We start from the raw sequence: 70,926 nt of genomic DNA, 5'->3' as shown, positions 1-70,926 counted from the left end.
GAGCTTTTTGGCCGCCGCCGTTTCACCTCCTTCATTTAAGTTGCTGCATTTTTTGGTACAACAGGACGTCATGCTCTTGGCACACGCTCCGCATGAGAAAACGGGACGGGACGGAGTCCAACGGCCCATGTAAGAGGCAAGAGGGCCTGGGCAGCATGGCGAAAGTGAGTAACGGAGCTGCGCCCACCGGGGGCGCCACATTCCCGCTTCTCCAGCAGGGCGGCGGGCTCCTCGGGGGGGTTGCATGCAGCTGAGCACTTTTGTTTTGTTTGAATTCCCTGCACCTTATCCCAAAGCTCCAGTGCATGATATTGGGGCTCCGGACCAGGACACAGACTCTCCCACTGGCACAGACGCGGCTGGAAATGAAGGATTTTTACAAATAAAAAGTCCACTCTCCAATTCCAATGGAGAATTCCTTGTCCGAGAAGATGGTTTCCCAAGAACAAATCCAAATTAGGAAAACCGGGCAGGACTCACTGAGACTGACGCGGCAATTGGCCAATCGCTGCATCATAGCCCCACCCAGTGGCGCCATGGCCCCACCTCTTCTCCACTCTGTGACATCACAGCCCTGCCTTTTCTCCGCCCCCATGATGTCACTGCTCGCCCGCTACAAACACCAACAGGTGGCAACCCTATCGCCCTGCTGCCTGGGCCCCCCAAAACCGCGGAGGCTGCTGTATATATAGTTCCGCCACTCGTATCACAGTAACTGGGTTGATAAAAAGCCGCGCGTCCATGGAGTTCAACATTTTATGTCTCTAAATGAAGCCTAAGTGCGAGTTGCTCCAGAGGAGGGCAAAGAAAGCCATCTGTACCCTCTCCAATTTGCCTCAGAGGGGTGGGGGTACGAGTGGGTAACATACTGTACCCCAAGTTCAAATCATTCCATGTCCTCTGTCTCTTGTTTGTCGGCCATTTTGAGTCCATATCCTCTGTGCCATTGGGAGTGTCCTTGTCACGTTATGGTCCGTGTTTCCTTGTTACCCCACACGCTGAGTGACCCACAACATAAATGTGGGAAGTTCCTATAGGCCAGGACTGTCCGACTGCAATGGCTCCCAACAGGACAGAGCAAATACAGTATGGGGGCAGGAGTGGCCCCTAGCCGGCACCGTGACAGACAGTGAGTATGAGTGCATGAGCATATATATGAGAGCGTTCCCCTCCCCCGGTGCATGCATTGCAGCTTCCCCCCTGCAGTTCCAAGTCCTGCAACTCTGCATTGCAATGGTTCCTGCCACACCGCTCATTAAAGGGAAACTATACCCCCAGAATGAATACGTAAACATTTATTTTATGTGACTTTTAAAGAATCTCATCAAACTGGAATATATATATCGGTAAATATTGCCCTTTTCTTCCTTTCCCGCCATTTTGTGATGGGCTGTGTGCTCCCTCAGAGGTCACATGACCAGAAATAATGCAGCTCTGACTGTAACAGGAAGTAGTGTGGGAGCCAAAGGCAGAACTCTGCCCATTCATTGGCTGATGGGGCCTAGCATGTGTGTGTGCCTTGGCTTGTTTGTGTGCACTGTGACTCCTTAATTCTTTCTATTTAGGATTACCCAATAGCACAAACTACTATAAAAGTATATTTTTATGAAAATGGTTTATTTAGATGAAACAGGGTTTTACACATGAGCTGTTAATGTGATATATCTTTATAGAGACCTACATTGTTTGGGGGTATAGTTTCCCTGAGGGAATGGCACCCCCTATTATTTGATATATTAAAGGAAAGAGATGGCACAATAGGTTTTTATGCAGCGGGATTAACCCTGCGTGTGTAATTAAAAAATGTGATGTTTCAGGGACACGCCCCTTCAGGGTTAATCCCGCTGCATGAAAACCTATTGTGCCATCTCTTTCCTTCAATATATGGAAATGCACCTTTACAGAGGGCAGCATGGGCACACTGGCAGTATATAAATGCCCGCCTTATACCCGTACACACTGGTTCCAGGGCTCTGTGAGAATTCTGCCCATGTTCTACGTGGAACAACGTGGCCCAATTTAGGGTTAATAGTGCGCTGGGTTAGTAAGAACCTTGGCTCTGAAACTGAAAATGCAACTAATGTGTCAGTAAAGGAACCCGTCAGCCCAGGGCAATATCTCTGTTGTGCCAGGGAAATCCTACCGAGGGCAGGGAAATGTTTCTGTGTTCCTTACATATTCTGTCTGTGTTCTTATATGTTTGGGGCCCACGGAGCGCACTCGTTCCATGAAATACTAATATGAAGATACAACAGGGGTATAAGAACTTATTGGGATCTGGCGTCAGCATCCTGCAATGGCACTCACCCCAAATCCCCCCCTAACTGGCCTTCAGGCTGGGCCCCCTTAGCCCATAACAAGGTTATAGATATATAGAAACATTGGGGTAACATTCACCCTGCTATAGTTCCAGGGGTACCCAGGGCACAAATAAGCACTCACCCCAAATCCCCCCCTAACTGGCCTTCAGGCTGGGCCCCCTTAGCCCATAACAAGGTTACAGATATATAGAAACATTGGGGTAACAGTCACCCCGCTATAGTTCCAGGGGTACCCAGGGCACAAATAAGCACTCACCCCAAATCCCCCCCTAACTGGCCTTCAGGCTGGGCCCCCTTAGCCCATAACAAGGTTACAGATATATAGAAACATTGGGGTAACAGTCACCCCGCTATAGTTCCAATATAGAAAATAAAATACCATCCCTATTGTACCGTTGGTCACACTATGATGATACAGTCTTGGTGACCTATAAAAACCCTTGATATACAATTTATTTTTGCTTATATAGTTTACATTTCCCACATTGCCCCCCTGTTTGCTGCTTGACCATTTCTCCTTCTTCTCTTGCTCCGTTCCTGCTGCCCCCCAGGACCCCAATAACAGTTCAGAGGAGTCTGAATGCGATGACCTTGACCCCAGTGCTAGTATGGAGGTAAGGAAGCGTTAGGGCAACCTGGGCATCACAGGGAGGCTGGTCTGGGGGAGTCTGTGCTGGGCACTGTAGGAAGGGGTCTCTGTATATTTAATATTATATATTTATATATCAATAAAGAGAAATAGGCTCTCTCGTTGGGGTGTGAGTTCATGTCATAAAGGTTTTTTCGTGTGTTTTTATGTCACTAACTGAAGGGACTGAGGCTAAAGCTACTCTGCTGCCAATCATTCACATGGCTAGGGCAACCTTTAGCCAATCACAGTATTAGAATATTGAGTGGGCTTGCCAACCAGCAGCCCACCTGAGTATTAGAATGATCACAGGGTTACTCAAGTATTAGCCAATGGCAGCCTTTGAGCATCCACAGGGCTAGATCAAGCTGCAGCCAATCAGACCATTAGAACCTTGGCAGGATTAGACCAACCTGCAGCCAATCAGATCACTGGAACCTTAGCAGGATTAGACCAACCTGCTGCCAATCAGATTATTAGAACCTTAGCAGGATTAGACCAAACTGCAGCCAATCAGATCATTGGAACCTTAGCAGGATTAGACCAAGCTGCAGCCATTCAGGTCATTGGAACCTTATCAGGATTAGACCAACCTGCAGCCAATCAGATCATTGGAATCTTAGCAGGATTAGACCAACCTGCAGCCAATCAGATCATTGGAACCTTGGTAGGATTAGACCAACCTGCTGCCAATCAGGTCATTGGAACCTTAGCAGGATTAGACCAACCTGCAGCCAATCAGATCATTGGAACCTTGGTAGGATTAGACCAAGCTGCTGTCAATCGGGTCATTGGAATCTTAGCAGGATTAGACCAACCTGCAGCCAATAAGACCATTAGAATTTTAGCAGGATTAGACCAACCTGCAGCCAATAAGACCATTAGAATCTTAGCAGGATTAGACCAACCTGCTGCCAATCAGGTCATTGGAACCTTAGCAGGATTAGATCAAGCTGCAGCCAATCAGATCATTGGAACCTTGGTAGGATTAGACCAACCTGCTGCCAATCAGACCATTAGAACCTTAGCAGGATTAGGCCAAGCTGCAGCCAATCAGGTCATTGGAACCTTAGCAGGATTAGGCCAAGATGCAGCCAATCAGATCATTGGAACCTTGGCAGGATTAGACCAACCTGTGGCTAAAAGACTATTTGATGTCCATTGATGGAAGGTTGACAGTTCCAAGGAAGAAACAACAGCAAGAAAATATATTGGGGATCATTTCTGCAATGCTGGGGTATAAACTGATGCCACACACATATATATATATATAATTATTATGGGATGCCGTATGAAAGGAAAGTCAATTTTACAGCCCAGTAACCCTCATCCCTAGAAGGGACAATAAGTTGGTTACGTTACAAACAGCAGATTTATTACCCAGATGCAACATTGAGCCAAGGAGGCTTTGTTGTACCAGGTAAGTCTGTTTCTATGAACAGGTAAGTAGGAACCAGGGTCCCAGATATATTGATATTATGGGCTTTGTCCTGGCTGAGACCTGGCGCAATCCCATTTTTTTCTATTGGAGAATAAAGACTTGACTGTAGGGAAAATGAGTGAAATTATCTGTATTTTATTTGCTGCCCATAATATTGTCATTGAAATGCTATGGAAACATTCATTGTCAGCTGCATAGATATATCCCTGGGGCTTATAGGCCTGTCCAGCACCCATAGGAACTATCAGAATATTATTGTGTTTGTGCCAGAGGGTTTCCCATTGCATTGTATTGGGCTGCATTTAATGGAACAAGTCTGGTTGTAAATATCCATCAGATTGTGCTCTATGATCCTCTGTGCCCCCAGTGAGTAATAATATCGGGAAACCCCCAGCCGACCACTGCTCAGGATCTAGGCCCCATATTAACCATTAAATAAACCCAATAGGGCTGTTCTGCCCCAATAAGGGGTAATTATATCTTAGTTGGGATCAAGTACAGGTACTGTTTTATTATTACAGAGAAAAGGGAATCATTTAACCATGAAATAAACCCAATAGGGCTGTTCTGCCCCAATAAGGGGTAATTATATCTTAGTTGGGATCAAGTACAGGTACTGTTTTATTATTACAGAGAAAAGGGAATCATTTAACCATTAAATAAACCCAATAGGGCTGTTCTGCCCCAATAAGGGGTAATTATATCTTAGTTGGGATCAAGTACAGGTACTGTTTTATTATTACAGAGAAAAGGGAATCATTTAACCATGAAATAAACCCAATAGGGCTGTTCTGCCCCAATAAGGGGTAATTATATCTTAGTTGGGATCAAGTACAGGTACTGTTTTATTATTACAGAGAAAAAGAAAATCAATTTTAAAATTCTGAATTATTTGATTAAAATGGAGTCTATGGGAGACGGGCTTTCCGTAATTTGGAGCTTTCTGGATAACGGGTTTCCAGATAAGGGGTCCGATACCTGTACTACAAATAATAAAAAACGAAGACCAATTGCAAATTGTCTCAGAATATCACTCTAATGAGAGGCTGCTCTAATGATGCTGCGGTCCCAGGATCACTGTCTCATTGGAGTCTATGTCAGTAAGTAGGGTAAATAAGGTATGTTGGGTATATAGGGTATGTAGGGTATATAGAAGGGCAGCTCTCATAGATGTGCATAGGCCACACAGTTCCCATAATTCCCCCTGCTGCCCCCTGTTCTCTCCCTCAAATGCCAATCAATATCCCCTCCAGTTGTTTCCCCACCCCAGTTGCACCAAGGCACCTACCTACCCCCTAGTTCTTGCCCTGCTGGGAAGTTGCAAGGTGGGCAGTTCAGCAATGAAGAAGAAAATGTCTACTTATTAGTTGGGCAGATTTCATTTAGACATAAAAGGCCGAGCTCAATGGACATGTGTCTTGTTTCAGCCTACGTTACTATGTTACTATTATCCTGATGGGGCAAGGCACGGTCCTGTTTATGGAATGTTCCCTCAAGTGGAGGCCCACAGGCCAGATTTTGGCCCTCTATGGGATTTTTGCCCCTGGATACATAGGACTCGGAAATGGTGGAGGTCAGGGGGGCCGTGACCCCCCAAAATTTGGGTGGGCATCAGGGGGAGGGGTCACTTTGCCAACAAAAAGTGGGCGTCCAAAAATTCCTCCCTCTATTTGCCTCGCCAACTAAAAAATATTTTCTGCTGGACATGAGGAATAGGAAGTCACTGACCCACTATACACACTGCCCGGTGGCCACAGAGCTTACACTCCAATACCTGATGCTGAATATGGGTTATAAATAGTATTGTAGAAGGGAAGCCCAGCGTTGGGAGCAATTTAGAGTCCATAAAGTTCCCAACTGCTATGGAGTTCAAGGGGAACCAATCTGTAGCATAATTGCCCACCCAAGCCATGAGTGGGGGGGAGTTCAAGCTTGGCCTCCACTTTCACTGTGTTTAATGCATTCTCCTGTACTATAGACCAGCTGGAGTTACAGCCACCCCCTCGTACTATCTGCTGACTGGGAGCTACTGACAATGCTTTTTCCTGTACTTTATTCTTGTTACCCCTCCTAGAGATGTCCCACTGCGCCCCCCTTAGTCCCTGTCGTTAATAAACCCCCCTCTTCTCTTTCATTTTCCAGATAATGAACCCTAATTTCATCCAGGAAGGTGAGTATCTGTCCCCACAATATAATATAATATAACTGCCAGAATGGAGAGAAGGTTCCACCATTCCTGGGGCCCCTCACATCATCCCCGGGGGGGGGGGGGCAGTGGGGTTTCTTAGCTCCCCAATTCATCGTTTTCTAATACAAAACTAAATAAAAGACAAAACTTTGGGTCAGATGTTGATGTTTCTGGGCTGATTTATGGGGCAGGGAGTCATATTTGGCCCCATAGAAGTTCCTCTCCCGACGCTGAGATTTGGTTGTTTCGGCAGTGGCCCCTGAGTTCCTGGTGTCCCTGGTGGATGTCATGTGTGTTCTTGGGGACACAGTCACCCTACAGTGCAAAGTGTGCGGCCGGCCGAAGCCCAGTGTCACCTGGAAGGGACCCGACCAGAGCATCTTGGATGGGAACAGCAACACCTACTCCATGTCAACCAGGTATGGGGGGGGCCATGTCCCATTGTCCTTGTTGGTCTCTCTAATCCGACTGTCTGTCTGTGTCCTGTTGGCTGTCTCTATCCATCCATTGTCCATGTTCCCAAGGTCTCTCTACTTCCAACTGTCTGTCTGTGTCCTGTTGGCTGTCTCTATCCATCCATTGTCTATGTTCCCGCGGTCTCTCTACTTCCAACTGTCTGTCTGTGTCCTGTTGGCTGTCTCTATCCATCCATTGTCCATGTTCCAATGGTCTCTCTAATCCGACTGTCTGTCTGTGTCCTGTTGGCTGTCTCTATCCATCCATTGTCCATGTTCCCAAGGTCTCTCTACTTCTAACTGTCTGTCTTTGTCCTGTTGGCTGTCTCTATCCATCCATTGTCCATGTTCCCAAGGTCTCTCTACTTCCAACTGTCTGTCTGTGTCCTGTTGGCTGTCTCTATCCATCCATTGTCCATGTTCCCAAGGTCTCTCTACTTCCAACTGTCTGTCTGTGTCCTGTTGGCTGTCTCTATCCATCCATTGTCCATGTTCCCAAGGTCTCTCTACTTCCAACTGTCTGTCTGTGTCCTGTTGGCTGTCTCTATCCATCCATTGTCCATGTTCCCAAGGTCTCTCTACTTCCAACTGTCTGTCTGTGTCCTGTTGGCTGTCTCTATCCATCCATTGTCCATGTTCCCACGGTCTCTCTACTTCCAACTGTCTGTCTGTGTCCTGTTGGCTGTCTCTATCCATCCATTGTCCATGTTCCCACGGTCTCTCTACTTCCAACTGTCTGTCTGTGTCCTGTTGGCTGTCTCTATCCATCCATTGTCCATGTTTCCAAGGTCTCTCTACTTCCAACTGTCTGTCTGTGTCCTGTTGGCTGTCTCTATCCATCCATTGTCCATGTTCCCAAGGTCTCTCTACTTCCAACTGTCTGTCTGTGTCCTGTTGGCTGTCTCTATCCATCCATTGTCCATGTTCCCACGGTCTCTCTACTTCCAACTGTCTGTCTGTGTCCTGTTGGCTGTCTCTATCCATCCATTGTCCATGTTCCCACGGTCTCTCTACTTACAACTGTCTGTCTGTGTCCTGTTGGCTGTCTCTATCCATCCATTGTCCATGTTCCCACGGTCTCTCTACTTCCAACTGTCTGTCTGTGTCCTGTTGGCTGTCTCTATCCATCCATTGTCCATGTTCCCAAGGTCTCTCTACTTCCAACTGTCTGGGCCTCAGTCTCTTCTCTCTCTTCTCCCCCAAGTGAGTCTGGAGACATCAAGCTGAAGATCTGCCACGTGATGCCCCAGGATAGTGGCATCTACACGTGTGTGGCCAGTAATGAGCTGGGGGCAACCTCGACATCTGCCACCATCAAAGTGCAAGGTAAATACCTGTCTTGGGGGGGTGGTTTCCTGCCCCCATAATAGACCCCAACTTCTTTTCTGTCCAGAAAACAGTGTCTGTGCTGCCCCCTAATGGCGCCAACACTTACACCCCTTTTTGCCTCTGTTTCCCAGGGGTCCCTGGGGCCCCCAGCCAGCCGCTGGCTCAGGAGAGAAGCAGCACCTCCGTCATCCTCCGCTGGCTGCCACCTACCAGCACCGGCAATTGCACTATATCCGGCTACACTGTGGAATACAAGGAGGAGGGTAAGGGCTGAATATGGTTATTCCGGGTCGGTACTTGTGCTGTTGTGAGTCCATTCCCCAAACTGAAGTTCTAGTTCCCTTCAGCCAATCATGTGTCCACAGGTGCCCAACTATGGCAGCAGTCAGTCGCCTCTACCCTGGATACTTACCTCGTCCTAGAAGACCTGTGCCCTGGGGCCCGGTACCAGTTCCGCGTGAGCGCCAGTAACCCCTGGGGTATAAGTCTGCCGAGTGAGCCTTCCGAGCCAGTCAGGCTTCCAGAAACTGGTACGTTTTAGGGCTGTATCCTTGACAACCTCATTTGCTTTTTCTTGACCATGGGAAAGAGAGCAGCCCAGGAGCAGGAAGTACAGAGAATCAGAGCTCTGTACCTGGGTAAGTACTGGGGGGAGATTGGATTCACTTACCCAGGTGGAGGTTCCTGCCTGACCATGGGAAAGAGAGCAGCCCAGGAGCAGGAAGTACAGAGAATCAGAGCTCTGTACCTGGGTAAGTACTGGGGGGAGATTGGATTCACTTACCCAGGTGGAGGTTCCTGCCTGACCATGGGAAAGAGAGCAGCCCAGGAGCAGGAAGTACAGAGAATCAGAGCTCTGTACCTGGGTAAGTACTGGGGGGAGATTGGATTCACTTACCCAGGGGGAGGTTCCTGCCTGACCATGGGAAAGAGAGCAGCCCAGGAGCAGGAAGTACAGAGAATCAGAGCTCTGTACCTGGGTAAGTACTGGGGGAGATTGGATTCACTTACCCAGGGGGAGGTTCCTGCCTGACCATGGGAAAGAGAGCAGCCCAGGAGCAGGAAGTACAGAGAATCAGAGGGGAATAGTATTCAATGCCGCTGGCAGGAAATACCTAGTTGGACTAATACCAATGGATGTATGTTTCATCCTAAGAGCACTTACCCATTAATTGAATTGTTTTAACCCTTGTTTATTTTTTTTATTTTTTCAGATACCAATTCCAACGGATCAACAATTTCATGGAAAGGAAACTTTGAGCAAGTCTACACAGAGCTGCATGAGATTGGAAGGTTAGATTCCCCTTGATTGCTAGGGATGCTGGGAGATGTAGTTTACTAAGAGCTGCAGGTTGCTTTAAATAATATGTTGCCTCCAAGCCCCCCCAATGTTACTATTAACCCCCCACTGTTACTATTAGCCCTGCCTGTAACCCCCACCCACCTTAATGCCCCCCATTTCTCCAAACAGGGGCAGGTTCTCCATAGTGAAGAAATGTGCCAAGAAACAGAGCAGGAAGGACGTGGCGGCCAAATTCATCAGCAAGAAGCTAAAGAAGCGAGAGCAGGCGGCGCACGAGGCGACACTTCTCCAGCACCTACAGCACCCACAGTACATTACCATCCATGACACCTTTGAGTCGGACGGTGCCTACATCCTCATCCTGGACCTGTGAGTGCCGGCTGGGGCAACGGGGTTCTGAATAGGGCTACCCACCGCTAAATGGGAAATAATAACCCAAATATCCAAAAAAAAAAAACGTACACAAGGTTGGGAAGTTGGATACTAAAGTAGTTGTTACTTGTCCTTTACTGGCCGCTTCCCCTGCTCAGTTTCCTTTCTCTTCTACTGGAGACCCCTAGTGGTGAAGTGAGGAATAGGATCTCTCCACCAATACCCAACTAATGTGGCCAATATCGTTCTAATTATACTACTAAAAGGGGGATTGGAGCCACATTGGTGGCCATACACTTATAGATCCACTCGTTGGGCAAGGTCCCCATATAATTGTATCTTTCCCCCAGTATACCCACCTAATGTGGCCAATATTGCTCTAATTACATTACAATGAAGGGGATAGGGGCCATTAGAGCGAGGGCCACATTGGCTGCCATACACGGGCAGATTTAAGCTGTCAATCAGAACAATTTGGCAGCTTATCTGCCCGTGTATGGGGCCCTCCGACCGGCCTCCCCAACTAATATCTGGCCGAAAATTGGCCGATGTTGCTCAGGCAGGCTTAATTTTCCCATTGGATTGAGGGCCACATTGGCTCATTTCCCTTTTATTTTAATGCAATTGTTTGGCCTAAGGGCCAAATGATTGAATTAAACCAATATTGCCCAGTTTAGATACGTTTGTTTGTCATTGCATGACATTGGCTATTGGGTGTGTTCCAATGGTCCCTTCCCAAATTCTGATTGGACCATCTTGTGGCTCCCTGCAGCATGGAAGATGGCCGCTTGCTGGATTACCTCATGAAACACGACGAGCTGATGGAAGAGAAAGTGGCGTTCTACATGCGAGACATCATGGAGGCGCTGCAGTACCTGCACAGCTGCCGCGTGGCGCATTTAGACATCAAGGTGAGAAGCCGGGGTATCGCTTGTACACAGTTTAGGTGAAATGGGCCTATTAGCCATAGTCAGTGCTATACCTGTCCTAGAGCATTATGGGAGCATAGTGCTATATCTCTATGGCGTCTATGGTATCTGCTCATACTTCCCACACACTGGTGGGGTCAGTGTAACATAGTTGGGCTTTACAGTAGGGTGTTTAGGCCCAACTGGGAATGTCTGGGAGGGATCACTGGATCCCCATCTGTGATCTCTAATTCTGATTTCAGCCGGAGAATCTCCTCATAGACCTGCGCATCCCGGTGCCCAGAGTGAAGATCATCGACCTGGAGGACGCCGTGCAGATAACGGGGCACCATTATATCCATCAGCTGCTGGGGAACCCCGAGTTTGCTGCCCCCGAGCTTATCCAAGGGAGCCCCGTCTCTCTGGGCACAGACATCTGGAGCTTGGGGGTGCTGACCTACGTCATGCTGAGCGGGGTCTCCCCGTTCCTGGACGAGAGCAGCGAGGAGACCTGCGCCAACATCTGCCGGGTGGACTTCAGTTTCCCCCAGGAGTATTTCTCGGGGGTCAGTCAGGCTGCCCAGGACTTCATCAAGGCCACGTTGCAAGGGGACCCTCGCTGGAGACCCACCATCGCCACCTGTCTGCAGCACCCATGGCTGCAGCCTCATAACAACACTTACTCCAAATTACCCCTGGACACCTCCCGCCTGGCTGGCTTCATTGAGAGGCGGAGCCATCAAAACGACGCCCAGCCATTGGTCAAAACCAAGAGTCTCATCATTAGCAGGAACGTGGTGGGAACATGACATTTACATAGATGAAGTCCTAACTTATCCTGGAGAGCAGGCCCGAGCCAGAGGGGGCGCTATTTCATTACAGGGATTGTAGGAGGGGGCTATGGTGCTAAATTAGGGTCCATATCCAGCTGCCTCCCTGCCAAAAACTCTACAGAGAAGATGGGACCCCCCTGGGTCCAATTCTGTGGGCCGAGGTCCTGGGTGGGACCGGGGTTTAACCACGTTGCTGCTAGTCTGGACACTAAGGTCTCGTTTTTCATTTTTACCACTCACTGTGCTTTGTTTCCCGTATTTATAATATTTGACTTATTTTGTGCACATTCTGTGATTCACTCAATTGGCCAAATCGTTGGCAGTGCCCAAGGCACCAATCCGTTTCCTTCACCATTGATAATGATCACAGCGAATTCCTGGAATGTGATTGGCCAGTAGCACAAGGAAAGGCCTTTATCAGCCAGTCAAAGACTAAAAAAGAGATTTAACGATTTCAAATGTGATTGGCTGCTGTTGGTGGGAAAGGCGGGGTTACGGTTGCACCATGAGGAGCCCCAAAACCTGGAGGACAAGGGGTTTAGGCCCAAGGCTGTGGCTGGAACTGAACGTATATATATATATATATATATATATTATACACACACAGATACTTCTTGACAGTTTATTTTTCCCAAAGGGTTTCATGTACAGGGTGACCCCAAACTCCCCTGCGCCCCTTTACGCCTATGGGGCCAATGTGACCCAATAAATGGGTGGCACTAGGAAACTGGACTGAGTGGCCATAAAACACCAGTGGAGCCTTAGAAATAGCTGTTCCCCAGTCTCCCACTGATTTATTCCAACCCCACTGTGATGGGGCTATAAAGCGCTACAAGGGGCCACTACTTGCCTCCCGGGCCCCAGACTGAGGGCCCCACAGCTGCCAAAGCAAAGTGACTGCTCTGTTGGTGCAAATAAGAAGCTCAGTTGGGGCTCAGATTAATTCTGGGGGAGTCCATCTCTTGGAGATTATTGGAGGGCCCAGAGAGAGATGAATGATTGGGGTATTTTGGACCAATAGCGATAGAGACACTGAGAAAAACCGTATGGCCACTCCCACTTCTATTAAAACTGCAGATAAGCCCCGCCCATACATTTTACCCCATCTTACAAATGGCTCATTTATTGCCCCTAATTGTCACCATAGGTCAATGTTTTCATTGTTACAGTCAGAGCTCTGGGCCAATTGCCCTCCAAGTAACATGGCACTCAGATCCCTTCTGCCCCAATGGGAAGAGGAAAAAGCCTTGAGAAGGGAACCAATGGAAGGGAGGGAATCGTAGATAGGAGTTGGATAAAGGGCCACGTGTCTGGGGTAGGTGCTGGGGTAGGTGCTGGGTGTTAGTTCAGCTCGGCCCCCTGTTCTATAGGTAGAAATACACTGCACAAGCAACGGAAAGAGTCTTGGGAAAATACATTGTGAAAAGGGCAGAGGGGAGAGTGTACCCCAGTATGTAATATACTTACCCCCTGGGGGTATTTTGTCTGGGGGTACCCTGGGCAAATGTACAGCACACAATAAAGTGTTCAACAAGACCCTCTGTGTTTCTTGTGTTATTATTCAATGGGGCCTGGGAATAATACTACACATTTACCCCAGGGGTGAAACTACTGGGACATCAACTTTCTACTTTCCATTGCCCCAAATGCTAAAGTTCTGCCCTACTCGGCTGTCCCTATATTTGCCAATGTGCCCTGGTATAGGGTGCTAACAACTGGCTGGGGTGGAGCTATATATGCAGATAGGGTTGCTAAGTACACCAACCCTAGCAACCCGACTGCTTCAATAGATCAAAGGTAGAAAAAGCCACATTTTTATATAGTGTTACCCACAACCAGCCCATGATACTCAGTATTACTAACACTGGTTCTGTGGGTCAAGAAAAGGAGTATAGAGCGGCATGAAGTAGCCATGACCACCAGAGGGAGCTCTTCCTCCATTCAGCTGCTTTACATTGACATTAGGCACATCCCATAGACATTAGGCACATCCCATAGACATTAGGCACATCCCATAGACATTAGGCAGACATTAATACTGATTTAAACTTAATTAACAATGGTAAGTGATGTGCAATGAGACTTTGATTCTTTCAAGTAATGGTAACTAAAGGGGAAGTAAACCCAAAAGTACTATGTTGCTTAATGAAAGAAAATATTGGTACTGCACAAGTCTCTTTAACCACACTTAATAATATTATTATCAATTTATTCAGTATCAGAACCAGTATCAGAATCAGTTCCTAGGGAATGATTAACTGTATATAATGTAAATAAGTGCCCGGCAGGGCAAAGGGGCACAATAAGGGTGTTTCTGGGAAATTCATGCCAGTCTGCTACACCCAAGCATGGAATTCTTTTATTCTCACTTCAATCACATGATCTACAGGATCTGCCAATAAAGAAACCAAATCAGACAAATAGGTATCAGAGATCCGGAAAAAGGGGAGAAACACTTACCTGAAAGTTGATTGGACCCCAAGAATGTGGACCGGGGAGGGAACTAGGGGTGAGTGGGGGGCTCGGAGCTGTCCCAATAGCACTCATTGCTTATTAAAGGGGGGGTTCACGTGTAGTATGTTATACAATGGCCTATTCCTGGCAACTTTGCAACTGGTCTTCATTATTTATTTTTTATATTTTTTGAATTATTTGCCTTCATCTTCTGCCTCTTTGCAGCTTTCAAATGGGGGTCACTGACCCCGGCAGGTTTAGGGACTCCCAGTAACAATAACTTACAGAAGCAAAATCAACACGACACATAGGGAACTTATGTACATTAATATTTTTAAAGTCGTTTTTTTCATGTCAGTATCACTTTAAGATGAGCTGCATGGGGTATGGTTTGTAGAAAAACAAATATTATAAGGGATAATGTACCCCCTACTGTAAATGATAAGGATATTAGCAGTCACTGAGGGGTTCTGGGCCCCCCATATAAAGGCACAAGGCTGCAGGCTGAGTTATACAGGGAACTCTGAGTATCACTCATGTATTATAAGGGATAATGTACCCCCTACTGTAAATGATAAGGATATTAGCAGTCACTGAGGGGTTCTGTGCCCATATAAAGGCACAAGGCTGCAGGCTGAGTTATACAGGGAACTCTGAGTATCACTCATGTATTATAAGGGATAATGTACCCCCTACTGTAAATGATAAGGATATTAGCAGTCACTGAGGGTTCTGTGCCCCCATATAAAGGCACAAGGCTGCAGGCTGAGTTATACAGGGAACTCTGAGTATCACTCATGTATTATAAGGGATAATGTACCCCCTACTGTAAATGATAAGGATATTAGCAGTCACTGAGGGGTTCTGTGCCCCCCATATAAAGGCACAAGGCTGCAGGCTGAGTTATACAGGGAACTCTGAGTATCACTCATGTATTATAAGGGATAATGTACCCCCTACTGTAAATGATAAGGATATTATGTCACTTAATAATAATATCCTCATAATTTACAACAGGGGGTACAACATTGTTTTTTAAATGATACAAAACTTCCCCAAATCATTGGATTAACTGCCGCCAAGTTATTGGGGGGTTACCCGCCCCTCCCTGTGTCTCTTACTATTGAGCTCGGAATAAAGACCCCGGGGCAGCGCTGTGTATACAAGTATATAAATATATATATATACATAAAGCATTAACCCCTGCCTCCCCCCCGTCACACACAGAGCAGCTTTAACCCCTGCCTGGCCCCGCTGTGTTTATATAATCTGTATCAGGAAGAGACCAAGTGAGTGAGTTCCTGGGGGGGGACGCGCCTCCCTGTGTCGCACTTGGTTCCTCCCAGTAGAAGTCGGTGCCGGACTCAGGAATCTGCCCGCAATCTGATCCAGCGTATCGTCTGTCCCTTCAGGGATTCGGGGCTTCTCTTCTGCTCGGGAAAGCGACTCCGCTGGCACTGGGACCCCCCGGCAGGGAGTGGGGATCCCTTATCCGTCCGGGGAGAATAGGAGCGGAGCCCCCAGCCTGTTGCCCCCCAGTGACTGGAGAAGGAGTGAGGTAGGGGCCACAGTAAGGGCAGGAGTGTGCGACCCCCTGTTATTCCTGCCCTGGGGGTAGGTACTGACCATAGTGCCCCTAGGGGGGGCAAATACAGGGGAAGCCACATGGTTCCGTTACCCGGGCTGTACCACTCTGCCTGGGCTGTAGGGGGGGGGGGGTGTAACTTTATTGTGTGAGATTTACCCCTGGGGGGGGCTGCCTGTCAGTATCACTGGGAGGGGCTCTGCCGTTGCTAGGGGCCAGCTGAGGTGGCAGCCGGGGAAGTCAGAATGGGATTGGAGCAGAGAGGATCAGTACAGGGTCCCATTAGATAAACAGTAAAAACAGAAAAAATCCTGAAGCTTCCCAGTTGGCTGGAATTAGGGTGAACTTGCCCTTTAATGAAAGACTGGGAAATAAAAGGGTCTGAAACATAACAACTGACTTTCTGGTTACCGGGGTCACTGACCCTCAATACCTGATACAATGTTATATTCCCGAGGCATGCTGGGAACCAAACTCAAAATAAATAGATAAAAGCACAATATCTAAAATTGTTACATTTGGTGCATCCTCTTAGCCTAAAAGCTTCTGTCTGTCTGTCCCTGTCTGTCCCTGTCTGTCCCTGTGTGTCTGTCTGTCCCTGTCTGTCTGTCTGTCCCTGTCTGTCTGTCTGTCCCTGTCTGTCTGTCTGTCCCTGTCTGTCTGTCTGTCCCTGTGTGTCTGTCTGTCCCTGTGTGTCTGTCTGTCCCTGTCTGTCTGTCTGTCCCTGTCTGTCTGTCTGTCCCTGTCTGTCTGTCTGTCCCTGTCTGTCTGTCTGTCTGTCTGTGTCTGTCTGTCCCTGTGTGTGTGTCTGTCTGTCTGTCCCTGTGTGTGTGTCTGTCTGTCGGTCTGTCTGTCTGTCCCTGTCTGTCTGTCCCTGTCTGTCTGTCTGTCTGTCTGTCCCTGCGTGTCTGTCTGTCTGTCCCTGCGTGTCTGTCTGTCTGTCTGTCCCTGTCTGTCTGTCTGTCTGTCTGTCCCTGCGGTCTGTCTGTCTGTCTGTCCCTGCGTGTCTGTCTGTCTGTCCCTGCGTGTCTGTCTGTCTGTCTGTCCCTGTCTGTCCCTGTCTGTCTGTCTCTGTCTGTCTCTGTCTGTCCCTGTCTGTCTGTCTGTCTGTCCCTGTCTGTCTGTCCCTGTCTGTCTGTCCCTGTCTGTCTGTCTGTCTGTCCCTGTCTGTCTGTCCCTGTCTGTCTGTCTCTGTCTGTCCCTGTCTGTCTGTCTGTCCCTGTCTGTCTGTCCCTGTCTGTCTGTCCCTGTCTGTCTGTCTGTCTGTCCCTTGGTTGGCCGGCCAGTCATGTGACTTTCCTTGTGGGTACAGAGGTGCCATGAGATAAAGCCTGGAGGGGGGACTGCAATGCGGGAGGGGGGGGGCTTCAGGGTCAGATTATCTGTGCTTATTGCTATACTGATAATGATCAATAGATAGATAGGAAGATAGATGTGATAGATAGATAGATAGATAGATAGATAGATAGATAGATGTGATAGATAGATAGACAGACATATAGATAGACAGACAGATAGAAAGACATATAGATAGATAGATAGATAGATAGATAGATAGATAGATAGACATACAGATATATGAATCAACAGACATAGATAGACAGTTAGACAGACAGATAGACAGACAGACAGATAGATAGACAGACAGATAGATAGATAGATAGATAGACAGACATATAGATGGATAGACAGATAGACAGACAGATAGATAGATAGATAGACAGACATATAGATGGATAGATAGACAGACACACAGATAGATAGATGGATCGACATCCATATGAGGCAAATGGGAGAGGCTTCTGATTCCCCTGGGGCAGTTGGCAGTAGGGGAAAGGGCTGAACGTGATGGCCGGGGGGTATTTTTATAACCTCAGTTACTGTGTCACATGTTGCAAAATGGAATTTCTGCCTATAAATACCCTGTGTTTGTCCTGACTGGCTCTATATTGGGCCATTAGACTGGGCACACGTTGGTATATGAGTTTCAGACCCGGAACATTGTTACATTGTAGCACCAACCAGTCCTGTAAATATCAGTGCAGTGTGGAACCAGCAAGTCCCTGTCTGTCCTGTCCCACCCATAACCCTCGGGCAAGTTGCACCCGGAGCTTAGTAAATATCTCAAGTCTCGCTCTGGAATGTACCCCGGGAAATTCCCCTCAGCAGGGTATTTACATCACTATGGGCACAAAAGCTTAATTTACTGACAGCTACTGGAACCAATTAAAGGGGGAGGAGCATCATAACAATATGTTTATTTGCTGCTTACAATGGGGGGGCGGTGCCACTGTGACAGAATGTTCTGTTATACAGATAGCTAGAATCTCAGCCATAAAGCAGGGCAGGACTGCTGCTTACAATGGGGGGATCAGATAGGATCTGTGCCACTGTGACAGAATGCTCTGTTATACAGATAGCTAGAATCTCAGCCATAAAGCAGGGCAGGACTGCTGCTTACAATGGGGGGGGATCAGATAGGATCTGTGCCACTGTGACAGAATGCTCTGTTATACAGATAGCTAGAATCTCAGCCATAAAGCAGGGCAGGACTGCTGCTTACAATGGGGGAATCAGATAGGATCCGTGCCACTGTGACAGAATGCTCTGTTATACAGATAGCTAGAATCTCAGCCATAAAGCAGGGCAGGACTGCTGCTTACAATGGGGGGGTCAGATAGGATCTGTGCCACTGTGACAGAATGCTCTGTTATACAGATAGCTAGAATCTCAGCCATAAAGCAGGGCAGGACTGCTGCTTACAATGGGGGGATCAGATAGGATCTGTGCCACTGTGACAGAATGCTCTGTTATACAGATAGCTAGAATCTCAGCCATAAAGCAGGGCAGGACTGCTGCTTACAATGGGGGGGGATCAGATAGGATCTGTGCCACTGTGACAGAATGCTCTGTTATACAGATAGCTAGAATCTCAGCCATAAAGCAGGGCAGGACTGCTGCTTACAATGGGGGGATCAGATAGGATCTGTGTCACTGTGACAGAATGCTCTGTTATACAGATAGCTAGAATCTCAGCCATAAAGCAGGGCAGGACTGCTGCTTACAATGGGGGGATCAGATAGGATCTGTGTCACTGTGACAGAATGCTCTGTTATACAGATAGCTAGAATCTCAGCCATAAAGCAGGGCAGGACTGCTGCTTACAATGGGGGGGGATCAGATAGGATCTGTGCCACTGTGACAGAATGCTCTGTTATACAGATAGCTAGAATCTCAGCCATAAAGCAGGGCAGGACTGAGGGTAACAGGGGCAGTAGGAGGAGGATAATCTCTGTATATTCGGCTCGTGCCTGGTGTTTCTATGCTGAATACACAGTGAGGCCCAATAGGGAGAGATAAGACCGAGAGGTAAATAGTGACACTAATTCACACTGTGTAGGAATATTATCTCTGGTTACAGTGTAACCGCCGGGCACAGCCCTCTCCTGCTCCAGCCTTGAGCCCCCCAGCCCCCCAGCCCTATGGTACTATCTCATCTGTTACAGGGAATGGAATTTGCCATAAGTTTCTCAGTCATAACGTGTAGCTGTTGGGGGAGGGGTAATAAAAACATTTAAATGGGCGGAGCTTCCAGGGAAAGCACATTGCATACAAAAAATTATTTTTTTTCATTATGTGCTGTTTTATTAACCATATGTGGGTGCAGTTCCCCTTTAAAAATGCAAACATAACTCAGGGGCGGGACTAATGAAAGATGGGGCGGGACTAATGAGAGATGGGGTGGGACTAATGAGAGACGGGGCGGGACTAATGAGAGACGGGGCAGGACTAATGAGAGACGGGGCGGGACTAATGAGAGACGGGGCGGGACTAATGAGAGACGGGGCGGGACTAATGAGAGACGGGGCGGGACTAATGAGAGACGGGGCGGGACTAATGAGAGACGGGGCGGGACTAATGAGAGACGGGGCCGGGACTAATGAGAGACGGGGCGGGACTAATGAGAGACGGGACGGGACTAATGAGAGACGGGGCGGAGTAATGAGAGACGGGGCGGGACTAATGAGAGACGGGGCGGGACTAATGAGAGACGGGGCGGGACTGATGAGAGATGGGGCGGGACTGATGAGAGATGGGGGATTAATGAGAGATGGGGCGGGACTAATGAGAGATGGGGCGGGAGTAATGAGAGATGGGGCGGGAGTAATGAGAGATGGGGCGGGAGTAATGAGAGAGGGGGCGGGACTAATGAGAGACGGGGCAGGACTAATGAGAGATGGGGCGGGACTGATGAGAGATGGGGGGGATTAATGAGAGATGGGGCGGGAGTAATGAGAAATGGGGCGGGGCTAATGAGAGATGGGGCGGGGCTAATGAGACATGGGGCGGCAGTATGCCCATGGGCCTGAAGAGGTTAAACAGCTGTTTGGGTTCCATTACTAATGGGGGGGTATAATGTGTCTCTGGGTTGTTCCTACAGGGGGTTCTCTATGTGTTTGGTGGGATGATCGACTCAGCAGCGAACCAAGAAAGCACCCCCCTGTGGATGTACGCCATTGGTAAGCGGGAATGGGGGGGGCACATCCAAATAAAGGGGGGGCGCCTTCTACTGTGGGTGGGATGTGGGAGTTATAGTCCAACAGAAGCCAGAAGTTTGAAGCAGCTGTAGGTGCAGTTGGCACCCCCATTCTCACCCCCCGGAGGGGCAGTTCCAATGATGCCACGTTTCCTGAGTGGGGGGGCAGGTGTAGGAGTCAGTGGGAGTTGTAGTGAGTGGGGGGTTGGGGGGGCACTAGTACCTCTTGGCCCGGCTCTGTGGCTCTCTAATGCCCCTCTTATTGTTTCCCCCCAGATGCACGGATGTGGTATATGGGGAAACCGCCCCGGTGTAAGGTAAGTGAGCGCCAGCAATGATTCCATTCTCTTTAAAGGAGAAGGAAAGGTACAAACTCAGTATCTTTATCAGAAAGGTCTGTGTAATTACAGCCATAAATACTCACAGGAACGCTGCACTGAGTCCTCTATCAACAGAAACACAGGATTTCTCCTCTTCTCTGTTCTACACATGTTCTTCTGGGTCAGACTTCCTCTCTCAGAAACATCCTTCATTCCCAGGGCCGGAGTCTGCGCAGCTCTCTCCTCCCATAAAAATTCATAAAACTCCCCCCCCCCCCTTAGGAATGTAGCTATAATGGCCAGAGCTGCAGCAGGAAGCTACTGAGACCAAGCTAAAATGGCAGCTGCTATCTTACACAAACAGAGGGAGCTGCTAGGGCTGTTACTCAGGCAGGTAAAGCTTTCTGCAGAATAAATATAGGGTTCTAGGGGGCACTAATGTGGCAGTAAAATGCCAAAATGCCTTTCCTTCTGCTTTAACCAATCAGAATTAGGATTTATTCCCTTCTCTACAACCAATCAGAGTCTGTATTTTTGCCCCTCTGTTACAGGGGAAATCGCCGACAAACAGAAAGGGCCACAGCGCGGTTCTGCACCAGAGCTCCATGTTTATCTATGGGGGGTACTTTGATCTGAAGGGGGCCGTGGGAGAGTTCTGGGCTTTCGCATTGGGTAAGTTCTGTCCGGTTCTATAACTGGAGTCTCATTGGGGAAGCAGTGAAACCCCACACAGGCACCGCCCCCTCTTCCTATTGGCCGATATCTGCCCCTCACCTTCTCTTTCTGCCCCCAGACACAGAGAACTGGTCGGCGCTCAGTCCCAGCACACGTGGGTCGGGCCCCGGGCCCCGGCACGGACACACAGCGGCCACGTATAATGGTGCAATGTATCTCTTCGGGGGGCTGAAGCACATGGCCGAGCAGAACGATCTCTGGCGCTTTGACTTCAGGAGGCACAACTGGGCCAGTATCAGAACCAGGCAAGTCCGGACCCTGCTCAGTGGGACGGGGGCTGGGGCGGCAAACAAAGCAGTGATGTAACTCAGTAGGGCAGCTCCCTGCCAGATTTATCATTACAGATAAGGAACGTTATTGGTTATAATGTCATTCAAGGGATTGTAGATATTGATATTCTAAGATAATTTGCAATTGGTCCTCATTTTTTATTTTGTATGGTTTTTCAGTTACTTAGCTTTTTGTTCAGCAGCTTGATATTTTAGCGTCTGGTTGCTAGGGCCTTATTTACCTTAGCAACCAGGCAGTGGTTTGAATGAGAGGCTGGTATATGAATAGGGGGGGGGCTGAATAGAAAGATAAGGAAAAAAAAGTAACAATAACAATAAAACTGGAGCCTCACAGAGCAATAGGGTTTGGCTGCCGGGGTCAGTGACCCCCATTTGAAAGCTGCAAAGAGGCAGAAGAAGGGAAATAATTCAAAAAATATTAAAACAAATAGATAATAAAGACCAACTGCAACATTTTCTAATTCAAATCTGAATATTTTTGCAGCTCAGGCCCCCCCAAATTAGTGGGGCACGGCTCGCTGGTCCATCAGAACTGCCTGTGGGTAGTCGGGGGGGGACTGGCATCCCGCAATCCCAGCAGCCACCTGTGGAAATACCATTTCAACTCCCGGACGTGGAAGAAAATCTGCCAGAGGAAGGAGAGCAGCCATCTTGGGAAGATTTACCATTCAGTTACGGGGGTGAGCAGCCGGGCCCCGCAGGACCCTGGGATTTCCCATCAGCCCCTCTGTGTGGGGGAAAAAGGAACATTAATGCCCAGGGTGCCCGCGGGCAAACGTCTCAGCTCCTGGGCCTCCAACAGAGCGGGTTCTGGAACTGAGGACATAGAGATGGAGACATTGAAGCAGTTCCCCGACCCGATGTTCTGCTCCTGTGGCCCCCGGGGCCCCTCGGACGAGCAGCACCTCCTGTCCCACTGTGAGAGCGGCCTATTCACCAGCACCGGGGATGTAACCGGGCACTGCCAGTCCAACGAGTCACTGCCAGGGGGCGACAGCGAGGACTTCATTCTGATCATTGGGGGGAAACCCCTGTCCCGACCCAGTGTCATATCTGTGTGCCAACTGAAACTGGGGCAGGCCTGAGTGTGAGTGCTCACTCACTGAGTAAAATCTGCTGCTCCAGTACTGACCCAGGTACAGAGCTCTGATTCTCTGTACTTCCTGCTCCTGGGCTGCTCTCTTTCCCATGGTCAGGCAGGAACCTCCCCCTGGGTAAGTGAATCCAATCTCCCCCCAGTACTTACCCAGGTACAGAGCTCTGATTCTCTGTACTTCCTGCTCCTGGGCTGCTCTCTTTCCCATGGTCAGGCAGGAACCTCCCCCTGGGTAAGTGAATCCAATCTCCCCCCAGTACTTACCCAGGTACAGAGCTCTGATTCTCTTTACTTCCTGCTCCTGGGCTGCTCTCTTTCCCATGGTCAGACAGGAACCTCCCCCTGGGTAAGTGAATCCAATCTCCCCCCCAGTACTTACCCAGGTACAGAGCTCTGATTCTCTGTACTTCCTGCTCCTGGGCTGCCTCTCTTTCCATGGTCAGGCAGGAACCTCCCCCTGGGTAAGTGAATCCAATCTCCCCCCAGTACTTACCCAGGTACAGAGCTCTGATTCTCTGTACTTCCTGCTCCTGGGCTGCTCTCTTTCCCATGGTCAGGCAGGAACCTCCCCCTGGGTAAGTGAATCCAATCTCCCCCCAGTACTTACCCAGGTACAGAGCTCTGATTCTCTGTACTTCCTGCTCCTGGGCTGCTCTCTTTCCCATGATCAGACAGGAACCACCCTCTTTTAGGTAGGGCCAATCCCCACTCCCTGCCTGACCATGGGAAAGAGAACAGCCCAGGAGCAGGAAGTACAGAGAATCAGAGCTCAGTAGGATAAATAGTGGGAGGAGACTGACCCAGGGAAAGGTTCCTGGTGAGATTAATGCAGATTCTCAGTTTCAGATGTACTTACCCTTTAACTCACAATGTAAATGAATTTGAAAGGGGAGTAGATGGAGGGGACACTAATGACCCATCTGCCACATTAGAATGAACTGAGTGCCTCTGTCTATTAGAGCGCTGCTGTCTATTAGAGTGCATAAGGTCAGCTCCATCTGATTATGTGTGGGGGCCACTCCATGGGGGTGTTACCTGTTCGGTCAAGTAACCCCCCCAGAAAGTGGCAGAGCGATGTATTCTGTGCCAAACGTACTCAGCACTTTAACAAAGCAGTAAGGCTGTGGGGGCTCCCTTGCCCGAAGAGCTTACAATCAAATGCCTGCACTATAGTCATGGGGGGAGCAGCCACTGAAGATTTTAACCAGTAAACCTGGGGCTTTTCACACTACATCCCCACTGTGGCCCTGTAGTGCCCCCCGGGGGGGGTGGAGTAGCCCCTAATTGTGCCATATAGTCAGCCCTGAACTGGGGGGCTCCCCCTTTTACTCGCCATATTGGCAGTACTGGCTGTAACGTGGGCAAATTCTGCTCATTATTTCCAGCTGCGGGCCACCCCACTCCTGCCGCGGGCCACCCCACTCCTGCCGCGGGCCACCCACTCCTGCCGCGGGCCACCCCACTCCTGCCGCGGGCCACCCCACTCCTGCCGCGGGCCACCCCCACTCCTGCTTTGAGCCCTGGCCAGACGGCAGGAACCATTAGTTGTAGTGATTTCCCGGCTGTAACCAGCGGATTCCGGCACCAGGCACGGAGCGGTCCAAATGGCCGACAGCAGGATTGCTTTGTTTGCAGCAGGAAAATAATGTTTGGTTGAAACTGCACGGGAATAAACCTACCCTGTGGGTCGGTAGTTGCGACGGGATTGGCTGAAAGTACAACGATAAACCTCCCCATTGAACAAAGTAACGGAGCAGTATTATTATTATTATTATTCTGTGAGTTTTTCAGCAACAAATATTGAATATGAATTTATTTTCTGATATTCGGGATAAATTATATTAAAGGGAAAGTTTTCCTTCCGTTCTATAGAGGCGCCGCCCTCATTGTTTGGCAAATACGTCTCTTTGTAAAGTGTCTATTGCTAATAAACTATTCTCTTTAGTATCTGTCTGTGTAACCTTCATCATCATCAGCCATAGGGGCACAGGGTAATGCACGGTACTGCCCCTCATAGGGGCAAGTGAATCCAATCTCCCCCCAGTACTTACCCAGGTACAGAGCTCTGATTCTCTGTACTTCCTGCTCCTGGGCTGCTCTCTTTCCCATGGTCAGACAGGAACCTCCCCCTGGGTAAGTGAATCCAATCTCCCCCCAGTACTTACCCAGGTACAGAGCTCTATTCTCTGTACTTCCTGCTCCTGGGCTGCTCTTTTCCCATGGTCAGGGCAGGAACCTCCCCCTGGGTAAGTGAATCCAATCCCCCCCAGTACTTACCCAGGTACAGAGCTCTGATTCTCTGTACTTCCTGCTCCTGGGCTGCTCTCTTTCCCATGGTCAGACAGGAACCTCCCCCTGGGTAAGTGAATCCAATCTCCCCCCAGTACTTACCCAGGTACAGAGCTCTGATTCTCTGTAACTTCCTGCTCCTGGGCTGCCTCTTTTTCCCCATGGTCAGGCAGGAACCTCCCCCTGGGTAAGTGAATCCAGTCTCCCCCCAGTACTTACCCAGGTACAGAGCTCTGATTCTCTGTACTTCCTGCTCCCGGGCTGCTCTCTTTCCCATTGTCAGACAGGAACCTCACCCTGGGTAATTGAATCCAATCTCCCCCCAGTACTTACCCAGGTACAGAGCTCTGATTCTCTGTACTTCCTGCTCCTGGGCTGCTCTCTTTCCCATGGTCAGACAGGAACCTCCCCCTGGGTAAGTGAATCCAATCTCCCCCCAGTACTTACCCAGGTACAGAGCTCTGATTCTCTGTACTTCCTGCTCCTGGGCTGCTCTCTTTCCCATGGTCAGGCAGGAACCTCCCCCTGGGTAAGTGAATCCAATCTCCCCCCAGTACTTACCCAGGTACAGAGCTCTGATTCTCTGTACTTCCTGCTCCTGGGCTGCTCTCTTTCCCATGGTCAGACAGGAACCTCCCCCTGGGTAAGTGAATCCAATCTCCCCCCAGTACTTACCCAGGTACTGAGCTCTGATTCTCTGTACTTCCTGCTCCTGGGCTGCTCTCTTTCCCATGGTCAGACAAGCACAATGATTAGTGAGTAAATTATAAAGATTTAATAACAGCGAATACAGAGTTTGCATGGAACGATCCATGTGTCACAGACTGGGGGGGGGGGGACATATATTCCAGTGCAGCTAATAAAATAATCCAGTTTCTCTATAAAAGTAGTGATAAAATCCAGGCAGTGAGTGAGAAACTCAAAAATAAATTACTTTGCTTCCCTACAGTACAGATTCCATATAAAAAGAGTAAAAACCGCACAGATTTAGTGTTAACAGTAAAAACATCACTAAAAATAAAATTCTTATCCCGTCATTAGCAAAGCGGGTCGTTCTGATTGGATAATAGTCACTGTACCCCCGTGAGCCCGACAACTGGACCCCCCAATCCCGGCGCGGCCCCAAGCTCTTCAGGGGCCACCGAGTTTCCTTTAAACTTAGGGGCTAAAGGGGAAATAACCCTATTTAAAAAAAAATCTTTTTATCGCTTACGAAATAACATTCTGATTTGTACAGAGGGGGTTAATTGGGATCAATTAACCCGTATCCTAATTAGCAGCTTGTTGCCAGGGGTGATATCATTATAACATAATTGTCCCTGGGAATGAGGCTGCTCCCCGTTACCAGGAGGGGCCACACTGTTGCTAAGGAGCAAACCCTCTGGGACACAAGTGGTTAATTGCTTTTAATTAAAGCTGCGGCGTCGCCAATTCAGAGGCAAACGCGCCAATGATGCAGAGCTTTTGGGGCCCCCAGCTCAGCAAGGGTTAAGGAAAACCACTAAATACCCCCCCTCCCCTTTATATACAAATACTGTATTTAATAGGGGACTTGTTTAAACAACATGGGGGGCAGCTATAGAGGCTGAATATAAACCCAATGTCTGTACTTTCTCCATCTCTTCCCCGTGATTGGTGGATCTGAAAGTGTTTGGGGCCCCCCCTGCAGTTGAAACACAAGCTCTGCTACTTCTGGGAACAAGTGAGAAAAGTGATTTTGTGGCCAACATGGTGGTGGCGCTGTTCTATTGCAGCTCTATGGGGGAGACGCAGCTACAAGTGGCAGGAAGCGGTACTGCAAGCTGTCAAAATACCCAGAAGCAGCACCGGCCAATCACTTTCATATAATACAGAATTTTCTTGCGGAGGAACATTCTAGGGGCTTAGATTGCCCCCCGAATGAGCACTGCCCCCATTTATACATCAGACTGTCCCATTTTACCCAAATAAAGCTAAACTGAAATACCCCCCCCCCATTAAGGTAGTTCATCTTTAAATTAACTTTTAGTTTAACAGAGAATGTTCTATTCCTAGCAACTTTGCAATTGGTCTTCATTATTTATTTGTTATAGTTATTTAATTATTTGCCTTTTTCAAATGGGGGTCACTGACCCCGGCAGCCAAACCCTATTGCTCTGTGAGGCTCCAGTTTTATTGTTATTGTTACTTTTTATTCCTTATCTTTCTATTCAGTCCCCTCCCCTATTCATATACCAGTCTCTCATTCACACCACTGCCTGGTTGCTATGGTAAACAAGACCCTAGCAACTAGATAGCTGCTGAACTGAAAGCTAAATAACTGAAAAACTACAAAAAAAAATCAAAAACCAATTGCAAATTGTTAATGACTACATCACACTAAAAGTTAATTTCAAGGTGAACTGCCCCTTTAATGAATAACCATATCACCGGTTACTCGCGGGGTACAAAGGGGGCGGAGTCCCTAGGAGGGAGGCGGCTAAATTCATCATCAAACTGTGCCCACAGCTACATTCAACTACAAGTAAGAAAATGAAAGCATAAAATCGGTTGCTATGGGTAACAGCACTGCTGCCGTTTTGCACTTATGTTGGTAAATCAGCCCCAATAGCTACTGTAACCCCAACATTCACAGTTATATGGCACCCTGTTTGCACTACCATGGAGGAAACAGCACGGGGCACCCACTCACAGTACAAATATGTATATAAATAAGGCTCTCTGTGCAAAGGAACAACTATTAACCAAACATCATGGTGGCGACAGTAGGGCAAGCTGGCAAGAAAAGGGCAAGATGGAGTCAGCAGGACAAAAAGGAGACAGCGGGGCAAGATGGAGACAGCGGGGCAAGATGGAGACAGCGGGGCAAGATGGAGGCAGCGGGGCAAGATGGAGACAGCGGGGCAAGATGGAGACAGCGGGGCAAGATGGAGACAGCGGGGCAAGATGGAGACAGCGGAGCAAGATGGAGACAGCGGGGCAAGATGGAGACAGCGGGGCAAGATGGAGACAGTAGGACAAGATGGAGACAGTAGGACAAGATGGAGACAGTAGGACAAGATGGGGACAGTAGGGAAAGATGGGGACAGTAGGGCAAGATGGGGACAGCGGGGCAAGATGGAGACAGCGGGGCAAGATGGAGACAGTAGGGCAAGATGGAGACAGTAGGACAAGATGGGGACAGTAGGGCAAGATGGGGACAGTAGGGCAAGATGGAGACAGTAGGGCAAGATGGAGACAGTAGGGCAAGATGGAGACAGTAGGGCAAGATGGAGACAGTAGGGCAAGATGGGGACAGTAGGGCAAGATGGGGACAGTAGGACAAGATGGGGACAGTAGGGCAAGATGGAGACAGTAGGGCAAGATGGGGACAGTAGGGCAAGATGGAGACAGTAGGGCAAGATGGAGACAGTAGGGCAAGATGGGGACAGTAGGGCAAGATGGAGACAGTAGGGCCAGATGGAGACAGTAGGACAAGATGGGGACAGTAGGGCAAGATGGAGACAGTAGGGCAAGATGGAGACAGTAGGGCAAGATGGAGACAGTAGGGCAAGATGGAGACAGTAGGACAAGATGGAGACAGTAGGGCAAGATGGAGACAGTAGGACAAGATGGAGACAGTAGGGCAAGATGGAGACAGTAGGGCAAGATGGAGGCAGTAGGGCAAGATGGAGACAGTAGGGCAAGATGGAGACAGTAGGAGAAGATGGGGACAGTAGGGAAAGATGGAGACAGTAGGGCAAGATGGAGGCAAGATGGGGACAGTAGGGCAAGATGGAGACAGTAGGGCAAGATGGGGACAGTAGGGCAAGATGGGGACAGTAGGGCAAGATGGGGACAGTAGGACACTTATATAAGTGTTGCCCAACCTGGAGCCCTTCAGTTGGTAAAGTCCATTTCCCAGGACTCACTAAAGGCCAATGGCTGGGGGGGAGGAGGGGCCATTCATACAAAGTCTGTTTTGCCCCAAGTTCAATCTACAATATTCTTGGTTCTGATAAACATAAAGGGGTGGAAGTGACAGTGAATTAAAGACATATCCCCAGTGGGGGAGGGGCAGGATGTACCATCTCGTTGCTGGAATGTTCCATAGAGTATAAATTCAGGGCGAGTGACCCGCTAACGGTATAAGGCAGTTCAGTCTCTTTAGTGGAATGTGATGAAATCTTTGGAAATGTCCGACGGGGCCCGGTAGGGAAATATTCCAGTGTAAGAAACAACGTTGCCTCGGCCCCTTGCCCAGGGCCCATGGAACCTCTGGGGCTCCTTCCGGCAGGATCAGTCAGTACAGCAGCCCGTGGGTCCAGAGGTCTCTTTATTGGGTCTGTTGGATTTCCAGTGTGTGCCGAGGTCTCGCTGTGGGACTCACAGCTCAGTGGTCAGCAGGCATTTTGGCCTCGGAAGCCCCCCAGGATCCCCGGTGCTGGAAACAAGAAATTCTTATTGGATCATTGCAGAAATAAACTCACAGTGATACCATCAATTTTATTTATTAACCGCACAGAGTTCTCATCACTAAGGCACCGCCCCATAGGCACCATCACTGAGGCACCGCCCCTGAGGGACCATCACTAAAGGGACCATCACTGAGGCACCGCCCCTGAGGGACCATCACTAAAGGGACCATCACTGAGGCACCGCCCCTGAGGGACCATCACTAAAGGGACCATCACTGAGGCACCGCCCCTGGGGGACCATCACTGAGGCACCATCACTAAAGGGACCATCACTGAGGCACCGTCCCTGGGGGACCATCACTAAAGGGACCATCACTAAAGGGACCATCACTAAAGGGATCATCACTGAGGCACCGTCCCTGGGGGACCATCACTAAAGGGACCATCACCGAGGGACCATCACCGAGGGACCATCACCGAGGGACCGTCCCTGAGGAACCATCACTGAGGCACCATCACTGACGCACCATCACTGAGGCACCATCACTAAAGGGACCATTACTGAAGGGACCATCACTGAGACACTGTCCCTGAGGGACCATCACTGAAGAAACCATCACTGAGGGGACAATAACAGAGGCACCATCACTGAAGGAACCATCACCAAGGCACCGTCCCTGAGGGACCATCACTGAGGCACCATCACTGAAGAACCGTCCCTGAGGGACCATCACAGAAGAACTGTCCCTGAGGGACCATCACAGAAGAACTGTCCCTGAGGGACCATCACAGAAGAACTGTCCCTGAGGGACCATCACAGAAGAACTGTCCCTGAGGGACCATCACTGAAGAACCATCACTGATGCTGTGACATCACTGTTTCAGGCTTCATTCGTTGGTCAGTTAGGGGAGGGGCCTCTGCAGTGGCCCCTCCCACTTGTGATGTCATAGACTGAAAAAAATGTTTGTTGCCTGGGCAGCTTGTTAGACAGACATTCAGCCTTAATACGGATGTAAATGGAATTGCCCTCACCTTGCACCACCTGCGGGGGTCGCTGTATCCGGGGAGTCGCTGGGAGCCGGAAGCCTCTCTGGGGCGGAGCCCGTCGCCATCTCACCTCCCAGAAGCCCATTTGACACAACAGAGCTCTGCTAAGGAAGCACATAGAGGGGCGGGGGCACCGGGTTAGGGGGTCACTAACTGTACCGCACATTACAGGGGGGGCTCAGAGCTAAGTTCCTATTCCTAGCAACTTTTCAATTGTTCTTCATTATTTATTTCTTTCATAGTTTCTCTATAATTTCCCTTCTTCTTCTGCCTCTTTGCAGCTTTCAAATGGGGGTCACTGACCCCGGCAGCCAAACCCTATTGCTCTGTGAGGCTCCAGTTTTATTGTTATTGTTACTTTTTATTCCTTATCTTTATATTCAGCCCCCCCCCTATTCATATTCCAGTCTCTCATCCAAAACACTGCCTGGTTGCTAATGTAAACAAGACCCTAGCAACCAGATAGCCGCTAAGATTTCAAACTGAAGAGCTGCTGAACTAAAAGCTGAAAAATAAGAAAATGAAGACCAATTGCAAATTGTCTACTTCATACTAAAAGGTGAGCAACCCCAGCCAAACTAACACTCCCAGCATCCCCTACTGATCAAAGTGAAGCAGGAAGTGAAGCTGCCACGGGAGGGGGGGGGAGTTTATAATCCCACCCCCTGCCTGAAACAATGGAAGGAGAGCAGCCTGAGATTAGATATAAATTCATATATAAATCCCATCAGCCCCTGGGAACATTGCAAGTCACACTGGGTTATTCCCCTGCCCCACTATGGGGGCATCTAAGGGCAAAACAACCCTGTACAAAGGTTCACTACTTGCAAAGTCTACCCCCCCCCCCCCCCACTACCATAAAATGATTTGTTTCAGGGAATGAGTTTATGGCACCAATAAACTCCTATTGCAATGCATTGTGGGATACTTACTGGTACTAACCACCGGGGGGTGACAGAGGTGTAAGAGGGCACCTGTTTGGGGGTAAAGGAAGCAGGCGTTAGTGCAATGTCACAAGTAATAGTTACAACTACTAAGGCCCCCAGCATTTACACAACAGCCAATCAGAGAGTTCCCTGCACTGCTGAGCATGCTGGGAGTTGTACCGCTGCTTGGTGCCAAATGCTACTAATTCCTGCTCAGGGGCTGAGGGGGGTCCCGGTACCTTTGGGGGGATGTCGGTCAGGTCGATCAGATTTTCTGTCAGAGACGCGATGAGGTTGTCCAGATCCTCGGTCGGACTCTGCGGGGGCAGAAAATTGCACAATAAGAGAAAAAGCAATATATTAATCACCCCCACCCTCCCCGGGAGGAACGATAAGGAGTTTGTCTCAGAAATACGAACTCTATACATTGCAAGGGCAAAGTATTACTGGTACTGAAGGGGCAATAAAACAACAGCCCCACCTACTGGTCAGTTCTGCCAAACGCCCTGAGTCAGGAGAAAATGTCAAAATCTCAAGTCTGAGGTTTCATCAGTTGCAGGGACCGACCAGCAGGTGGCGCTGTTACTATTCTATTATATTAGTGTTAAATGTTAAAGGGGATGTTCACCTTTGTGTTCATTTTCAGTATAATGTTGAGAGTGATATTCTGAGACAATTTGCAATTGGTCTTCATTTAATATTATAAGGTAGATTTTTTAATTATTTTACTTTTTGTTCCGCAGCTGTCCAGTATGGAATTTCAGAAGTTATCTGGTTGCTAGGGTCCAAATTACCTTAGTAACCAGGCAGTGATTTGAATGAGAGACAGGTATATGAATAGGGGAGGGGCTGAATAGAAAGATAAGGAATAAAAAGTAACAATAACAATAAAACTGGAGCCTCACAGAGCAATAGGGTTTGGCTGCCGGGGTCAGTGACCCCCATTTGAAAGCTGCAAAGCGAAAATTTACCTTAACGTCGGGCACCTCCTCGGGGGGCGTTTGGACCGGGGGGATCTCCGGGAATTCCCTTCCAGATGTTTCGCTGCTCAGAACATTTCTACAATAAAGTACCCAACATTTAACCCCGCAGCTTGCAATTAGTTTCATATCAGGAAGAGAGGAAGGGGGTCCCAGGGGCCCTACTGTACGGCATCCTCTGTTCAAACAACCCCCCCCTCCATGTGCTTTGTAAATCCTAGTGAATCCAGTATTTGTGTGAATGGGGTAAAAGCCCTCATCTGCCCCCTGCTGGCCACTCACTTGATGAAGACATTGGCTGTGGGGTCCTGGGAGTCCCAGAAGGGCGACGGCTCTCGGTTTAGCGGAGACGACAGGATGTTATTAACCTTTACAGCGCCGCTCCTATAGGGGGAAACGACAGCTCATTATTATAAGAATGTAGGCGGGGCTTGCACTAGAGAGTGATTGGTTACACACCAGCAGCAAAGACACAGGGGTAAGTATTGATTGTAATTTTGGCCAGAGAAAGCAACGTATAGCAGCTGGATGGTGTGAGAGCCCCCCCTAGTGGCCAAACCCTCCACATACACTGGGGAATATCCCAAGTCTTCAGAACCAGAACTTTGTGCTTCCCCAGTCCATATCACATGATCATAGGACACTTTAACCCATGAAACACTGCAAAGTCCCATTAGAGATGTGATTTAGTCCTACTATTCCTCCAACAAATCTGCCCCCTACTGGAGTGGTAGATTATTCTCCCAGAGGACAATGGAAATTTACCTGGCAGATGATTCTTCTTGTGTTGTATTCTTGTCGTCCAACTCCAGATCTTCCCTTGTGATCTGCAATGAAACAACACCCTGTGACACAGTGCCAGCTGTCTGGCTGAGGATTCTGGGAGCTGTAGTTTTCTGCTGGAAGGCGCAGATGCCTTTATATAGCCAATGAAAGTTGGATTAAATCTGCCCGGCTGTGTAACAATGACTTTCTCCCAGGGGTCTCACCTTGTGTCCCGCCTCCACCTGCGCCTTTAAGATGTTGCTCTTTATGTCGGTAGTGAGCCAGACTGGGGGGCCCCCGGCTTCTACTGAGTTATTGAGCAACTTCTCCGGCAGCTTCACAGTCTGATCCTGTCAAGAGACAAGGAATCCATCATCAATAAGGAGATCTGGCCACTATGGTCAATAAGCATGGAAACAGGTCCTTCTTTGTATTTCCTGCTCCTGGGCTGCTCTCTTTCCCATGGTCAGGTAGGGGATTGGATTAAAATGACTAATTTGGGGTTCCCTCTGTAGAGAGAAGCAGTTGGGGAGACAGTACCTGTGTATTCACATTGATATTCAAGGCCCAGATAGGGTGTGCGGTCACAGTGTCGGCTTCCAGATTATTCCGTTTCACTGTCGCATCCTCAGTCCCTGCAACAAAGAAAAAGCAACAGAGATGTGTCAGCAATTGCCCCCGACCTCAGACCCCACAACATTGTGTAGGGCAGTAATACTGTCATAGGGCAAGATGGAGACAGTGGGGCAAGATGGAGACAGTGGGGCAAGATGGAGACAGTGGGGCAAGATGGAGACAGTAGGACAAGATGGAGACAGTAGGGCAAGATAGAGACAGTAGGGCAAGATGGAAGTAGGACAAGATGGAGACAGTAGGGCAAGATGGAGACAGTAGGCAAGATAGACAGTAGGGCAAGATGGAGACAGTAGGACAAGATGGAAGGGCAAGATGGGACAGTAGGACAAGATGGGGACAGTAGGGCAAGATGGAGACAGTAGGGCAAGATGGAGACAGTAGGGCAAGATGGAGACAGTAGGGCAAGATGGAGACAGTAGGGCAAGATGGAGACAGTAGGGCAAGATGGAGACAGTAGGGCAAGATGGGGACTGTAGAGCAAGATGGGGACAGTAGGGCAAGATGGAGACAGTAGGGCAAGATGGAGAAAGTAGGGCAAGATGGGGACAGTAGGGCAAGATGGGGACAGTAGGGCAAGATGGAGACAGTAGGGCAAGATGGGGACTGTAGAGCAAGATGGGGACAGTAGGGCAAGATGGAGACAGTAGGGCAAGATGGAGACAGTAGGGCAAGATGGGGACTGTAGAGCAAGATGGGGACTGTAGAGCAAGATGGGGACAGTAGGGCAAGATGGGGACAGTAAGGCGAGATGGAGACAGTTGGGCGAGATGGAGAAAGTAGGGCGAGATGGAGAAAGTAGGGCGAGATGGAGAAAGTAGGGCGAGATGGAGAAAGTAGGGCGAGATGGAGAAAGTAGGGCGAGATGGAGAAAGTAGGGCGAGATGGGAGAAAGTAGGGCGAGATGGAGAAAGTAGGGCGAGATGGGGACAGTAGGGCAAGATGGAGAAAGTAGGGCAAGATGGGGACAGTAGGGCAAGATGGAGACAGTAGGGCAAGATGGGACTTAAGATGGGAAGGCAATGACAGTAGGGCAAGATGGGGACTGTAGAGCAAGATGGGGACAGTAGGGCAAGATGGAGACAGTAGGGCAAGATGGAGAAAGTAGGGCAAGATGGGGACAGTAGGGCAAGATGGAGACAGTAGGGCAAGATGGGGACTGTAGAGCAAGATGGGGACAGTAGGGCAAGATGGAGACAGTAGGGCAAGATGGAGAAAGTAGGGCAAGATGGGGACAGTAGGGCAAGATGGGGACAGTAGGGCAAGATGGGGACAGTAGGGCAAGATGGGGACAGTAAGGCGAGATGGAGACAGTAGGGCGAGATGGAGAAAGTAGGGCGAGATGGAGAAAGTAGGGCGAGATGGAGAAAGTAGGGCGAGATGGGGACAGTAGGGCGAGATGGAGAAAGTAGGGCAAGATGGAGACAGTAGGGCGAGATGGAGACAGTAGGGCAAGATGGGGACTGTAGAGCAAGATGGGGACAGTAGGGCAAGATGGGGACAGTAGGGCAAGATGGGGACAGTAGGGCAAGATGGAGACAGTAGGGCAAGATGGAGAAAGTAGGGCAAGATGGGGACAGTAGGGCAAGATGGGGACAGTAGGGCAAGATGGGGACAGTAGGGCAAGATGGAGACAGTAGGACAAGATGGAGAAAGTAGGGCAAGATGGAGACAGTAGGGCAAGATGGAGACAGTAGGGCAAAATGGAGACAGTAGGGCAAGATGGAGACAGTAGGGCAAGATGGAGACAGTAGGGCAAGATGGAGACAGTAGGACAAGATGGAGACAGTAGGGCAAGATGGAGACAGTAGGGCAAGATGGAGACAGTAGGGCAAGATGGAGACAGTAGGACAAGATGGAGACAGTAAGCCAAGATGGAGACAGTAGGGCAAGATGGAGACAGTAGGGCAAGATGGAGACAGTAGGACAAGATGGAGACAGTAGGGCAAGATGGAGACAGTAGGGCAAGATGGAGACAATAGGGCAAGATGGAGACAATAGGGCAAGATGGGGACAGTAGGACAAGATGGAGACAGTAGGGCAAGATGGAGACAGTAGGACAAGATGGAGACAGTAGGGCAAGATGGAGACAGTAGGGCAAGATGGAGACAGTAAGCCAAGATGGAGACAGTAGGGCAAGATGGAGACAGTAGGGCAAGATGGAGACAGTAGGGCAAGATGGAGACAGTAGGGCAAGATGGAGACAGTAGGAGAAGATGGAGACAGTAGGGCAAGATGGAGACAGTAGGGCAAGATGGAGACAGTAGGACAAGATGGAGACAGTAGGAGAAGATGGAGACAGTAGGGCAAGATGGAGACAGTAGGGCAAGATGGAGACAGTAGGGCAAGATGGAGACAATAGGACAAGATGGAGACAGTAGGGCAAGATGGAGACAATAGGACAAGATGGAGACAGTAGGGCAAGATGGAGACAGTAGGAGAAGATGGAGACAGTAGGGCAAGATGGAGACAGTAGGGCAAGATGGAGACAATAGGACAAGATGGGGACAGTAGGACAAGATGGAGACAGTAGGGCAAGATGGAGACAGTGGGGCAAGATAGAGACAGCGGGGCAAGATGGAGACAGCGGGGCAAGATAGAGACAGCGGGTCAAGATAGAGACAGCGGGGCAAGATGGAGACAGTAGGGCAAGATGGAGACAGTAGGGCAAGATGGAGACAGTAGGACAAGATGGAGACAGTAGGGCAAGATGGAGACAGTAGGGCAAGATGGAGACAGTAGGGCAAGATGGAGACAGTAGGGCAAGATGGAGACAGTAGGCCAAGATGGAGACAGTAAGCCAAGATGGAGACAGTAGGGCAAGATGGAGACAGTAGGGCAAGATGGAGACAGTAGGACAAGATGGAGACAGTAGGGCAAGATGGAGACAGTAGGGCAAGATGGAGACAATAGGGCAAGATGGGACAGTAGGACAAGATGGGACAGTAGGGCAAGATGGAGACAGTAGGACAAGATGGAGACAGTAGGGCAAGATGGAGACAGTAGGGCAAGATGGAGACAGTAAGCCAAGATGGAGACAGTAGGGCAAGATGGAGACAGTAGGGCAAGATGGAGACAGTAGGGCAAGATGGAGACAGTAGGAGCTAGGGCAAGATGGAGACAGTAGGAGAAGATGGAGACAGTAGGGCAAGATGGAGACAGTAGGGCAAGATGGAGACAGTAGGACAAGATGGAGACAGTAGGAGAAGATGGAGACAGTAGGGCAAGATGGAGACAGTAGGGCAAGATGGAGACAGTAGGGCAAGATGGAGACAATAGGACAAGATGGAGACAGTAGGGCAAGATGGAGACAATAGGACAAGATGGAGACAGTAGGGCAAGATGGAGACAGTAGGAGAAGATGGAGACAGTAGGGCAAGATGGAGACAGTAGGGCAAGATGGAGACAATAGGACAAGATGGGGACAGTAGGACAAGATGGAGACAGTAGGGCAAGATGGAGACAGTGGGGCAAGATAGAGACAGCGGGGCAAGATGGAGACAGCGGGGCAAGATAGAGACAGCGGGTCAAGATAGAGACAGCGGGGCAAGATGGAGACAGCGGGGCAAGATGGAGACAGCGGGGCAAGATGGAGACAGCGGGGCAAGATAGAGACAGCGGGGCAAGATAGAGACAGCGGGGCAAGATAGAGACAGCGGGGCAAGATAGAGACAGCGGGGCAAGATAGAGACAGCGGGGCAGACTCAGAGAGTTGGACAAAGTGTATTTTACCAAATATAAACTTCTACACTATTCAAAATTGGTTAAGAATTGTTTATTTCAGTCTATTAATAACGCTGTTATGATTTGGTATTAGTTTTACCCTTTTATGACCACTAGGGGGCTCTGCTGATTTCTTTAGTGACCAAAAGTCTATTTGAGGCTGTTAATGGGCAGAATGGATACAATGTGCTGCCTATTTGCCCCACTGGCCCCTGTCTCAGTAATGGTACAGTCCGAGGGGAAGGCTCCATAGCTCAAACCCAATAAGCGGACTCTATTGCTCTCACCTGGGGCAGGTTTGCTTGGCGGCAACGCGGTCTCGTCCGGATTGGCGAAGGCCACGGTGACCTCATCAAGCAGAGGGGCGGGGCCCTGAGACACAGTCATGACATCATCGAGGCTGCTCTCCAGCAAGTCCTTGCTATTGGCTAATCCAACAAAGCTGTGGGTGCAGGAACAGAGATTATACGGGGTATCGGGGCCCGTGGAGTGGGGACCCCTATAATCAGCTCCCTTCCTGCTGCTGGAAAGTACACATTTATATTACCAGTATATAACCCCGCCCCTTCCTCCTTTGTTGTGCCTGTTTTGTCTCATTTATATAGTAGTGCCCCCCCCCCACTGTCTCACGCACTAAAGCAGATTCATCCCTCCCCAAACACTGAAGCAGAAACAGCTTCACACCGCGTCATGTGATTAAGCGTCATTTGACCAGGACGAGGCTTCAAGAAGATGCTTTATGGCTGAGATTCTAGCTATCTGTATAACAGAGCATTCTGTCACAGTGGCACAGATCCTATCTGATCCCCCCATTGTAAGCAGCAGTCCTGCCCTGCTTTATGGCTGAGATTCTAGCTATCTGTATAACAGAGCATTCTGTCACAGTGGCACAGATCCTATCTGATCCCCCCCATTGTAAGCAGCAGTCCTGCCCTGCTTTATGGCTGAGATTCTAGCTATCTGTATAACAGAGCATTCTGTCACAGTGGCACAGATCCTATCTGATCCCCCCCATTGTAAGCAGCAGTCCTGCCCTGCTTTATGGCTGAGATTCTAGCTATCTGTATAACAGAGCATTCTGTCACAGTGGCACAGATCCTATCTGATCCCCCCATTGTAAGCAGCAGTCCTGCCCTGCTTTATGGCTGAGATTCTAGCTATCTGTATAACAGAGCATTCTGTCACAGTGGCACAGATCCTATCTGATCCCCCCATTGTAAGCAGCAGTCCTGCCCTGCTTTATGGCTGAGATTCTAGCTATCTGTATAACAGAGCATTCTGTCACAGTGGCACAGATCCTATCTGATCCCCCCCATTGTAAGCAGCAGTCCTGCCCTGCTTTATGGCTGAGATTCTAGCTATCTGTATAACAGAGCATTCTGTCACAGTGGCACAGATCCTATCTGATCCCCCCATTGTAAGCAGCAGTCCTGCCCTGCTTTATGGCTGAGATTCTAGCTATCTGTATAACAGAGCATTCTGTCACAGTGGTACAGATCCTATCTGATCCCCCCATTGTAAGCAGCAGTCCTGCCCTGCTTTATGGCTGAGATTCTAGCTATCTGTATAACAGAGCATTCTGTCACAGTGGCACAGATCCTATCTGATCCCCCCCCATTGTAAGCAGCAGTCCTGCCCTGCTTTATGGCTGAGATTCTAGCTATCTGTATAACAGAGCATTCTGTCACAGTGGCACAGATCCTATCTGATCCCCCCCCCATTGTAAGCAGCAGTCCTGCCCTGCTTTATGGCTGAGATTCTAGCTATCTGTATAACAGAGCATTCTGTCACAGTGGCACAGATCCTATCTGATCCCCCCCCATTGTAAGCAGCAGTCCTGCCCTGCTTTATGGCTGAGATTCTAGCTATCTGTATAACAGAGCATTCTGTCACAGTGGCACAGATCCTATCTGATCCCCCCCCATTGTAAGCAGCAGTCCTGCCCTGCTTTATGGCTGAGATTCTAGCTATCTGTATAACAGAGCATTCTGTCACAGTGGCACAGATCCTATCTGATCCCCCCATTGTAAGCAGCAGTCCTGCCCTGCTTTATGGCTGAGATTCTAGCTATCTGTATAACAGAGCATTCTGTCACAGTGGCACAGATCCTATCTGATCCCCCCATTGTAAGCAGCAGTCCTGCCCTGCTTTATGGCTGAGATTCTAGCTATCTGTATAACAGAGCATTCTGTCACAGTGGCACAGATCCTATCTGATCCCCCCCCATTGTAAGCAGCAGTCCTGCCCTGCTTTATGGCTGAGATTCTAGCTATCTGTATAACAGAGCATTCTGTCACAGTGGCACAGATCCTATCTGATCCCCCCCCATTGTAAGCAGCAGTCCTGCCCTGCTTTATGGCTGAGATTCTAGCTATCTGTATAACAGAGCATTCTGTCACAGTGGCACAGATCCTATCTGATCCCCCCCCATTGTAAGCAGCAGTCCTGCCCTGCTTTATGGCTGAGATTCTAGCTATCTGTATAACAGAGCATTCTGTCACAGTGGCACAGATCCTATCTGATCCCCCCATTGTAAGCAGCAGTCCTGCCCTGCTTTATGGCTGAGATTCTAGCTATCTGTATAACAAGGTAAATAATAGAATGTTCCAACAAATAAGAAATACACGATTTAGAAAGAGGGAGGAGTCTTGAGATGGACAGGGATGAGACAGGGAGATGTACAAATCCAGTCGCTGACCCACCCAATAAGCAAAGAGACAGGGACAAGCGTAGCGCTACTCTCTATTGCCAAGAGAAGGTTCTAGAACAAAGCAGTTTTTGTGGATAAGAAGTATATTCAGTGGGTGAATGGAATCAGGCAGTGCCTAATCTGTAGCATGAAGCTGAGCCTGAGCAAAGAAGGTTGATGGAAGCACAGAAAGAAAGACAATTTGCTCTGTATTTTTATTGCCATTTTATTAATTACTAATCCTGATTGGTCCTGAAAGCGTCTGTTTAGTTCTGTTAGTGGATTGTGATATCACTGGGATTTAAAGAAATATCATGTACTGTGGGAATATAGGAAACACTATGGCACCCCCTACCCATATGTATAAATACAAATATACAGAGAGGGAATGTTCTGGGCACACAATAAGCTGTACCCCCATACTGTACTGTCTAAGGGAAACACTATGGCACCTCCTACCCATATGTATAAATACAAATATACAGAGAGGGAATGTTCTGGGCACACAATAAGCTGTACCCCCATACTGTACTGTCTAAGGGAAACACTATGGCACCTCCTACCCATATGTATAAATACAAATATACAGAGAGGGAATGTTCTGGGCACACAATAAGCTGTACCCCCATACTGTACTGTCTAAGGGAAACACTATGGCACCTCCTACCCATATGTATAAATACAAATATACAGAGAGGGAATGTTCTGGGCACACAATAAGCTGTACCCCCATACTGTACTGTCTAAGGGAAACACTATGGCACCCCCTACCCATATGTATAAATACAAATATACAGAGAGGGAATGTTCTGGGCACACAATAAGCTGTACCCCCATACTGTACTGTCTAAGGGAAACACTATGGCACCCCCTACCCATTTGTATAAATACAAATATACAGAGAGGGAATGTTCTGGGCACACAATAAGCTGTACCCCCATACTGTACTGTCTAAGGGAAACACTATGGCACCCCCTACCCATTTGTATAAATACAAATATACAGAGAGGGAATGTTCTGGGCACACAATAAGCTGTACCCCCATACTGTACTGTCTAAGGGAAACACTATGGCACCTCCTACCCATATGTATAAATACAAATATACAGAGAAGGAATGTTCTGGGCACACAATAAGCTGTACCCCCATACTGTACTGTCTAAGGGAAACACTATGGCACCTCCCACCCATATGTATAAATACAAATATACAGAGAAGGAATGTTCTGGGCACACAATAAGCTGTACCCCCATACTGTACTGTCTAAGGGAAACACTATGGCACCCCCTACCCATATGTATAAATACAAATATACAGAGAAGGAATGTTCTAGTTGAGTTAGAGACAATAAATAGATAAGATAAAGCCCAGTTTGCCGGTTCCTCGCAGTATTTCCGTCGTTACCTGTGTAACAATTATAACTCTATGTGACCCATTACTGAAGAACATTAGAACTTTTATTATAAAAGCCCCCAGAAAAGCCCAGAAATAAGATTATTTCCAATACTCTGCTGTGCCAGTAAACATGCGCTATTCTCTTCCGTAACCACGAGGAAGCTCCTCCTGCGTTTGTTAGCCCCTCCCATTACGCTGAGTCAAAGCGGCATTAGAATTTTTTTTTTCTTTTTTGTAATAAAAGTGTTGTTTATCTTTTCCCGTTGGGGAAGTTGGCAGCCCCCGCAGCCGTCTCTTAGTGTTCCATGAATATCTAGGCCCCCTCATAAAGGGTTAAAGTTCAGTCAAATGGATTCCGGGAGGAAGTTTCCGCAGCTCCATAGCTTTCCCAGCATTCTTAGCGTTCTGCTCATGAACAAAATGGCTGTAGCTTCTGTCGGCCACTAATGCTGCAGCCGGCGGCCTCCGTCCGCTTCTGGAATCTTCTATCACCCCGGGTGCCCCCGACGGCCTGCAGTGTAGGGGGGTACAAATTAAAGGTACAGGGAGTGACAACTAAATTCAGCAAGGGTGCCCAACTGGGGGTGGTGTCGGCCCGGTCCCAAATTCATCAGCCAATCGTGATTCGTTATTGCATGAAAAGCATCAGGAAGTGCAGGGAGAGAGGAACAAAGAACCTTGGGTTTGATTGGTCAGCAAAGGAGATAAAAAAAAAGCCCAAATCTGAATTACGGGAGGTTCCGCCCAGGATTCTGCAGACGACAGTTCATTATTGTAGAGCGAGAAGTCCAGTAAGAGCCAGAATGGATCACAGCAAAGAGATCCTGGAACAATCACATTTCCAGAACCGCAGAAGCAAAGAATCAGGAACCAGAACCAGAACCAGAGAGATCATGGATACGGCGCAGACCCACGCGATGCCCCCACTTCCCAGGCAGCACCCATGTGATCAAACCCAACACCAGCCAATCAGAAACCACCATCAAGCGCCCCGTCACCAACGTGATTGGATTACAAGAAGAGAAGAATGAGATTTGGAGAATACGGAAATATGGCAGCACCAAGGTGGCAAAGCTGGCACAGAATCAGCAGGGTGCCAGCAAAGCTGGCATTTAGAGAACTCCCAGCAGCTGTCCACAGGGAATGCTGGGAGCTGTAGTACAACCTGAACATTACCCATTATACCGGGTATACGGACGACAATAGAGGAAAAATGACATTTCTGTTGCTAGCGCCAGCGCTAATGCTCTATAATTAGTTTCCCTTGCCCCCCAAGGGCCCCACCGACACGGACTAACGCCCCCTCTGCCCGAGACTAAAACTGGCGCTGCCAATGAGTAACTTGTTCTGTGTGAAAGGGCAAAGTACAAACCATCGGTCTCCCTGTCCTGCTCCGGGGCTTCGGGTCAGGTTCTGTATCTCCAGTAGGGCAGCTCCCGAGGGCGAGACGCTGGGGTTGGGCGGCCAAGCCTGGGGCAAAGGAGACAGATATGGAGAGACTGAGCAGGTAACTGGGGTAATAGGGCACTTTACAGTCAGCCTGTGCCCTTATACTGCATTGGGAGCAATCCCAGCCCATTACCCACAATGCCTTAGGGACATGGGCTCCAACCCATTCTCATGGACTATTACCCACAATGCCATAGGGGCACACTGTGTGGCATCCTATCCTCATAGACTATTACCCACAATGCCATAGGGGTACACTGTGTGGCATCCTATCCTCATAGACTATTACCCACAATGCCATAGGAGCACACTGGGTGGAATCCCATCCTCATAGACTATTACCCACAATGCCATAGGAGCACACTGGGTGGAATCCCATCCTCATAGACTATTACCCACAATGCCATAGGGGCACACTGGGTGGCATCCCATCCTCATAGACTATTACCCACAATGCCATAGGGGCACACTGGGTGGAATCCCATCCTCATGGACTGTTACCCACAATGCCATAGGGGCACACTTGGTTCCACCCCATCCTCATGGACTATTACCCACAATGCCATAGGGGCACACTGGGTGGAATCCCATCCTCATAGACTGTTACCCACAATGCCATAGGGGCACACTGGGTGGAATCCCATCCTCATGGACTGTTACCCACAATGCCATAGGGGCACACTGGGTGGCATCCCATCCTCATAGACTATTACCCACAATGCCATAGGGGCACACTGGGTGGAATCCCATCCTCATAGACTGTTACCCACAATGCCATAGGGGCACACTGGGTGGAATCCCATCCTCATGGACTGTTACCCACAATGCCATAGGGGCACACTGGGTGGCATCCCATCCTCATAGACTATTACCCACAATGCCATAGGGGCACACTGGGTGGCATCCCATCCTCATAGACTATTACCCACAATGCCATAGGGGCACACTTGGTTCCACCCCATCCTCATGGACTGTTACCCACAATGCCATAGGGGCACACTTGGTTCCACCCCATCCTCATGGACTGTTACCCACAATGCCATAGGGGCACACTTGGTTCCACCCCATCCTCATGGACTGTTACCCACAATGCCATAGGGGCACACTTGGCTCCACCCCATCCTCATGGACTATTACCCACAATGCCATAGGGGCACACTTGGTTCCACCCCATCCTCATGGACTGTTACCCACAATGCCATAGGGGCACACTGGGTGGCATCCCATCCTCATAGACTATTACCCACAATGCCATAGGGGCACACTGGGTGGCATCCCATCCTCATAGACTATTACCCACAATGCCATAGGGGCACACTTGGTTCCACCCCATCCTCATGGACTGTTACCCACAATGCCATAGGGGCACACTTGGTTCCACCCCATCCTCATGGACTGTTACCCACAATGCCATAGGGGCACACTTGGTTCCACCCCATCCTCATGGACTGTTACCCACAATGCCATAGGGGCACACTTGGCTCCACCCCATCCTCATGGACTATTACCCACAATGCCATAGGGGCACACTTGGTTCCACCCCATCCTCATGGACTGTTACCCACAATGCCATAGGGGCACACTGGGTGGCATCCCATCCTCATAGACTATTACCCACAATGCCATAGGGGCACACTGGGTGGCATCCCATCCTCATAGACTATTACCCACAATGCCATAGGGGCACACTTGGTTCCACCCCATCCTCATGGACTGTTACCCACAATGCCATAGGGGCACACTTGGTTCCACCCCATCCTCATGGACTGTTACCCACAATGCCATAGGGGCACACTTGGTTCCACCCCATCCTCATGGACTGTTACCCACAATGCCATAGGGGCACACTTGGCTCCACCCCATCCTCATGGACTATTACCCACAATGCCATAGGGGCACACTGGGGTTCCACCCCATCCTCATGGACTGTTACCCACAATGCCATAGGGGCACACTTGGTTCCACCCCATCCTCATGGACTATTACCCACAATGCCATAGGGGCACACTTGGCTCCACCCCATCCTCATGGACTGTTACCCACAATGCCATAGGGGCACACCGGGTGCAACGCCAGACTTTTGAACGCCCCAGTGATACAACGTGTGACCCTATCAGTCACAATGAGTCCAATTACCTGCTGTGATCCATTGGTCTGGCCTGGCTGATCCCTCTGTGATCTGCAAACAGTGAAAAAAATGGGAGCAATGCAGTTAGTGAAAGTAACTCGAACTGTGTGTATTCTAAGGTGCCACCTTCACAGACTTTAACAAGAAGTGGTCCCACAATCCCTCAGTGACTGCTAATATCCTTATCATTTACAGTAGGGGGTACATTATCCCTTATAATACATGAGTGATACTCAGAGTTCCCTGTATAACTCAGCCTGCAGCCTTGTGCCTTTATATGGGGGGCACAGAACCCCTCAGTGACTGCTAATATCCTTATCATTTACAGTAGGGGGTACATTATCCCTTATAATACATGAGTGATACTCAGAGTTCCCTGTATAACTCAGCCTGCAGCCTTGTGCCTTTATATGGGGGGCACAGAACCCCTCAGTGACTGCTAATATCCTTATCATTTACAGTAGGGGGTACATTATCCCTTATAATACATGAGTGATACTCAGAGTTCCCTGTATAACTCAGCCTGCAGCCTTGTGCCTTTATATGGGGGGCACAGAACCCCTCAGTGACTGCTAATATCCTTATCATTTACAGTAGGGGGTACATTATCCCTTATAATACATGAGTGATACTCACCGTGTAAAATCCGGCCTCTGGGCTTGACCTGTTGTTAATGAAGCACAAAGTCCGGTGATATAAATACATTAGAAATATGCTGTGTCCCTATAATATAAATAGTCAGAGAAGCAGTGTAACGGGGAAGCAGCGCCCCCTGTGGACAATGGAAGTAACTGCGCAGTAATTACCTCTCATCTGCAGGGTGCGGCGGGAGTAGCGCTTGCTGGGTCTGCGCTCAAACGAGGAGGAGCGGCGCGGTTTGCTGCTCTTTGTGGTTTGATATTCAGTTTTGCCGCTGAAAGGAGAAACCACGGGGCGGTGAATGGGGAGACGGAGGGAGTTTATTTAAAGAAAGAAACTGGTTTATTTCAACTGAAACTCTGTGATTTACCATAAAAAATACTCTGAGGTTTCCTGACAATTTGTATCCCCCCGTCCCTGGGGGAAGGGGGCGGAGCATGATGAGATACAGCTCTAATCTGATTGGCCCAACCCTCAGGTCCTACCAGACCCCCGACACCAAGAAAAGCAGAAAAACCACATTTTTATGGAGGAGAAATTCCTTGAAGTTTCACACCAATAAAGATAAACGTGCAAATTGCACAATCGCAGCTTGTGACTCCTCGTGCAACTAAAGGGCAAGTTGCTCCTGCGCAACAGATGGGGAATTTCCCCCTTACAGCACTCTGATTGGCTGAGGGAATATTATGGGGGCATATATATATATATATATATACCATTTCCCCCCTAGCACCAATAGCCACAGGGGGACCCCCAATCCTCTCACCTGTATCTGAAGCGCGACCCCAACCGTATGAACCCAGAGCGGCTGGAGTTTTTCTGGGTGGGGGAGCGGAGGCGGAAGAAGGCGTGGTGTTCCACGGCGCATTTCCATAGGTGCTTGCACGCCTTGGGGTGATCCATTTTGAACACAAAGGTGTGTTCCTGCTCCTTGCCCTGCAGGTAATGGGAAAGCTCAGTCTGGCCATTTGCCCCATACTCACCCCTCTAACCTGATTTGGCCACACCCACCCACACCGGGCCAACTTACACCCATGGGAACACTGCCCCCCCCCCTGCAGGGATCCATAAGGCAGCGCCAATACAGTACTTGGATTTTCCTAATTAATGGGACAGGCCACAGGGACACCCCCATATATGGGCCAATAGGAGTTGGCAGAATGTATTGGCCAGCGTATGGTCACATGTTCTCCCCCCCCCCCGGTACATAAATATCTTTCAATCTCCCCCAACTACCACTTACCTTCCAATTAAATTGGGGGACAAAGTTAAATGAGATGCTCCCACATCGTCACTAAGCCCTTCCCTGATGGAGAAACCTACACACTTGTTCTGTGTCCCTCAATCCTGGGGTGCAGCTCAGTAGGGCCCCGCAGAACCCCACAAAGACCAATAGTCCCCCAATCTCGACTACTATGACTGCTAAAATCTAACTCCCTGCAACCCTCATTCTGGGAGCTCTATGTGTGGCCCCCCCAGATATTGGTGGGGAACGGAAAGTCTCAAACCCACTGTGAGCAGGAAGGCCCCCCAGTTATAGGATCACATGCGGCCCACCTGCTCATCATCTTCTACTACCACCAACGTCAGCTTGCTCTTCTTGAAATCCAATCGTGTGATTTTGGGCCTGTGGGGGGTGCAAATGTATTATTACTGTAATATTAACACTATAGCAGCATAGGGATATCCCTGTACTAAGCACAATTCAGCAGGAACAGCCCCCTAAGTTTGCTCATAGCCTGTACAGAGAGATACCATAAAACTATGGCACATAGGGATTCCCCTGTACTAAGCACAATTCAGCAGGAACAGCCCCCTAAGTTTGCCCATAGCCTGTACAGAGAGATACCATAAAACTATGGCACATAGGGATTCCCCTGTACTAAGCACAATTCAGCAGGAACAGCCCCCTAAGTTTGCCCATAGCCTGTACAGAGAGATACCATAAAACTATGGCACATAGGGATTCCCCTGTACTAAGCACAAATCAGCAGGAACAGCCCCCTAAGTTTGCTCATAGCCTGTACAGAGAGATACCATAAAAATATGGCACATAGGGATTCCCCTGTACTAAGCACAATTCAGCAGGAACAGCCCCCTAAGTTTGCTCATAGCATGTACAGAGAGATACCATAAAACTATGGCACATAGGGATTCCCCTGTACTAAGCACAATTCAGCAGGAACAGCCCAGCAGAAGGAGCATTATACAGAAGATATAATTTGAAGTGATAAATTAACAGTTCCCACCTCAGTTCATGGAGATATAAAGAGAAGGAATGCTCTGGGCAGAGATACAGCTCAGATCTAATGAAGAGGACCTGATTGGACAGTGAGACTTACCAGAAGAATAAACCAATCTTTGTTTCCCCTTCAAATACCAGGACGCCGGTCGGGGTGAGGCCGAGCTGATAGTCGTTGCCATCGCGAGCCTGTTATACACAAGGGGTGCACTGCTTACATTCCTATCAGACTTGGGACTGGGGGGGCCCCATAAAGGATTTCTGCCCCTTTCCAATGGGTTTCAAGCACATAGAGAAAAGGACTGGGCAGGTGTCAGACAGGATGGGGGTGGGGCTCCCTACTGAGAGAATCCCCCCCCCCCCCAAATATTGTACAAAGTAGCGCAGTCTGGTGTTCTGCCCACTGTTACAGGCAGCACCAATCAGAACAATGACAGACAGTGCTGCTCCCTTCCCATTGGCACATGGGATGTAGGGGTAGCAGGCAGCTTGGGGTCCCCAATAAACACAGATGGGGGGAGATTAAGGGGTCACATGACTGATAGAAATTGTGAGACTACAACAAGGAAATAAGGGCCACCTCTTACCTTCACTATGTGCATATCCACCCCATACATCTCCAGCCACTTGGCTTTGTTCAGGTAGTTGGTCTCAGCCTCTGCTGGGGTCTGTCCCCTGGGTGGCAAAACAAGCAGCAGGTTAATTCTGGGGGTCCCTCTTGAGAGTAAATCTGATTTCATTTCAAATTCCCCTGTCCTTACCCAGGTACAGACCTCTGAGTCCATAACTTCCTGCTCCTGGGCTGCTCTCCTCCCCATGGTCAGGCAGATACCTCCCCCTGGGTAAGTGAATCCAATCTCCCCCCAGTACTTACCCAGGTACAGAGCTCTGAGTCCATAACTTCCTGCTCCTGGGCTGCTCTCTTTCCCATGGTCAGACAGGAACCCCCCCTGGGTAAGTGAATCCAATCTCCCCCCAGTACTTACCCAGGTACAGAGCTCTGATTCTCTGTACTTCCTGCTCCTGGGCTGCTCTCTTTCCCATGGTCAGGCAGGAACCCCCCCTGGGTAAGTGAATCCAATCTCCCCCCCAGATTCAACCATTAAATAAACCCAATAGGGCTGTTCTGCCCCAATAAGGGGTAATTATATCTTAGTTGGGATCAAGTACAGGTACTGTTTTATTATTACAGAGAAAAGGGAATCATTTAACCATTAAATAAACCCAATAGGGCTGTTCTGCCCCCAATAAGGGGTAATTATATCTTAGTTGGGATCAAGTACAGGTACTGTTTTATTATTACAGAGAAAAGGGAATCATTTAACCATTAAATAAACCCAATAGGGCTGTTCTGCCCCAATAAGGGGTAATTATATCTTAGTTGGGATCAAGTACAGGTACTGTTTTATTATTACAGAGAAAAGGGAATCATTTAACCATTAAATAAGCCCAATAGGGCTGTTCTGCCCCAATAAGGGGTAATTATATCTTAGTTGGGATCAAGTACAGGTACTGTTTTATTATTACAGAGAAAAGGGAATTCCTTCCCTCCTTCCTGTAGCTAACACCTCTTTGGATAACAGGGTTCCGGATAACGGATCCCATACTTGTAATTTCCAATAAAAAGGAGATTTTACCTGAAATCCTTCCACTTTGCCAGAACTGCAAATTCAAACTCCTCCGACTGGGTGGGAATAAAGCGAAACTCCGACACCAAATCTGGGGTGTGTTCTGTGGGGTCAAAGTCTCCCAGCTCCCCTAGTTGTACGGAAAGATGAGAGGGGGGATAAAGGGTTAATCTGATACTATTCCATAAAGCAGCGCAACGTTGCCCCTTTATGTACCACAACCGTATGAACTCTATGAAATTAAGAGGCGGGGCCTATTTCTGCGCAAGATGGCGCCTCTCTGATATGGGAGGAGCCTGACTATACTGGGCAGGGGTCTGGTTGTTTGAGAATAGGTTGCATGTCCCTTTAAGACGTGGATATATAGGGGGAAGGTTCCCGGGCCGGTTCTGTCTGTCTGTGAGACAATCTGCTTAATCCGGATTATCTCCCTTCTCATGTAAAGGCAGCAATCTGCTTATGTGCCCGGCGGCCACTGAGGAGCAGCCTGTCCCTAGCCGTCTGGGCAACCAGAAGAACACGGCGTTAGGGCCACAGGCCCCCAGGGGCAACTCACAGAGGGACCCCCCATCCCGAGGAATCACTAGCAACGCACACTGGCACCGCCCACTGAGTGCACATAGTCCCTGGCTACAGGCAGGGGGCGCCCTAAGCCAAATGCAGGACTAAGAGGTGCCAGACTGGCCCATTTTCTCTCTTTTAAGGGGTAGTTCCCCTTTAAGTTAACTGTTAATATGTGAAATTCTAAGCAACATTTCAATTGGTCTTTATTTTTCTTTAATCTATTATAGTTTTTTAAATATTTCCCTTCTTCTTCTGCTTCTTTCCAGCTTTCAAATGGGGGTCACTGACCCCGGCAGCCAAACCCTATTGCTCTGTGAGGCTCCAGTTTTATTGTTATTTTTACTTTTTATTCCTTATCTTTTTGTTCAGCCCCTCCCCTATTCATATATCAGCCACTCCCTGGTTACTAAGGTAAATTGGAACCTAGCAACCAGATAGCTGCTGAAACTCCAAGCTGGAGAGCTGCAGAACAAAAAGTAAAATAGTTAAAAAAAAACTAACAGTAGTAAAAAATGAAGACCAATTGCAACATGTCTCAGAATATGACTCTCTGCATCATATAGGAGTCAAAGGTGAACTTCCCCTTTAATGAAAGAATTATTCAGTGCTGGAGTAACACAGCTTCGGCTGGCAGGGGTTGCTGGGAGTTGCAGTTCTGCGAGGGTGCCTATACCCATACTGGGGCGGGGCCACGTGTGGGACAAACACGACCCAGTTTCACGTCTCGCACATATTTCACATATTTTTGGCGTTTTGGCTGCTTTTCCGCATTCCAACCGGGGACTGTGACACCAACAGGATTTTATCTTTATTGCAAATGGCGCCCGGGGCACTGACCCCAAGAGCTGGCACTTTGTGTGAGCAGGAGAAATGCCACTTACCTTGCAAAGAGTAAGCTGCCAACTGCACGGCCGTATCGAAGGGGCATTCCAGCCTGAGGGGCACAGAATGTAATGACTGTCAGACACACAAGGCTCTCTCTGCAGGAATCTGTCAGATCTTATCACAGACACTGGAATCTGATCAAACAAGCTCATCTCAAAGCGCGAGACAAACAGATTTTTCTTGCTCTGAGATGATCTGGCCCTGTACTAAGCACAATTTAGCAGGAACAGCCCCCTAAGTTTGCCCATAGCCTGTACAGAGAGATACCATAAAACTATGGCACATAGGGATTCCCCTGTACTAAGCACAATTCAGCAGGAACAGCCCCCTAAGTTTGCCCATAGCCTGTACAGAGAGATACCATAAAACTATGGCACATAGGGATTCCCCTGTACTAAGCACAATTCAGCAGGAACAGCCCCCTAAGTTTGCCCATAGCCTGTACAGAGAGATACCATAAAACTATGGCACATAGGGATTCCCCTGTACTAAGCACAATTCAGCAGGAACAGCCCCCTAAGTTTGCCCATAGCCTGTACAGAGAGATACCATAAAACTATGGCACATAGGGATTCCCCTGTACTAAGCACAATTCAGCAGGAACAGCCCCCTAAGTTTGCTCATAGCCTGTACAGAGAGATACCATAAAACTATGGCACATAGGGATTCCCCTGTACTAAGCACAATTCAGCAGGAACAGCCCCCTAAGTTTGCTCATAGCCTGTACAGAGAGATACCATAAAACTATGGCACATAGGGATTCCCTGTACTAAGCACAATTCAGCAGGAACAGCCCCCTAAGTTTGCCCATAGCCTGTACAGAGAGATACCATAAAACTATGGCACATAGGGATTCCCCTGTACTAAGCACAATTCAGCAGGAACAGCCCCCTAAGTTTGCCCATAGCCTGTACAGAGAGATACCATAAAACTATGGCACATAGGGATTCCCCTGTACTAAGCACAATTCAGCAGGAACAGCCCCCTAAGTTTGCTCATAGCCTGTACAGAGAGATACCATAAAACTATGGCAGCATAGGGATTCCCCTGTACTAAGCACAATTCAGCAGGAACAGCCCCCTAAGTTTGCCCATAGCCTGTACAGAGAGATACCATAAAACTATGGCAGCATTGGGATTCGCACATTAGATAGTAAGCTCCACTGGGGCAGGGGGCCACGGTAATGATGTATAATTACTAATCAGTGCTGTGGAACATGCCATCGCTATATAAACAGAGGATTATACTAAAAGTAGGGTTAGTTCCCCTTTAGGAATGAGCTTATTAGAGGCAGGACCCCGCTTGGGTCGTTATGAGACACTTACTTGCCACTGAGAATGTCCTGTTTCAGTTGCAGCACAAAGAGATACCTGCAGGGGGAGACAGAGAGGTGAGTGGGGCTGGGCTGTGGGGGGGTCTGTCTGGGCCTCTGAGAGCTTGAAATATCAGGGTCTAGTTACCCTTTACACAAACACCCGGCACTGTTACATGTGGGACTGAGCAGTAAATCTGCCCCCCCCCCCCCCCCCCCCCCAGTAACACGAGCAAATATATGAGTTTCCCCTTTAAGCTGTAACCACCGCAGGCCCCGCCCCCATCTATTAGAAAACTCTGGAATTTATCAAAACTAAATAAATAGGGAATAAATGTGACTGCACGTCTGGCGTTGGTGCAATCGCACGGGGCACGGGGGGGGCAGATAAACAGAGTGAAGTGAAAGATAAACACTCAGCGCTGCATGCCTGGAATAGTTCTTTACTTACCCTTTAACCCAGCTGGAATCCCAAGGCTGGGGCCACAGCAATAGCAGCTTCTAGGGCCCCAGATATTATAGATATAAGCCATAGGGTGGGGCCCATATATATATATCTCCATGGAAACCATGGACACAACTCCCAGCAGCCCACGGAGAGTTGTAGTTCAACAAGAGCTAAATTGTCACCCCCTGATTTACCCATGGGGCCCAGGACGGAACCCCCCCTCCCCATAGATATTGGACTCACCGGGTCAGCTCCTCTCTAAGGTTATTGGGTTCTGAAGAGTAGAACTTCACCCGCAAGTGCAGGCAGTAGGGCGGCCCAACTGTAAAGGTACAAGAAAATGAGTGGGGGCGGGGCTTGTTAATTACACTGATCTGGGCTCGTTAGCAGGTGACTAATTTCTGGCAATAACAAGCTAATTATATGGGGAGGGTGGAGCCATTACTGTTATATGGGAACAATCATGTCATCCTCACAACATGGCTGCCGTTGTAGCCTGCAGCACCACCGCTCCCCCCCAGTGTTGCCCTTTCTCTGGGCTAAAGGCTGGGTACATTGGGGTATTTGGATGTTAGTGCCCCAACCCTTTCCAGAGCACAGGGAGGGGCCAGCACTAAGCCCCGCCCCCAATCCTTCTACAGCCTTTAGGAAAATATTTTAGGTTTAAAACCCCCAATAGCCAACAGGGGGCGCAACTCAGCGAGGGGTTAAAGAATGAGTAAAGGCCAATTAGTCTGCGAGTACAAGTGTTAGCCAGGGGGCAGCACAGTGGGCTTTACTTGCCCTTTCCTACAATATAAAGAGGATGATGATGAGAGAGTATGAAGGCCGGTACTTACTTTTCACTTGTTTTTTGATACTTTTAGTGTTATCCAACCAGTGCTGCCGAGAGAGAGAGATCGGACCTGTCAGTACCGGGTATTGGGTCACGCAATATTAAGTACGAGTAACAGTGTCTCCCCGATACCCCGGGGCCCTCAGTGGTGCCCCCCGAATGAATCACTCATTCCCCAATCCCATAACCTGACTGCCCTTACAGTAAGGAACCCCTTCCTATGCTGATAGTGAGATCTCCTTTCCTCCCCACCCCCAATGTATCACTCATTCCCCCTCTCTTGGTAGGGAATCCCATAACCTGACTGCTCTTACAGTAAGGAACCCCTTCCTATGCTGATAGTGAGATCCCCTTTCCTCCCACCACCCCCAATGTATCACTCATTCCCCCTCTCTTGGTAGGGAATCCCATAACCTGACTGCCCTTACAGTAAGGAACCCCTTCCTATGCTGATGGTGAGATCCCCTTTCCTCCCCACCCCCAATGTATCACTCATTCCCCCTCTCTTGGTAGGGAATCTCATAACCTGACTGCCCTTACAGTAAGGAACCCCTTCCTATGCTGATGGTGAGATCCCCTTTCCTCCCCACCCCCAATGAATCACTCATTCCCCCTCTCTTGGTAGGGAATCCCATAACCTGACTGCCCTTACAGTAAAGAACCCCTTCCTATGCTGATGGTGAGATCTCCTTTCCTCCCCACCCCCAATGTATCACTCATTCCCCCTCTCTTGGTAGGGAATCCCATAACCTGACTGCCCTTACAGTAATGACCCCCTTCCTATGCTGATGGTGAGATCCCCTTTCCTCCCCCCACCCCCAATGTATCACTCATTCCCCCTCTCTTGGTAGGGAACCCCATAACCTGACTGCCCTTACAGTAAGGAACCCCTTCCTATGCTGATGGTGAGATCTCCTTTCCTCCCCACCCCCAATGAATCACTCATTCCCCCTCTCTCCAGGTATATATCATTATACTGAATAGAATATAGGGGGCAATGTTTGGAGGGAGGCAGTTATAACATTACATTAACATTTATTTATAAAGCGCCAACATATTCCGCAGCGCTGTACAATAACATCAGTGCAATAGATTCAGCCCCATTAATCCCTTTATATTACACTGTAAGTTACATTACTGGGTATAAGGGTAAGTCAGCCCTATTCTGATGCTGTCGGTTACTAATGTTAAATCCCCGTTTCCCAGAAGCCACTCAGTGGGTGCCTGGGGCAGGGGTAAGGGTGGGCCCCGCACCTATCCGTGCCTGTCTCCAAACGCTCAGCTCACAGCCCAGGAATGTGGAGGAGATAAAGGGAAAACAGACTCCGACATGAAGCAAAAACACGTTGCAGGTTTCCACCCCCACAGCTCCCCCTATTACCCTCTCCACCCCCACAGCTCCCCCTATTACCCTCTCCACCCCCACAGCTCCCCCTATTACCCTCTCCACCCCCACAGCTCCCCCTATTACCCTCTCCACCCCCACAGCTCCCCCTATTACCCTCTCCACCCCCACAGCTCCCCCTATTACCCTCTCCACCCCCACAGCTCCCCCTATTACCCTCTCCACCCCCACAGCTCCCCCTATTACCCTCTCCACCCCCACAGCTCCCCCTATTACCCTCTCCACCCCCACAGCTCCCTCTATTACCCTCTCCACCCCCACAGCTCCCCTTATTACCCTCTCCACCCCCACAGCTCCCCTTATTACCCTCTCCACCCCCACAGCTCCCCCTATTACCCTCTCTACCCCCACAGCTCCCCCTATTACCCTCTCCACCCCACAGCTCCCCCTATTACCCTCTCTACCCCCACAGCTCCCCCTATTACCCTCTCCACCCCCACAGCTCCCCCTATTACCCTCTCTACCCCCACAGCTCCCCCTATTACCCTCTCCACCCCCACAGCTCCCCCTATTACCCTCTCTACCCCCACAGCTCCCTTATTACCCTCTCTACCCCCACAGCTCCCCCTATTACCCTCTCAGCCAACCCCCAGCAGCTCACACAAACCCCTCTGGGCAGGAAGGGGTTACAAAGTCCACTTAATCACAAAGGTTCATCCTGCAGCCCCTACAGCTGTAACTACAACTCCCAGCAGCCACTGGCAGCCGCAGGCTGAGTGTTGTAGTTCAATAACTGAGTGTTGGGTCCAAAATGAAAAATCTGTAATGACAAGAGAATTGTTCTACTCACTGGAACTTGCGCCGAATCCATGAACTGCAGCCCAAAGTAATCCTTCTCTATCAGATCCAGATGGTACATTATCTGATCAAACAGCTCCTGGCCCTCGGCTTTCTTCTACAGAGAGATAAACCGGGGGGATCATTCACCCACGTGCGTCTGTATACATATGGGTAGGGGGTGCCATAGTGTTTCCCTTAGACAGTACAGTATGGGGGTACAGCTTATTGTGTGCCCAGAGCATTCCTTCTCTGTATATTTGTATTTATACATATGGGTAGGGGGTGCCATAGTGTTTCCCTTAGACAGTACAGTATGGGGGTACAGCTTATTGTGTGCCCAGAACATTCCTTCTCTGTATATTTGTATTTATACATATGGGTAGGGGGTGCCATAGTGTTTCCCTTAGACAGTACAGTATGGGGGTACAGCTTATTGTGTGCCCAGAACATTCCTTCTCTGTATATTTGTATTTATACATATGGGTAGGGGGTGCCATAGTGTTTCCCTTAGACAGTACAGTATGGGGTACAGCTTATTGTGTGCCCAGAACATTCCTTCTCTGTATATTTGTATTTATACATATGGGTAGGGGGTGCCATAGTGTTTCCCTTAGACAGTACAGTATGGGGGTACAGCTTATTGTGTGCCCAGAGCATTCCTTCTCTGTATATTTGTATTTATACATATGGGTAGGGGGTGCCATAGTGTTTCCCTTAGACAGTACAGTATGGGGTACAGCTTATTGTGTGCCCAGAACATTCCTTCTCTGTATATTTGTATTTATACATATGGGTAGGGGGTGCCATAGTGTTTCCCTTAGACAGTACAGTATGGGGGTACAGCTTATTGTGTGCCCAGAGCATTCCTTCTCTGTATATTTGTATTTATACATATGGGTAGGGGGTGCCATAGTGTTTCCCTTAGACAGTACAGTATGGGGGTACAGCTTATTGTGTGCCCAGAACATTCCTTCTCTGTATATTTGTATTTATACATATGGGTAGGGGGTGCCATAGTGTTTCCCTTAGACAGTACAGTATGGGGGTACAGCTTATTGTGTGCCCAGAACATTCCTTCTCTGTATATTTGTATTTATACATATGGGTAGGGGGTGCCATAGTGTTTCCCTTAGACAGTACAGTATGGGGGTACAGCTTATTGTGTGCCCAGAACATTCCTTCTCTGTATATTTGTATTTATACATATGGGTAGGGGGTGCCATAGTGTTTCCCTTAGACAGTACAGTATGGGGGTACAGCTTATTGTGTGCCCAGAACATTCCTTCTCTGTATATGTGTATTTATACATATGGGTAGGGGGTGCCATAGTGTTTCCCTTAGACAGTACAGTATGGGGGTACAGCTTATTGTGTGCCCAGAACATTCCTTCTCTGTATATGTGTATTTATACATATGGGTAGGAGGTGCCATAGTGTTTCCCTCAGACAGTACAGTATGGGGGTACAGCTTATTGTGTGCCCAGAACATTCCTTCTCTGTATATTTGTATTTATACATATGGGTAGGGGGTGCCATAGTGTTTCCCTTAGACAGTACAGTATGGGGGTACAGCTTATTGTGTGCCCAGAACATTCCCTCTCTGTATATTTGTATTTATACATATGGGTAGGGGGTGCCATAGTGTTTCCCTCAGACAGTACAGTATGGGGGTACAGCTTATTGTGTGCCCAGAACATTCCTTCTCTGTATATTTGTATTTATACATATGGGTAGGAGGTGCCATAGTGTTTCCCTCAGACAGTACAGTATGGGGGTACAGCTTATTGGGTGCCCGGCAGACAGCCTGTGTATAACACTCTATTGAGGGTTTTTTTCCCAGAGTTCCTTTGTTTTGATCCGACTTGCGGTTCTGCTACAGCTACAAAGGCCGAGTGTGCAGACTGGTGGGTGAGGGATCCGGCCCCTGGGCCAGGGGTAGGAAGGCAAAAGACAAAGGAAGGACAAATCACCGGGGAGCCGCTGGGCCCCCCCAGATCCACTCTGTGCTTCTTGGCCAGTTCCAGGCTCAGAGCTGAAAAGCCTCTTTGTGTTCCCTAATGAGCGGAGCCATGAAATGTACATTGTTCTGCGGGGGGAGAAAGGGCACAAGAGCCCGACTTTGGCTGCTCAGGAATTCCTTTCTCTGCTGCCCCAAGCACCAACGTGCAGGATAAATATTTACTCAGCAATACTGTCCGGGGGCGCAGGGAGAATGGGGCCCAATAACTGCCTCCCCCATATAATATAACTACTGGCAGGTGTTATCAACATGTACCCCCTGCAGCCTTGTGCCTTTATATGGACACAGAACCCCTCAGTGACTGCTAATATCCTTATCATTTACAGTAGGGGGTACATTATCCCTTATAATACATGAGTGATACTCAGAGTTCCCTGTATAACTCAGCCTGCAGCCTTGTGCCTTTATATGGGCACAGAACCCCTCAGTGACTGCTAATATCCTTATCATTTACAGTAGGGGGTACATTATCCCTTATAATACATGAGTGATACTCAGAGTTCCCTGTATAACTCAGCCTGCAGCCTTGTGCCTTTATATGGGCACAGAACCCCTCAGTGACTGCTAATATCCTTATCATTTACAGTAGGGGGTACATTATCCCTTATAATACATGAGTGATACTCAGAGTTCCCTGTATAACTCAGCCTGCAGCCTTGTGCCTTTATATGGGGGGCACAGAACCCCTCAGTGACTGCTAATATCCTTATCATTTACAGTAGGGGGTACATTATCCCTTATAATACATGAGTGATACTCAGAGTTCCCTGTATAACTCAGCCTGCAGCCTTGTGCCTTTATATGGGCACAGAACCTCTCAGTGACTGCTAATATCCTTATCATATACAGTAGGGGGTACATATATATACATACATATATAATACATCAGTGATAGCACAGTATCCAGAGTGGCAGAACAGGGGCAGCCTTGCCCGGTAAGATTCTGGTTATCAGACATATAAACATTAGACAATAATGGGGGCTACATGTATCAGTAGGGTAACAAGGACATTAGGGGGCACATTCTGGGCAGTTGGGTTGGCTACAAGTACTGGTTCTGGTTAATATAAAGAATAAGCCCAAAGGCACATTCAGTTCTTCATACACTCTCTGTGCCATTCAGAGCGGTGCCAAGATGCTGAAAGGCGCTCATTACCCAAATCATAAAGGTCACCTTGTTCCTGGGGGGGTCTCTGTGCTCCCCCCCCCCCGCTATTTAGTTCCAGGTCAGCAGCTCCCACACTTGGCAAAACCTGTCACCCAAGCCCAGTGTTTGGCCCGAATCTACCAGAACCCACAGTAAATGTCGTACAAGGGAAAAAGAGTTAGTAATACTATTAAAGGGGAACTTCACCCAATATCCATTCATCCCTCATTCTCACTGGGTTTATAGTTATGTGTAACTGTCACTGTGTCTGTCCCTTTCCCTTCCCCGCACTGCTGGTTCTGACTCCTGATACAACTCCCCAATATCCATTCATTCCTCATTCTCACTGGGTTTATAGTTATGTGTAACTGTCACTGTGTCTGTCCCTTTCCCTTCCTGCACTGCTGGTTCTGACTCCTGATACAACTCCCCAATACCATTCATTCCTCATTCTCACTGGGTTTATAGTTATGTGTAACTGTCACTGTGTCTGTCCCTTTCTTCTCTGCACTGCTGGTTCTGACTCCTGATACAACTCCCCAATACCATTCATCCCTCATTCTCACTGGGTTTATAGTTATGTGTAACTGTCACTGTGTCTGTCCCTTTCCCTTCCCTGCACTGCTGGTTCTGACTCCTGATACAACTCCCCAATACCCATTCATTCCTCATTCTCACTGGGTTTATGTTTATGTGTAACTGTCACTGTGTCTGTCCCTTTCCCTTCCCCTGCACTGCTGGTTCTGACTCCTGATACAACTCCCCATATCCATTCATCCCTCATTCTCACTGGGTTTATAGTTATGTGTAACTGTCACTGTGTCTGTCCCTTTCCCTTCCCTGCACTGCTGGTTCTGACTCCTGATACAACTCCCCAATATCCATTCATTCCTCATTCTCACTGGGTTTATAGTTATGTGTAACTGTCACTGTGTCTGTCCCTTTCCCTTCCCTGCACTGCTGGTTCTGACTCCTGATACAACTCCCCAATATCCATTCATCCCTCATTCTCACTGGGTTTATAGTTATGTGTAACTGTCACTGTGTCTGTCCCTTTCCCTTCCCTGCACTGCTGGTTCTGACTCCTGATACAACTCCCCAATATCCATTCATTCCTCATTCTCACTGGGTTTATAGTTATGTGTAACTGTCACTGTGTCTGTCCCTTTCCCTTCCCTGCACTGCTGGTTCTGACTCCTGATACAACTCCCCAATACCCATTCATTCCTCATTCTCACTGGGTTTATAGTTATGTGTAACTGTCACTGTGTCTGTCCCTTTCCCTTCCCTGCACTGCTGGTTCTGACTCCTGATACAACTCCCCAATATCCATTCATCCCTCATTCTCACTGGGTTTATAGTTATGTGTAACTGTCACTGTGTCTGTCCCTTTCCCTTCCCTGCACTGCTGGTTCTGACTCCTGATACAACTCCCCAATATCCATTCATCCCTCATTCTCACTGGGTTTATAGTTATGTGTAACTGTCACTGTGTCTGTCCCTTTCCCTTCCCTGCACTGCTGGTTCTGACTCCTGATACAACTCCCCAATATCCATTCATTCCTCATTCTCACTGGGTTTATAGTTATGTGTAACTGTCACTGTGTCTGTCCCTTTCCCTTCCCTGCACTGCTGGTTCTGACTCCTGATACAACTCCCCAATATCCATTCATTCCTCATTCTCACTGGGTTTATAGTTATGTGTAACTGTCACTGTGTCTGTCCCTTTCCTGCACTGCTGGTTCTGACTCCTGATACAACTCCCCAATACCCATTCATTCCTCATTCTCACTGGGTTTATAGTTATGTGTAACTGTCACTGTGTCTGTCCCTTTCCCTTCCCTGCACTGCTGGTTCTGACTCCTGATACAACTCCCCAATATCCATTCATTCCTCATTCTCACTGGGTTTATAGTTATGTGTAACTGTCACTGTGTCTGTCCCTTTCCCTTCCCTGCACTGCTGGTTCTGACTCCTGATACAACTCCCCAATATCCATTCATCCCTCATTCTCACTGGGTTTATAGTTATGTGTAACTGTCACTGTGTCTGTCCCTTTCCCTTCTCTGCACTGCTGGTTCTGACTCCTGATACAACTCCCCAATATCCATTCATCCCTCATTCTCACTGGGTTTATAGTTATGTGTAACTGTCACTGTGTCTGTCCCTTTCCCTTCTCTGCGCTGCTGGTTCTGACTCCTGATACAATGTAGCAGAAGTCAGTTTTACCCCAGGCCTGTAAACATTGTTTCACCGAGCACTGTGCCCTCCCACCCCGGCCCAGTTACACATTAGTGACGGGTCAGGGAGGTTCAGAACAGCATATCAGTGCTTCAGTGGGTCACAGGCAGGTGGAGAGCAGAACTCAGCCCCTGGCCCTCCCTGTCTGTGACATCAATGTGAAAATATTCCGACTCCAGACAAGTTCTAGATGCAGATCTATAGACTTGCGTCCAATGATGTCAGAGGTGAGCGGGACAGACATCAATAATCACTGTTCTGGGTCCAGGTTGGGAGAAGGCGGGTTAAGGTCAAGGCAACTTTTTGTGCACCCGAAGCTGCCATGATGTTTGTGCTTACGCAGTATCTTTTCTTGGCCAGTAGAGGGAGCTTCATAGTGAGCCCATTTGTACTAAAGATTACTGCCCTAATTGCGTCACTGGTAGGGCTTTTGGGGCATGAATATGTATAACCTGACAGTACAAACTGGGCGGGGCTTTTATTAGACACAGAGTGAATCAGTATGGCAGCTCCCAGCTATATTATAGTTCTAGAGAGTGCGAATGCTCTGGGCACAGTCGGTACCGGCGATGATCACTTACTGGTAAATCCACGCTGACGTCGCTCCCATCCAGCAGGGAGACTCTGCACGTGACTATGGACCTTGTGTCTCCGGCGGCCGGAATGTGAGTGGTGGCCCTCTGGGCTTCCCGTAGTCGCTCCTTCTCTGCATGCCGTCGCATGGAGCGGCGCCCCAGCGTGCGCCGAAAAAAGCTCAACATCTTTCAGCTGCGGAAAATGCAAAGGGGAAATGTCAGTCTGGGTCTCTCAGAACGTTAAACTGGAGCTGGTTGCTAGGGTTTGTGTCCCCGGCAACAAGAAAGCAGGTTTATAGTGAAGCTACATTTTAACTTCTAATATTGGTTCTGTGACTTCTCTTTCTGTCTAGGCCCCTTGCTCTATATTTCTCATACTGACGCACAGGTCTGGTTGTTAGGGTAAGTGGCCCTAGCAACCAACTTACAGTTTTAATATGAGACTTCTCAGACGCAAGGCACCTGGGGCAGGAAGTAGGGGTCCTAAGAGACAAGGGTCCCTGTATAAGGCAGCCAATGAAGTAGAATGACGGGGGCAGCACAGGATTTATTTGTGGCCCCCAAACGTCTTAGAACCTAGAACCCTCCAAGTTCCTTATTAGGGAACAGGGAATGGGCACGGAGTAGACATGGAGGGTCCGGACCCCCGACACCTTCCCCCATAGCACAGATATGACTTGTCAGCGGCTCACAGGACACTTGCCCCGCGGGAGGAATGGGCGGGGCAATACTGATAACTCCCTGCCCCGGGGCCCCTGTCACCCAGCAATCAAGATAAACTGCACATTAAGATAATCTTAATTTGGCTGATAAGGTGGTCGCCCCCCCCCCCCATGTGGAGCAATGGGCCATTCCCTGTAGCAGGGGGGCAGCCCCCCAATGTCTAATTATATCATTGCCTACTGCATTCTAAAGGGAGAACTTGCCCTTTAATCATGGGATGTTCCAAAAATAAATATAAACAGAAAGTCGCTGGGAGTCCCCCCCCCCCCCCATGCAATTAACTGGCTGAGCCACAATCCTGTCTGTCAGCACGCCCCCCCCCCCCCGTGGCATATCTGCCTTTAACCTGTGGCCCCGGCAGCACTAACCCCCCCCCCAGCCGGCAGGGTGCAGGGAGGATTCTGGGAGTTGTAGTTCTGCCACAGTGGGAGAGTCAGGGTTTATTTTAACTGGTGAAAACAAGTATATACAGACAGATACTGATACTGTAACTCCCGGGGGGGCATCGCTATACTACTGTAACTCCCGGGGGGGCATCGCTATACTACTGTAACTCCCGGGGGGGCATCGCTATACTACTGTAACTCCCGGGGGGGCATCGCTATACTACTGTAACTCCCGGGGGGGGCATCGCTATACTACTGTAACTCCCGGGGGGGGGGGCATCGCTATACTACTGTAACTCCCGGGGGGGGGGGCATCGCTATACTACTGTAACTCCCGGGGGGGCATCGCTATACTACTGTAACTCCCAGGAGGGCATCGCTATACTACTGTAACTCCCGGGGGGGCATCGCTATACTACTGTAACTCCCAGGGGGGGCATCGCTATACTACTGTAACTCCCGGGGGGCATCGCTATACTACTGTAACTCCCGGGGGGGGGGGCATCGCTATACTACCGTAACTCCCGGGGGGGGGCATCGCTATACTACTGTAACTCCCGGGGGGGGGCATCGCTATACTACTGTAACTCCCGGGGGGCATCGCTATACTACTGTAACTCCCGGGGGGCATCGCTATACTACTGTAACTCCCGGGGGGCATCGCTATACTACTGTAACTCCCGGGGGGGCATCACTATACTACTGTAACACCCGGGGGGGCATCGCTATACTACTGTAACTCCCGGGGGGGCATCGCTATACTACTGTAACTCCCGGGGGGCATCGCTATACTACTGTAACACCTGGGGGGGCATCGCTATACTACTGTAACTCCCGGGGGGGCATCGCTATACTACTGTAACACCTGGGGGGGCATCGCTATACTACTGTAACACCTGGGGGGGGCATCGCTATACTACTGTAACTCCCGGGGGGGCATCACTATACTACTGTAACACCCGGGGGGGCATCGCTATACTACTGTAACTCCCGGGGGGGCATCGCTATACTACTGTAACACCTGGGGGGGGCATCGCTATACTACTGTAACTCCCGGGGGGGCATCGCTATACTACTGTAACACCTGGGGGGGGCATCGCTATACTACTGTAACTCCCGGGGGGCATCGCTATACTACTGTAACTCCCGGGGGGCATCGCTATACTACTGTAACTCCCGGGGGGGCATCGCTATACTACTGTAACTCCCGGGGGGCATCGCTATACTACTGTAACTCCCGGGGGGGCATCGCTATACTACTGTAACTCCCGGGGGCAGTTCTCTAACCCCCAGAGAGGGGTTAAACCCCCATAACCGAGGGAATCCCAAGGTGCCGGCGCTGCCGTTTGTTCACACTCACTAGTGATCCCTCCTCGCCCAGTTGCACGCCCGTGCCTGCCCGCGGTGCTTATGGGAGGGGGTAACCGATACCTGACTCACCCACAGATACACGTAACAGAGAAATAACCCCCAACATCTCGAAACAGCCCCGGGGGGGGGGGGGGGGTCTCGCTGTTCATGGTCGGGGCCCGCAGGTTGTTAGCCTGGAGGTTAAAGGGCAAGTAACACCAACATTCACTGAACATGGCTGATTGGTTATTTCTATTCTGTAATTAATTGCACCAAATTTGCCCTGAACTCAGGGGGCAGCCAACTGCTATTTGCCCCCAGAACAACTATAGGCGGCTGCACCTTCCCACCGTCAGGCCTTGTAATGGGCACGTGTACCAACCCCGGCACCCACAAGGGGGCACTTACCTGCCCACATCTGCCACTGATCAACCCCCCCATGTCCCTTCCCAGCTCTGTGATTGGTCTTGGTTTGTGGGCGCTCACCAATTAGCTCCGTCACAGTGCAAAGAAGTAAACAACCCGTGCAATAGTGACTGAGAAACTTGCCCCAGTATCACTTTCACCGGTGACTTTAACACTAGTGTCCGAAATCCCTCCCGTCACACTCACTAGTGATCCCGCCCCACAGACTCGGGAGTTTACAGAAAGAGATAATGGGCCAATATGTAAACAATCCCTCGTGCACGAGCAGTTTCACCATCAAGGTGTCGAACCAGTTGGGCCAGTGCGATGCCGGTTACACTATCATTCCTGGGTCAGGGCCACAATAATCTGTGGGAAACACACCCGTCACCGCAGTGATATAAACGTGCAACAATGTCGCTGGTAGGAGTGAAACACGGGGGGAACGTTGCACCAATATATAAACTGATTGGCTATGGAACAGATATTAGTGTAACGCACAAACACACAACAACTGCACGTGCCATTGGAATGTTTCCGTTGCACACCTATTGTGTGACCCTGCGGCGCCACACCGACCAATAGCAACAATGATTGTGAGCTCTGCTGTTTGCGACGGATTTGAAATAAACATTACATGACAAACAAGTGTCTGCTGTGTGCACTAGTGCAAGGGCCGGAGAGACCGCCGACTCACTAACACAACTACTTGCACTCCGATATCTTGTTTGGATGGATTTGTGCTCCATTTCATGCCCATTCCCCATTAGTGCAAGGTGGGCAGTGGCGGTGCAGCACGGACACAGACGTGAGTGTGAGCGCAGCACGGACACAGACGTGAGTGTGAGCGCAGCACGGACACAGACGTGAGTGTGAGCGCAGCACGGACACAGACGTGAGTGTGAGCGCAGCACGGACACAGACGTGAGTGTGAGCGCAGCACGGACACAGACGTGAGTGTGAGCGCAGCACGGACACAGACGTGAGTGTGAGCGGCAGCACGGACACAGACGTGAGTGTGAGCCGCAGCACGGACACAGACGTGAGTGTGAGCGCAGCACGGACACAGACGTGAGTGTGAGCGCAGCACGGACACAGACGTGAGTGTGAGCGCAGCACGGACACAGACGTGAGTGTGAGCGCAGCACGGACACAGACGTGAGTGTGAGCGCAGCACGGACACAGACGTGAGTGTGAGCGCAGCACGGACACAGACGTGAGTGTGAGCGCAGCAGCGGACACAGACGTGAGTGTGAGCGCAGCACGGACACAGACGTGAGTGTGAGCGCAGCACGGACACAGACGTGAGTGTGAGCGCAGCACGGACACAGACGTGAGTGTGAGCGCAGCACGGACACAGACGTGAGTGTGAGCGCAGCACGGACACAGACGTGAGTGTGAGCGCAGCACGGACACAGACGTGAGTGTGAGCGCAGCACGGACACAGACGTGAGTGTGAGCGCAGCACGGACACAGACGTGAGTGTGAGCGCAGCACGGACACAGACGTGAGTGTGAGCGCAGCACGGACACAGACGTGAGTGTGAGCGCAGCACGGACACAGACGTGAGTGTGAGCGCAGCACGGACACAGACGTGAGTGTGAGCGCAGCACGGACACAGACGTGAGTGTGAAGCGCAGCACGGACACAGACGTGAGTGTGAGCGCAGCACGGACACAGACGTGAGTGTGAGCGCAGCACGGACACAGACGTGAGTGTGAGCGCAGCACGGACACAGACGTGAGTGTGAGCGCAGCACGGACACAGACGTGAGTGTGAGCGCAGCACGGACACAGACGTGAGTGTGAGCGCAGCACGGACACAGACGTGAGTGTGAGCGCAGCACGGACACAGACGTGAGTGTGAGCGCAGCACGGACACAGACGTGAGTGTGAGCGCAGCACGGACACAGACGTGAGTGTGAGCGCAGCACGGACACAGACGTGAGTGTGAGCGCAGCACGGACACAGACGTGAGTGTGAGCGCAGCACGGACACAGACGTGAGTGTGAGCGCAGCACGGACACAGACGTGAGTGTGAGCGCAGCACGGACACAGACGTGAGTGTGAGCGCAGCACGGACACAGACGTGAGTGTGAGCGCAGCACGGACACAGACGTGAGTGTGAGCGCAGCACGGACACAGACGTGAGTGTGAGCGCAGCACGGACACAGACGTGAGTGTGAGCGCAGCACGGACACAGACGTGAGTGTGAGCGCAGCACAGACACAGACGTGAGTGCAGCACAGACACAGACGTGAGTGCAGCACGGGCACTGACGTGAGTGCAGCACGGGCACTGACGTGAGTGCAGCACGGGCACTGACGTGAGTGCAGCACGGGCACTGACGTGAGTGCAGCACGGGCACTGACGTGAGTGTGAGCTGGAGTGAGTGCAACTCAGATACAGACGTGAGTGTGAGTTGATGTGAGTGATGCTGTTGAGTGTGAGTTGATGTGAGTGATGCTGGTGAGTGTGAGTTGATGTGAGTGATGCTGGTGAGTGTGAGTTGATGTGAGTGATGCTGGTGAGTGTGAGTTGATGTGAGTGATGCTGGTGAGTGGGAGCCCAACAGGTGTTCCAGGCTATGGGGCTGGGAGGGCACTAGTGATAGTGAATATCAGTGTAACACTAACAATAGTGCACAAGTGTAGGGGGGGCAGGGGGAGCTGCTCAGTGAGTGTGAGTGAGGGCAGGGCACAGGTGGGTGCAGTACTGGGGGTGAGTGTGAGTAGAAGTGCAGAAGTGAGTGGGGCAGTGAGTGGGGCAGTGAGTGTGAGTGAGGGCAGGGACAGGGCACAGGTGAGTGTGAGTAGCAGTGCAGAAGTGAGTGTGAGTGGGGCAGTGAGTGTGAGTGAGGGCAGGGACAGGTGAGTGTGAGTAGCAGTGCAGAAGTGAGTGTGAGTGCTAGGGCCCAGTAGGCAGTTACCTGGGTGCCGGTGTCTCTCCCGACTCTCTCCCGGTTCCCCCTCCCCTGAGCCCGGCGGGCAGTGCCCGGATGTGGCGTCTCTGGGGCTGATCCTGAGCTTAAAGCGGCAACGCCACAGGCGGCTTCCCTGTCCGGCGGGGGCGCGCAATGCGCGGACCCGAAGAGTAGGGGGCGGGGCTAACTGGGGTTGAATGTGCGGCTGTGCGAGCAGCGCTGTGACCCCGCCCCCAGCCCCGGAGAGGGGTAACTGCCCCGGGGAGCGGCCGCTAGCGGGACTACTCGCCCATAGCCCCTCCCATGTGGAACCGGGGCCCCTCCCATGTGGAACCGGGGCTGCTGGGAGTTGTAGTTGAACAATAACCCGAGGTTGGATTATAGAGGGCCCAAGAGCTAACACTCTATGGGGGAGTGAAACACAGTGAGGGGTATAACCCAGCCCCCTGAGTCAGGTTCCACTGCTCTACGTATAGGGGGCATTTGTGTGACTGGGCCTTAAATATAGATGGGGGGGGGGCAGTAGGGGCTTTGGGGGGTCGCTGTGTTATCTGATATTCTCTCTGTGACCGGCCGGGAGCTCACTGGGAATTGCTCTCAGGGGCTGCTGGGAGTTGTATGCGAGCTGGGGGCACAGCCGGGCAACCCTACTGCAATAGCCTGGGCCCAACTTGTGCCTATAGAGATGGGGGGCATACAGCTACTGGGCCTCTGGGCTAGCAATTACATCACTTGGGAAAGCGCAGATATGGGGGGAGGGGCAAACCTACTGCCCAGTGTGCCCCCCCCCCCCCCCGGCCTGATGGGAATTGGCAGCCAGAGAAAGGGGGTGGGGGGGCAGTCTGTGGGTACTGGGAATGCCAGGGGGGCTGTAAGGTGCCACAGACAGTCACTATTTATTGGGCTGGGGGGGGGGGGCTGTTTGTGCCTCTGGGTACTGGGAATGCCAGGGGGGCTGTAAGGTGCCACAGACAGTCACTATTTATTGGGCTGGGGGGGGGGCTGTTTGTGCCTCTGGGTACTGGGAATGCCAGGGGGGCTGTAAGGTACCACAGACACTCACTATTTATTGGGCTGGGGGGGGGGCTGTTTGTGCCTCTGGGTACTGGGAATGCCAGGGGGGCTGTAAGGTGCCACAGACAGTCACTATTTATTGGGCTGGGGGGGCTGTTTGTGCCTCTGGGTACTGGGAATGCCAGGGGGGCTGTAAGGTGCCACAGACAGTCACTATTTATTGGGCTGGGGGGGCTGTTTGTGCCTCTGGGTACTGGGAATGCCAGGGGGGCTGTAAGGTGCCACAGACAGTCACTATTTATTGGGCTGGGGGGGCTGTTTGTGCCTCTGGGTACTGGAATGCCGGGGGGGCTGTAAGGTGCCACAGACAGTCACTATTTATTGGGGCTGGGGGGGCTGTTTGTGCCTCTGGGTACTGGGAATGCCAGGGGGGGCTGTAAGGTGCCACAGACAGTCACTATTTATTGGGCTGGGGGGGTGTTTGTGCCTCTGGGTACTGGGAATGCCAGGGGGGCTGTAAGGTGCCACAGACAGTCACTATTTATTGGGCTGGGGGGGCTGTTTGTGCCTCTGGGTACTGGGAATGCCAGGGGGGCTGTAAGGTGCCACAGACAGTCACTATTTATTGGGCTGGGGGGGGCTGTTTGTGCCTTTGGGTACTGGGAATGCCAGGGGGGCTGTAAGGTGCCACAGACAGTCACTATTTATTGGGCTGGGGGGGGGCTGTTTGTGCCTCTGGGTACTGGGAATGCCAGGGGGGCTGTAAGGTGCCACAGACAGTCACTATTTATTGGGCTGGGGGGGGCTGTTTGTGCCTCTGGGTACTGGGAATGCCAGGGGGGCTGTAAGGTGCCACAGACAGTCACTATTTATTGGGCTGGGGGGGGCTGTTTGTGCCTCTGGGTACTGGGAATGCCGGGGGGGGCTGTAAGGTGCCACAGACAGTCACTATTTATTGGGCTGGGGGGGCTGTTTGTGCCTCTGGGTACTGGGAATGCCAGGGGGGGCTGTAAGGTGCCACAGACAGTCACTATTTATTGGGCTGGGGGGGCTGTTTGTGCCTCTGGGTACTGGAATGCCAGGGGGGCTGTAAGGTGCCACAGACAGTCACATATTTATTGGGCTGGGGGGGCTGTTTGTGCCTCTGGGTACTGGGAATGCCAGGGGGGGGGGGGGGGCTGTAAGGTGCCACAGACAGTCACTATTTATTGGGCTGGGGGGGGGGCTGTTTGTGCCTCTGGGTACTGGGAATGCCAGGGGGGCTGTAAGGTGCCACAGACAGTCACTATTTATTGGGCTGGGGGGGGGCTGTTTGTGCCTCTGGGTACTGGGAATGCCAGGGGGGCTGTAAGGTACCACAGACACTCACTATTTTATTGGGCTGGGGGGGGGCTGTTTGTGCCTCTGGGTACTGGGAATGCCAGGGGGGCTGTAAGGTGCCACAGACAGTCACTATTTATTGGGCTGGGGGGGCTGTTTGTGCCTCTGGGTACTGGGAATGCCAGGGGGGCTGTAAGGTGCCACAGACAGTCACTATTTATTGGGCTGGGGGGGGCTGTTTGTGCCTCTGGGTACTGGGAATGCCAGGGGGGCTGTAAGGTGCCACAGACAGTCACTATTTATTGGGCTGGGGGGGGGCTGTTTGTGCCTCTGGGTACTGGGAATGCCGGGGGGGCTGTAAGGTGCCACAGACAGTCACTATTTATTGGGCTGGGGGGGCTGTTTGTGCCTCTGGGTACTGGGAATGCCAGGGGGGCTGTAAGGTGCCACAGACAGTCACTATTTATTGGGCTGGGGGGGGGTGTTTGTGCCTCTGGGTACTGGGAATGCCAGGGGGGCTGTAAGGTGCCACAGACAGTCACTATTTATTGGGCTGGGGGGGGGCTGTTTGTGCCTCTGGGTACTGGGAATGCCAGGGGGGGCTGTAAGGTGCCACAGACAGTCACTATTTATTGGGCTGGGGGGGGGCTGTTTGTGCCTCTGGGTACTGGGAATGCCAGGGGGGCTGTAAGGTGCCACAGACAGTCACTATTTATTGGGCTGGGGGGGGCTGTTTGTGCCTCTGGGTACTGGGAATGCCGGGGGGCTGTAAGGTGCCACAGACAGTCACTATTTATTGGGCTGGGGGGGCTGTTTGTGCCTCTGGGTACTGGGAATGCCAGGGGGGCTGTAAGGTGCCACAGACAGTCACTATTTATTGGGCTGGGGGG

The 70,926-nt window shown here is 49.9% G+C and overlaps 3 protein-coding genes across 12 annotated transcripts in view; 2 read left to right on the top strand and 1 right to left on the bottom strand.

The window, feature by feature from the left end:
- kalrn (kalirin RhoGEF kinase) overlaps positions 1-13,314 on the top strand; it is a 72,250-nt gene extending 58,936 nt beyond the window's left edge. For 7 of the 8 annotated variants that reach the window (XM_031892636.1, XM_031892637.1, XM_031892640.1 and 4 more), the window contains 11 exons: positions 65-164; positions 2,873-2,935; positions 6,533-6,560; positions 6,832-6,997; positions 8,238-8,359; positions 8,494-8,625; positions 8,728-8,892; positions 9,577-9,655; positions 9,834-10,034; positions 10,810-10,948; positions 11,209-13,314. In XM_031892636.1, the coding sequence (XP_031748496.1) occupies positions 65-164; positions 2,873-2,935; positions 6,533-6,560; positions 6,832-6,997; positions 8,238-8,359; positions 8,494-8,625; positions 8,728-8,892; positions 9,577-9,655; positions 9,834-10,034; positions 10,810-10,948; positions 11,209-11,754 (1,741 nt within the window). In that variant the 3' untranslated portion in view covers positions 11,755-13,314. The remainder of the gene's footprint in view (positions 1-64; positions 165-2,872; positions 2,936-6,532; positions 6,561-6,831; positions 6,998-8,237; positions 8,360-8,493; positions 8,626-8,727; positions 8,893-9,576; positions 9,656-9,833; positions 10,035-10,809; positions 10,949-11,208) is intronic. The other variant, XM_031892639.1, reaches the window with a different exon arrangement.
- Positions 13,315-15,532: 2,218 nt separating this feature from the next.
- Positions 15,533-22,908, top strand: LOC100491804 (kelch repeat-containing protein 2). Its single transcript, XM_031893598.1, has 6 exons — positions 15,533-15,790; positions 20,259-20,337; positions 20,631-20,671; positions 21,226-21,346; positions 21,468-21,654; positions 22,184-22,908. Exons 2-6 carry the CDS (start codon positions 20,283-20,285, stop codon positions 22,782-22,784), a joined length of 1,005 nt encoding a protein of 334 aa, XP_031749458.1. The 5' UTR covers positions 15,533-15,790; positions 20,259-20,282; the 3' UTR covers positions 22,785-22,908.
- Positions 22,909-29,034: 6,126 nt separating this feature from the next.
- Positions 29,035-67,936, bottom strand: epb41l5 (erythrocyte membrane protein band 4.1 like 5). 3 transcript variants are annotated; one of them, XM_031892689.1, is made up of 26 exons: positions 67,709-67,936; positions 61,923-62,109; positions 55,945-56,049; positions 53,754-53,796; positions 53,158-53,236; positions 52,480-52,524; positions 51,151-51,203; positions 49,715-49,835; positions 48,665-48,752; positions 48,178-48,266; positions 47,393-47,462; positions 46,602-46,771; positions 46,003-46,109; positions 45,833-45,860; positions 45,205-45,247; positions 42,992-43,089; positions 37,823-37,977; positions 33,720-33,814; positions 33,404-33,529; positions 33,180-33,241; positions 32,697-32,798; positions 32,406-32,493; positions 31,674-31,751; positions 31,441-31,482; positions 30,494-30,612; positions 29,035-29,486 (listed from the first exon to the last, which is right to left on the bottom strand). In XM_031892689.1, the coding sequence occupies exons 2-26, from the start codon at positions 62,100-62,102 to the stop codon at positions 29,429-29,431; spliced, it is 2,244 nt and encodes a 747-aa protein (XP_031748549.1). In that variant the 5' UTR covers positions 62,103-62,109; positions 67,709-67,936; the 3' UTR covers positions 29,035-29,428.
- Positions 67,937-70,926: the final 2,990 nt, after the last annotated feature.

Source organism: Xenopus tropicalis, chromosome 9 (genome assembly GCF_000004195.4).
Source record: "Xenopus tropicalis strain Nigerian chromosome 9, UCB_Xtro_10.0, whole genome shotgun sequence".
Classification (NCBI taxonomy): Eukaryota; Metazoa; Chordata; class Amphibia; order Anura; family Pipidae; genus Xenopus; species Xenopus tropicalis.
Note: the sequence above shows the minus strand (reverse complement) of the source record. Positions and strands in the feature narration are given on the sequence as shown.

Bases quoted from the DNA above. Each gene is read 5' to 3' on its own strand.
- epb41l5 (XM_031892689.1), bottom strand. From the start codon at position 62,102: ATGTTGAGCTTTTTTCGGCGCACGCTGGGGCGCCGCTCCATGCGACGG. The intron at 48,267-48,664 runs GTAAGAGGTGGC...TGTGTATAACAG, and splicing joins TGGATATGCACATAGTGAAG to GCTCGCGATGGCAACGACTA. The intron at 33,530-33,719 runs GTACTGTCTCCC...GTCTCTTGACAG, and splicing joins ATATCAATGTGAATACACAG to GATCAGACTGTGAAGCTGCC.
- LOC100491804 (XM_031893598.1), top strand. From the start codon at position 20,283: ATGATCGACTCAGCAGCGAACCAAGAAAGCACCCCCCTGTGGATGTAC. The intron at 20,672-21,225 runs GTAAGTGAGCGC...CCTCTGTTACAG, and splicing joins GGAAACCGCCCCGGTGTAAG to GGGAAATCGCCGACAAACAG. The intron at 21,347-21,467 runs GTAAGTTCTGTC...TTCTGCCCCCAG, and splicing joins GTTCTGGGCTTTCGCATTGG to ACACAGAGAACTGGTCGGCG.